Below are 72,089 nucleotides of genomic sequence, written 5' to 3'. Positions count from 1 at the left end.
GACCATTCGAAACCGTCTCCATGAAGCTGGGCTACGGCCCCGCACACCGTTAGGCCGTCTTCCGCTCACGCCCCAACATCGTGCAGCCCACCTCCAGTGGTGTCGCGACAGGCGTGAATGGAGGGACGAATGGAGACGTGTCGTCTTGAGCGATGAGAGTTGCTTCTGCCTTGGTGCCAATGATGGTCGTATGCGTGTTTGGCGCCGTGCAGGTGAGCGCCACAATCAGGACTGCATACGACCGAGGCACACAGGGCCAACAAGCGGCATCATGGTGTGGGGAGCGATCTCCTACACTGTCCGTACACCTCTGGTGATCGTCGAGGGGACACTGAATAGTGCACGGTACATCCAAACCGTCATCGAACCCATCGTCTACCATTCCTAGAACGGCTAGGGAACTTGCTGTTCCAACAGGACAGTGCACGTCCGCATGTATCCCGTGCCACCCAACGTGCTCTAGAAGGTGTAAGTCAACTACCCTGGCCAGCAAGATCTCCGGATCTGTCCCCCATTGAGCATGTTTGGGACTGGATGAAGCGTCGTCTCACGCGGTCTGCACGTCCAGCACGAACGCTTGTCCAACTGAGGCGCCAGGTGGAAATGGCATGGCAAGCCGTTCCACAGGACTACATCCAGCATCTCTACGATCGTCTCCATGGGAGAATATCAGCCTGCATTGCTGCGAAAGGTGGATATACACTGTACTAGTGCCGACATTGTGCATGCTCTGTTGCCTGTGTCTATGTGCCTGTGGTTCTGTCAGTGTGATCATGTGATGTATCTGACCCCAGGAATGTGTCAATAAAGTTTCCCCTTCCTGGGACAATGAATTCACGGTGTTCTTATTTCAATTTCCAGGAGTGTAGAACGTATTTTAGAAAAATTAATTACTCCATAATCTTAAGAATGGGAGTGTCACGGTTAGGCCTAATATTAATTATTCTATGTGACAGAATGAATGTTCGTATATATATATATATATATATATATATATATATATATATATATATATATATATATATGCATGCGTGCGTGGGTGTATGTAATATGTCTCACTTTTTCTGGTCCCCATCACCTTCACTGTGAAACGCCACTATTAAACCTTCACTGTCACTGTATGCAAATTACGAATAAAAGATGGCCGACACTCTTGGAGAGAATTCTGAATCTTTGAGAGGTGTGTTCCCATTGTGTGCGTGTGTGTGTGTGTGTGTGTGTGTGTGTGTGTGTGTGTGCATGCGTGCGTGTGTGTATGTAATATGTCTCACTTTTTCTGGTCCCCATCACCTTCACTGTGAAACTCCACTATTAAACCTTCACTGTCACTGTATGCAAATTACGAAAAAAAGATGGCCGACACTCTTGGAGAGAATTCTGAATCTTTGTGAGGTGTGTTCCCATTGTGTGCGTGTGTGTGTGTGTATGTGTGTGTGTGTGTGTGTGTGTGTGTGTGTGTGTGTGTGTGTGTGTGTGTGTGTGTGTGTGTGTGTTTGTATGGGTTGGTGTTGTCTGATTGTTCTTTGTAGGCAGTGAACAGAGTTTCATTCCTGAGAGTTGCTTATTCCTTTATTATTTCTCTTTCTTAAACTATGATTTTCTGCACTATACAGTTATTGCTTTTGTGGTGACTTACTGCATTTAAGAAGAAATCGAAAGCGCCAGAAATATTTAACATCACCGCTAGAGCATACATACAATGTATGTCGATCGATAGTGATATCACCTAATTTATTACTTGCCTTCTTGACCTGCCTCTGCTAAATCCGCCCTGCTGACGGCTTGATTGATGCAGAGTACAAAATGTGGACTTAGGAGAAACGATTGTAAGAACAAAGCAATGAAAGAAAAATAGTGATTATTAAAAATAAAATCTGTAGAAGACGTAATAATTGGAAGAAGAAGAAGAATTTTCCTCTCTAGAAAAGAATGTTATACCATTAACTGGATTCCACATCGGTACTTGATAGAAAGCGATAATAATTTTAAAGAAAACCGTAAATGTTATAGAGGCAGACCAAGAAAACTTACTTCAAAAAGAGACCTTTTTGGGGGATAGTTAGCCCTTCGTACAGAAGAGGAAGCTCATAGAGACATGCAAAAAATATGCTGATGAAAAAAAGGCGCAACACCAAGGACGATTAGTGCGAGATAAACGAAAATTGGTAGGTGTGTTTCTACATATGAAACATGACGATTAGTTAAATTTCGCTCCAGTCGTATTAGAATGGCGCTAGTAGCACCACTATGAGGATGCAAATCAGTGACACGACGAACTGTTACAAATCGGCTACTTCAAGGACAGATCTGAGACAGACGCCCTGTAGCGTGCATTGCACGCCATTAGCAATTTCAGTGGTGCCTAGTGAGAGCTCATTGAAGGACCTTGATGAAAGCTGGTTCTGCGGCGATGCCATTGATGGTCGTGTACTGATTACACGAAAAATGGTTCAAATGGCTCTGAGCACTATGGGACTCAACTGCTGTGGTCATCAGTCCCTTAGAACTTAGAACTACTTAAACCTAACTAACCTAAGGACATCACACACATCCATGCCCCAGGCAGGATTCGAACCTGCGACCGTAGCAGTCGCACGGTTCCGGACAGAGCGCCTAGAACCGCGAGACCACCGCGGCCGGCACTGATTAGACGGAAACCAGTTGAGGTCCTGCAACCAACCTGTCTGAGTGCGAGACACACTGGACCAACACCTAAAATTATGACCTTTGGTTCGATTTCGTATGACAGCAGGAGCACTCTCGCTGTTATCCCACGCACCCTGACTGCAAATCTGTACGTGAGTCTGGTGATTCGATCGGTTGTGCTGCCATTCATGAACAGCACCCCAGGAGGCGTTTTCCAACAGGGTAACACTTGCCGACATATCGCTATTGTAACGAGAAACAAAGCCCATGCCCACTACAGTAGTACAAGTTTATATGCCAACTAGCTCTGCAGATGATGAAGAAATTGATGAAATGTATGATGAGATAAAAGAAATTATTCAGGTAGTGAAGGAAGACGAAAATTTAATAGTCATGGGTCAGTAGGAAAAGGGAGAGAAGGAAACATAGTAGGTGGATATGGATTGGGGCTAAGAAATGAAAGAGGAAGCCGTCTGGTAGAATTTTGCACAGAGCATAACTTAATCATAGCTAACACTTGGTTCAAGAATCATGAAAGAAGGCTGTATACATGGATGAATCCTGGAGATACTAAAAGGTATCAGATATATCATATAATGGTAAGACATAGATTTAGGAACCAGGTTTTAAATTGTAGGACTTTTCCAGGGACAGATGTGGACTCCGACCACAATCTATTGGTTATGACCTGTAGATTAAAACTGATGAAACTGCCAAAAAGTGGGAATTTAAGGACATGGGATCTGGATACGCTGAAAGAACCAGAGGTTGTACAGAGTTTCAAGAAGAGCATAAGGGAACAATTGACAAGAATGGGGGAAAGAAACACAGTAGAAGAAGACTGGGTAGCTCTGAGGGATGAAGTAGTGAAGGCAGCAGAGGATAAAGTAGGTAAAAAGACGAAAGCTGCTAGAAATCCTTGGGTAACAGAAGAAATATTGAATTTAATTGATGGAGGGAGAAAATATAAAAATGCAGTAAATGAAGCTGGCAAAAAGGAATACTGACGTCTCAAAAATGAGATCGACAGGAAGTGCAAAATGGCTAAGCAGGGATGGCTAGAGGACAAATGTAAGGATGTAGAAGCTTATCACACTAGGGGTAAGATAGATACTGACTACAGGAAAATTAAAGAGACCTTTGGAGAGAAGAGAACCACGTGTATGAATATCAAGAGCTCAGATGGCAACCCAGTTGTAAGCAAAGAAGGGAAGGCAGACAAGTGGAAGGAGTGTATAGAAGGTTTATACAAGGGCGATGTACTTGAGGACAATATTATGGAAATGGAAGAGGATGTAGATGAAGATGAAATGGGAGATACGATACTGCGTGAAGAGTTTGACAGAACACTGAAAGACCTGAGTCGAAACAAGGCCCCCGGAGTAGACAACATTCCATTGGAACTACTGACGGCCTTAGGAGAGCCAGTCCTGACAAAACTCTACCATCTGGCGAGCAAGATGTATCAGACAGGCGAAATACCCTCAGACTTCAAGAAGAATATAATAATTCCAATTCCAAAGAAAGCAGGTAATGACAGATGTGAAAATTACCGAACTATCAGTTTAATAAACCACGGCTGCAAAATACTAACGCGATTTCTTTAGAGACGAATGGAAAAACTGGTAGATGCGGACCTCGGGGAGGATCAGTTTGGATTCCGTAGAAATGTTAGAACACGTGAGGCAATACTGACCTTACGACTTATCTTATAAGAAAGATTAAGAAAAGGCGAACCTACGTTTCTAGCATTTGTAGACTTAGAGAAAGCTTTTGACAATGTTGACTGCAATACACTCTTTCAAATTCTGAAGTTGGCAGGGGTAAAATACAGGGAGCGAAATGCTATTTACAATTTGTACAGAAACCAGATGGCAGTCATAAGAGTTGAGGGGCATGAAAGGGAAGCAGTGGTTGGGAAAGGAGTGAGACAGGGTTGTAGCTTCTCCCCGATGTTATTCAATCTGTATATTGAGCAAGCAGTAAAGGAAACAAAAGAAAAATTCGGAGTAGGTACTAAAATTCATGGAGAAGAAATAAAAACTTTGAGGTTCGGCGATGACATTGTAATTCTGTCAGAGACGGCAAAGGACTTGGAAGAGCAGTTGAACGGAATGGATAGTGTCTTGAAAGGAGGATATAAGGTGAACATCAACAAAAGCAAAACGAGGATAATGGAATGTAGTCAAATTAAGTCGGGTGATGCTGAGGGAATTAGATTAGGAAATGAGACACTTAAAGAAGTAAAGGAGTTTTGCTATTTAGGAAGTAAAATAACTGATGATGGTCGAAGTAGAGAGGATATAAAATGTAGACTGGCAATGGCAAGGAAAGCGTTCCTGAAGAAGAGAAATTTGTTAACATTGAATATAGATTTATGTATCAGGAAGTCGTTTATGAAAGTATTTGTTTGGAGTGTAGCCATGTATGGAAGTGAAACATAGACGATAACTAGTTTGGACAAGAAGGGAATAGAAGCTTTCGAAATGTGGTGCTACAGAAGAATCCTGAAGATAAGGTGAATAGATCACGTTAACTAATGAGGAGGTATTAAATAGGATTGGGGAGAAGAGACTTTGTGGCACAACTTGACTAGAAGAAGGGATCGGTTGGTAGGTCATGTTTTGGAGGGCATTGGAGGGCAGCGTGGAGGGTAAAAATCGTAAAGGGAGACCAAGAGATGAATACACTAAGCAGATTCAGAAGGATGTAGGTTGCAGTAGGTATTGGGAGATGAAGAAGCTTGCACAGGGTAGAGTAGCATGGAGAGCTGCATCAAAGCAGTCTCAGGACTGAAGACAACAACAACGACAACATAACTTGCTCTACACAGCGTCGACATATTGTCTTGGCCTGTTCAGTCAGCACATTTACCTCTAATCGCACAAATATGGGACATCATATGACGACGACTCCAGCGTCATCCAAACCCAGAGGTAACCGTCCGTATATTGACCGACAAAGTGCAACAGGCAAGGAACTCCATCTCACATACTGACATCTGGCACCGGTACAATACAATGTATGCTTGTATTCAACATTCTGGTGGTTACATAGATTATTAATGTACCAACATTTCACATCTTCAATGACTTATTTTGCGCTTGCATTAATCCTGTGATCTTGCAATGTTAATCACTTGAATATGTTACCTAGACAAATGTACTCACGTTATTTCATTACTCTACATTAGTTATTTTTTGGTGCAGCGGTGTTTTCTCCATCAGTGTAGAAATATATTAAAATAAGTGGTTTGGCAGTGCTAAATACGTTATAGCTGGACAGTTTTGGAAATACAGGTTAAAACTCATTTACGTGTAATAACACAAGCTAAGTGGCACCAATTATAACAAGGTCCTTTCTGCTGGAGTATAACATATCATCAGGAAAAGACCACATTACTCATTATTGAAGCCCTTGATAAAAGCGCACATGCCTATAAAGAAACTGTTATTACAGAACTACTCAAACGTTCAGCACGAAGTGGATTTCTTTCCGTGTAAGCCATCAATGTAGGACGAAGTTTGTAATTCTCGTCCCAGGCTAGTGTGGTTGCCCGTGAGCACATTTGCAAGGATGACAGCGCACTGGTGCACAGCCCATTGGTCAGTGGGTGCCGGCGGATAAACAGACCGGCCGCTGGCAGGTGGAGGCCGTCGCGAGGGTCGGCGGGCGTGGCGCGTGAGCCGCTGGCAGGTATATAAACCCGGGACAGCGAACTCAGCGCCAGTCTGCACCGCCGGCACAACACACCTCCAACATGTACAAGCTGGTGAGCTGGATTAAAATTATCCTCCTCTTTCTAGAGTACTCCTCACTTTTCTGACGGGTCTCTCTTAGACGCTTACTTCTGTCATTCGACATAAGTTAAAATTTTCGGGACATTGTTACTGGAGAAACAGCGACCTTTGTAATATTATAACTTATTCCAATAAAAAAAGTCGTTATCGCTTTTAAATTGATTGTTTTTATTTTTAGGCTACCGGTATCAATCTTCTAAGAGACCATTTTCAGATCTTACATTACGTGATGACCATAGGAGCTACTGACGTGGAGCAGGTCCATATGTGCAGGCGTGGAAAACACGCTAGCACAGGTGGGCCTGTTCTATGCCAATGGTTCCTACGGTTATAAAGGAATGTAAGATCTGAAGATTACGGTTAAGTAGATCGAAACCGGTGGTATAAAAATAAATATAAACAATTTAAACGTATCATGTCTGTGGCTATTGTAATAAGTAAAGATAGACATTAACCGCTTCAAATCATTATGATTTAAAATCCTTTCATCGGTCTTAAGGTGAGAGGTGCCAAGAGCTGTCGGTCTTAAGTTTCTGCATAGCGAACACTGCGTTACAATCCCATATTAAATTACAGCCGGTTTAGAAGAGCGTTATGGAGTGGTAACGTGATTGATGTTATGGGCTCCAGTGGCTCATGTCTAAAGAAGCAGACTTTAAATGACCTTAGGGATTATTGGTTCCAACAGAAGTTGGATCAAATAATACGTTTTTTTGCGCTTTCTGATTGTACAAAAAAAGAGCATTTGGATGCTTTTAGCCGCCAATACGTCGTAATATGTATGATTGCGCTTTTTGCTGATCCGCAGTAAAGTCCGGCATTAGGGTAGTGCTTCTCTGAGAACAGTTCCATGTCTTTTTACGGCTAATCTACCTCGTGTCCTAACGAAATATACGAAGAACGAGAAGACATCTTTCACTGAACATGAAACAAAAGAAAAACAGATGTTAGTAAGGAAAGAGCAGAAAATTAAAAAGAATTGTTAGCTCCAAGTATCGTTTATGATTGAGATTTTGTGCAGTATTAGATGAAATACGGTTATTTCCAGTGACAGATACCATCTCACGGAATCGGATAGCTGCTGATGGAACCGTTCTAGCTAACAACGATCAATCAGTGGTGCAGCTAGTGGCCCCAATAGTGGTTTCAGTCAGCCGAGGAGCAAATTCTCCACTCACATGGCTGGAAATGTAGAAGAATAGCTAAATGAGTGCAAGAACCTAACACATCGGCTTCAGAATTTTGTTTTGCTAATGTCATCAGTATTGGAAAGGGCCATCTCCAGCACCACTCAAGGGACTGAAAAAGTTCTCTTTTGATTAAAGATGTAAAATCCAACTCACCAACATTCGAAACTTAAAATGGGTCGAACACTCGGAAACGTCGGATGGTTTAGGATGTTTGAGGTGACCCACTACTGTGTTATGTGTATTTTCATTATACATTTTACAAGCTTGTTGATGATAATGAGTTTTAACTACACGTGAACATTCGATGAAAGTATTGGTGTAGACATAAAATCGTTTTCTTACAGGTGATCCTACCCCTGCTGTTCGCCGCCGTGTCGGCCGGCTACCTGGGAGGAGTGGCCGTGGCGCCAGCGGCCGTCGCTGCCCCCGCCATCGCCGCCCCCGTCGCCTACGCCGCCCCCGCCATCGCCGCCGCCCCCGCCTTGGCTGTGGCTCCCGCTCTGCGCGCCGCCCCTCTGGCTCTCGCCGCCCCCGCCATCGCCGCTCCTCTGCCCTACGCAGCTGCGGCACCGATCCTTAAAATTCACTAAGGAAATGATTACTGTAAGCATAGTGCCATCTGTACATAAATAAAGGTCGATATGTAAAACAGATAAAAATTATTGTTTTCGATCTGTACATACCCATCTTTCGTCTTCTTTTCCACTGTTACACACTTACATGTATTACTTGACATGGTACCACAATACCGACTATTAACGAAGGTACAAGCAGACGGATTATATTCTCAGGTGTGTGAGTGGCTGGAAGACTTCCTAGATAACAGAACCCAGTACGTTGTCCTCGACGGCGGGTGTTCATCAGAGACAGGGGTACCGTAAAGCTGCCCAGGAAAGCGTGATAGAATCGCTGTTATTTTCCAAATACATAAATGATCTGGCGGAGAGGTTAAGCAGCAGTATGCGGCTGTTTGCTGATGATGCTGCGATATATAGGAAAGTGTGCAGGAACAGCATAACGCTTTTCAGTAGGGTGACTGGAAAGAATGATCTGCTAGCACATGGAGACATTTAAAAAACAGTAATGTTCCTTCAATACCAATACTTATTAACATCACAAGAAAGTGTAAAATAAATCTTAAAATGCTACCATTCGTTTGAAGCTGCGGGGATGAATAAAAGAAATCTGAAAGAAATGCCCCCGATGTCCGTCTGGAGTGTGTAGCGTTGGACATTTACACAAGGAACCACACAAAATTCAGCTACTGTAAGCTATTCGTGAAAGTGACAAGCCGAGCGGGATTAGCCTAGCGGTCTAGGGCGCTGCAGTCATGGACTGTGAGGCTGGTCCCGGTGGATGTTAGAGTCCTCCCTTGGGCATGGGTGTGTGTGTTTGTCTTTAGGGTAATTTAGGTTAAGTAGTTTGTAAGCTTAGGGACTGATGACCTTTGCAGGTAAGCCCCATAAGATTACACACACATTTTTTGAAAGTGACAAACCGCAACAACGTGTAGAATTCTGTAATTTCGTTCTTGCAAGACGGAAGATGACAGTTATCTTACATGTTTAGAGTTTAGTGATGAGGCGACATTCCATTTAAATGAAAATGTGAACCGTCATTATGTGAGTATATGGGGTACGGAACAACCACACGGAGTTGTACAACATGAGAGGGAATCTCCAACATGTAATGTGTTTTGTGCAGTTTCATGGGAAAGGTGTGTGGTCCATTTCTCTTTGCCGAGAACACTGTTACAGAAAGCACATATCTCGATATACTTGAGAACTTTTCTCACAGTTGGACACTGACTCGAACGACATCATTTACCAAAAGGATGGGGCACCGCCACACTGGTGGCGTCTAGATGTTTGGGAATTTTTAAATCAAAGGATTACTTACCGACGGATCGGTCGCACTAGACAAAATGATTCAGCCTTATTTTATCGGCCTCCAAGGCCGCAGCACTTGACTGTACGCGATTATTTCTTGAGGGGGTTTATAAAAGTCTCTGTATATGTGCCTCCGTTACCAGCAACAATGAATGAACTGAGACATCGCCTAACAGCAACTGTGGAAGCTGTAACTCAAGACATGCTCGGTGGAGCGGGGGAACAATTTGAATATCGCACTAACATATGCCGTGCATCTTAAGAGCGGCGTATTGAACACCTATGAGCACGTACAAACAAACAAAAATAGTTTCTCGTTCATAAAAAAATTCGTTGTATACATTTATTAATTCCAGAAATATAGACGTGCCAAATAAGATTAATCTTTTTGATATCCTTGTATTACAAAGAGCAGTTGAAAATTAAACTGTGATTGCTGAGAGAATAGAGTAAGCAAAGAACGTTCGCGGGCGTGCCGTAAAGTAATGCATCCGAATTTTTTATATCAAAACTCTTAAATCTTTTTTAAATAAAAAGAAGCGTTGTTAACATTCTACATCTTTGTGCCGGATGTTTATCGTTCTGAAGGTCTGAATTTGAGCGCCCTTCCACCCGACGGCGAACTCGGGTGGCGCTATCCTGGAACTCGCCTCTACGTTGTCGGCGGAGCCCACTCTATGAGAAGTTGGCAGTTGGCTCTGGGAATTGCTTATCGTATTATCTGTTTTTCAGCCGCCGATGTAGTGTATGGTAGTCCGGCGTCGGAGAAGAGAATGTTAAATGTTTTTGTTCTGGGAACACAGCATTAGCCTGCCGTAATGAAGTGCGGATTCCACTTAGTTTGTTTTTTTTTACCTATCCGTCAAAAGGAATTGTTTTATTATGCTTATGGTACTGATAATGCAAAAGCGCACATTGCGCATTGAAAGGAGCTTTTGCATGTTCTAGATGTGTAGTGATTTATACGGTCGCAGGTTCGAATCCTGCCTCGGGCATGGATCTGTGTGATGTCCTTAGGTTAGTTAGGTTTAAGTAATTCTAAGTTCTAGGGGACTGATGACCTCAGATGTTAAGTCCCACAGTGCTTAGAGCCATTTGAACCATTTTGTAGCAGTCGGGCAGTCGCTCGGACTTGTCGAGGCACTCCTTCTGAGGTGGCATTCGGTGACGCATACAGATTCATTTACTACAGTGTGAGCCATTGATGATGCCTTTAGTTTTACTGTGTGTCCGAGTGTTCACTTTTGATGCAGGAGTGCAAGGTAGTCTGATTGTATTACCGACAGCCAACGTTGAGAATTGGGTAAACTGTTGGACAGTCGGCACTACAGAACAAATACTACTAGGCGATAGGGGTTTTGTGCAGCACCGATAGTCGCGGAACAGGGTTAGTGTGTTGGAGTCTAATGCGAAGTGATATCATGCAATGTGGCTCTTTGTGCTATTCCGTCGTCTTCGTATCGCTTGCTGCTACTAGTCTGGTTTCCCGAAGTTACGCAAAGTCTTGGTTTTTTCATTTCTTTCTTCCATTCTGTTCACTGCGGTAAACGTTGGCAGTATTGCTGTGGTCCCTTAGCTGGGAATGTGGTTACATACACCTTCACAATGTGTGTTATCTGTGCTAAAGGCTATTCAATTTTGCTAAAATATTGAATCGTCTGCGTCTGGCCCCAGGTGAGCGAAGCAGTGGAAGTCTTCCCTGTAATCATAATACTGGTTAAGGTATTATATGCCCTAAGTGTTAGAGGGATTAAATATTAGCGATGCAATAGTGGTGTCTCGCATCATTCTAAGTAAAACCGGTACGCCAGCGTGATGTTCCACAACTGGTCAGTGTGTGTTCAAATTCTAAAAAAGAAAAGATTTAGAATCGCTGGTGCCTCACAAGACCACCTCTTTAATCTGAGAAGTGGTGCACAATGGTAATTCATTGTTTACTTTTAGATTTAAGATAATTTGAATCAGGAGTGTGGCTGTTAAGGAAGACTTCTTTATCATAATTTTATCTTAAGCTGCTCTCAGTCATCAATTACCGCTACGCGATTTGTTTGGATTGTGGTGGTTGGACAGTAACGAGTTAAACCGCAATGCTGCAAGATAAGCTGGTGCAGAGGCCATTAGTAATTGTGTTGTACGTATGTGGTTAAAAGTGGCTGATTTCCAAGGTGTGTGTGTGTGTGTGTGTGTGTGTGTGTGTGTGTGTGTGTGTGTGTGTGTGTGTGTGTCCATCGTACTGGGTTTACATGCATTGTTGTTCTTGTCCACAGGGCTAAAGTAATTAAACTCAGATTTTATTTCCGATCAGTTTTATTAAATAATGTGTTATTGAGTATCACTTTTATTAATGAATGGATATACATTAAAGTAGTAATGTCAGTCTGTCAGGATAGATGCTTTAAAAATGTTTATTCAAGTTATTGAGAACGTAAGGTAAATGAAATTCCTTTGGTCATTTGCATTTAATTTTAACTATCCGCATTACTTTCAAAGTCTGCCTACATCACTGTTGGATTAACTTCTTCCATTATGGTTAAAGACTCTGGGAGCATTGTAAGTGGACCGTTGCCTTTTACCTGTCTTAGATGTAGGCTGAGGTTGGTGCTTATGACTGGAGAAACGGTAGCGCCCAACGTCTCCCCCTGAGCTGATCGTCCTGCAAACGCGAGACCAGCCAAGAGTACCAGCTTCTTTAAAGGGATTTTTTGTTAATAAATGCCGTTCATCTCATCCTCGTTGGTTGATTACCCAACCCTCCACTCCTAACCACAAAAAGGCTGCACGTATTCATTCTTCATGTCTACATGTTTGCAGAGCTCTGGCGTTGGATGGCTTCTAATTGCAGCGTGTAACGTAGAGATGTCGGTGCGTGAGAAACAGCGTGCTGTATTCGAGTTTCTAATCCTAAACGTTCGTCCACACACGGAGCACCCTCCCCTTCACAATGACAATGCCTGACCACACACGAGCGGTGCGGCATCTGCAATAATCCGACGCCTCGGGTACATTATCAGCGGCCATCCTCCGACTTGGCCCCATCCGACTGTCAACTCTCTCCGTAACTTACAGTACACCTTCGAGAACTTCTTTTCGGTACTGATGAAGCGGTGCAAGCAGAGACGTGGTTGTGGTTCCGTCAGTGTACATTCTACAGTGACGGTATCAACAAACTGAACTTTCGTTGGCAGAAATGTTGAGAAATAAATATGTAGACATGAAGAATAAAGAATTAGAATGTTAATAACTTTCGTTTTAACTACAAACATTTAAGATTACCTGCATAAGAAACTTGGAGCAATTACTTTTCAGCACGCTCTCGTAATTCCCCTGTCAGCCTATATTATATTAAATATAGGGGATGTGGCACCCAAATGATTATTCAGGTTTGTTTGTAGTATCTATGAGATTACGTAAATGCAATCGGAATTTTGGAAGAACATTATTCACAAAATCTAGAAAACAGCAAAGGCAGATAAGTGTGACACCTACCGGAGATAAACACGACAAGTACCATGTAATCAGCTTGACAGCTCAAGCACACAAGCTATCCACTTCTAAAAAAACAGAGAAGAATGGCGAATAAAAGTGAGGATCTGTACAAGCTGCCGACTAATATAATATAGAGAAGAATGGAGAGTTAAACTGAGGTTCTATCAGATAACGATCACTTTGGGTTTAGAAATGAGAGTCAACAAGAAACATTCGTGACGCTACGATTAGTGAAGCAAGCGAGACAAGGAAAATACAGCAACTTCTGTAGGTTTTGTCAATCCACAAAAGTGAGAAAATGTTTGAAATTCTCAGGAAAATGTATACATGCTATAATCAGATTTGTGCAATACGTACAAGAACCAAAGGGTAGAATAAGGAAGGGAGACCAACTGGTAAACGCATAAATTAAAAATGGCGTAACCAAAGGGAAGAATATCGATCTGTGTATCGGAGAAACAATGAACGAAATAAAAGAATGGTTCGCAAGTGGGATTTTAAAATTCAGTATGAAACGAAACAATTTATTAGTACAAAGCAGGTTCTCATGGACAGTATTTGTATGTTCGGCGGTTATTATCCTTTGGGCACTAGGCTGTGGTCTAGCGCTTTTTGTGTTCGGCAGTATTCACGCTGCCACAAGTACAAGGATCATTCATCTGCCTTTGAAACTTGCACTTGCCTGCAAAAGGCAATGCTTCCGAATTTGAGTCTTGGTGCGGCATACAGGACACACAGTTTTAATGTCATGAAGTTCCATATCAGCGTCAGCTCTGCTACAGAGTATAAAATTCGTTCCCTGGTTGTCGCTAAGCCATGTCTCCGTAGTATTGTTTCTTCGAGGAGTGCTTGTCTTGCTAGTTTCGCAGGAGAACTTTTGTGAAGTTTGGAAGGTGCGTGGTGAGGTACTGGTGGAAGTAAAGCTGAGTTGTGCGTGCGTAGCTCAGTCAATAGAGCACTTGCCCACGAGAAGGAAACGTCCAGACAGTTCTGATCTGCCACGAAGTTTCATATCAGCATGCACTCCGTCGCAGAGTGAAAAATTCATTCTCGGAACATCTGTCTTTTGACTTTTTGTAGACAGCTAGCATACGGGTCATGACCGATCAGATCATGCGTCAGTTCGCCCGACGAAGTAACTAATCACCCTTATAAATTTCCGCCATATCTCACAACGCTCTGGTATCAGTCGGTACTATGCAGTAATTGCTGCGAAGGAAAGTTGAAAGGGTCTGTTTGCTGTTTTTATAATTTTGTATTTCGTGTCTTCCAGAATATAAGGATTACATCCCATATAGAAGAGTGCCTAGTTGGCCACGAGTCGGGCGCAAATTATGTAAGGTTAGGCTCCGAGAGGGACGCATCCGCCTGACGACACACAATTGTTTCCCAAATAGAAATCCATTCGTCAAACGCGAACATAAGCAAACACACGGCTCCACCCAGCAGTTGGTTAGTTCGGCAATATCTCTAGGCAGTGTCAGGGTCTCGGCAGGTGTCAGGACGTATCCTTTGTCAGTGCTAAGAGGAGCTCAACAAGATGTTACACAAGTGATGCTAGTAATTATTCACTGGAGCTAGGATTACACCAGTTTTTGAAGACATATCAGTGCAAGCGAATGTTGATCCACTCTGATCAGCCAGTACATTTTGACCACAGACGCACTACCGATATAAACCGATCCAGGCGATAGCAGCTTCACCTGCCAGGGAATGACTGCCAGTCTGAAACAGGCACGGTGTTTGTAGTTTCAGTCAGCGTATTGTCAGTATGTAGAATGAGGAAGGCGAACAGACTATCTGAATTTGACCAGGGCAAATTATGATGTCCCAGAGGCTCGGTACGAGTATTTCGGAAACTGCATGATTTGGTCGGTGTTCGAAGAACATTGCGCTGAGTATCTTTAGTAATTGAAGAAACCAAGGTGAGACCAAGCCAAGTCATGGGATTGGGCGGCCACCCCTCATAGAGATGTTGGACGTCGCACGCTGGCCAGGCTGCTAAAACTGTACATGTCGCAAACTGTGGCGGAACTAACACCAGATTTTAATTCTCGGCAGAGTACAAATGTGTCTGAACACGCAGTTCACCGAACACGTCTAACGATGGGGTTCCGCAACCAACGACCCACGTGTATGCTCCTGTTATCACCACGACATCGGCAGCTACGACTGAAATGGGCGTGTTATGGCAGTGGAGAATGTTGCATTGCCTCCTGCATCCCGGTACCTTCTTTTTCGTGCCGTCGTCTTCCAGGGAAGCAGCTCCTTGAGACAAGTATTGCGAGACGGAGCTGGCGGCGACTCCGTTGTGATCTGGGGAATATTCATGTGGGCATCCATCGGTCCTGTGGAGCTCGTGCAGGGAACCATCACGGCCAAGGAGTATCGTGGACTGCAGACCAGGTATACCCCTTCATGTGGTCATACTTCCTCACGGCAGTGACATTTTTCAGCAAGATAATGCGCTATGTCACAAGACCAGGAGAGTGGTGGGTTGGTTCGAGGGACGCAGTGGCGAGTTCCAATTGATGTGCTGGCCTCCCAACTCGCCAGATCTGAGCCTGGTCGAGAACATCTGGGACGTGACTGAACGTGGCGTCAGAGCTCATCTGTCCCCTCTCCGGAGTTTACTGAAAGTAGGTGACTTGCGTGTGCTTCCGTGCCACGAAGTGTCGCCACTGTTATACGTTCCAAAGGTGGTATGCCGTGCCGGCTGGTCAGTGTGTATTGCCATACTAAGTATTGCGAAACTTCTTTCAAAAAATCTTTGTCAGTTGTTATTAATTTGCATTACCAACTGTTTTTGCCATAGTTGCTTCATAGTCCTATTTCGAGCTCCGACATAGCTGTGTAGTTGCTGCGTGCAAACATAGTCATCTCATTCGGTGTTGAGGGTTCTTTTCTCGATATATTTATGTGTTTGACGCCAATTGCATTTCATCAACAAAACGTCATGCACTTTTATATCTTTCCTGTCCAAGTCCTCTGTTTGATTTATGAAGTTACAGCATTCATACGAGATTACATCTTGGTATGTCGTTACTACACTACTATTTTAACACGTCGTGACAGGTTCCGTTGTAGATACAAATAAGTAAGATTCTGAGATAGTAATGACAATTTCACACTTAGATACTATTCTTCAAGTTCGTAGATTGAAGCATTTCACCTATCTTCAACACTCTTCCCATAAAAGGAATCCCTTGATGGCGAGGTCGCAGAAGGCCAATAATTGTACGGCATTCGACGCCACACATATTCACATCTTGTCTACCGTGCAACCACACTATTGCCTGCTAGTAGCAACAGGGGACAGTCCTTGAGATAATCAGTGATGAACACAGACTGAGACTCCGGAGCGAAGCTGAACTGATTAGTCGATGAGTAACTCACATCAGTGCTGCAGTGCTAATGGTGCTGATGCAAAGCAGAGCAATGGCAACAATAAGCAAGGTAAAGATTGCATTGCACCTCTAACTACAACAACATTTGCCGAAGTTGACATTTCGTCAGAAAGCAACCCAAGGAATTCCACAGAGTGAGAAAGAAGTGGCAGATGAAATATTAGCACTCAGTGGAAAGTGTGGCGTCGAATGCGCTCGACTGTGCTGACAATGTAAATGAGGAGTACAATGGTGACGATGTGTGCTTAACAAGTGAAAGCTACACTGAAACCGGTGTCGAGTCATGTACTGCAGAGCCACAAATCCCGTCGCCAGTGAAACATAGTAAAGGACAGTTGTTTCCAAGGAGCTGGTATTAATATAATTACATTCAAGGAAAATCATCCGCAGTATAGAAAAAACGCAATCTGAACAGATTTAGAGGTCTTCAGCAATATGACCTTACAGTGCATAAGAAAAACTACGGGTATTCAAGGGAGGACAAGGCGCACTTGTTACGAAAACCGGCGGCTACGCGTTTCAAGGATGCTTGATACCATTTACAGGATGTACATGTTACTGAGCTACTACGTTAAGCAAATCAAATGGCGCACGACATAGATTACAATGATTTAAAGAAGCAGTGGATGGTTGCTTAACTTCAAACAGCGTTTCATAATTCAAAGACGTAAGATAACGAAATTTAAAACAAAACGTCAAGTTTACGACGCACAGAAAACTTCGGATTCGGCCCGAAAATTTGTTGAGGCGATAAACAAACATCCCATCGTTCAGTGTGCACTTGTTTTCAAATGCATCCAATCGGTATTAGTAGAGGAAATGCATATGGAAGGAACCCTGTAAATTAAAGATAGCAAGAGATTGGTCTCAAGATAAGCTAACATCAATACCTTAAATCATTCGTTAATGTGGATGGTAAATTGGCTGGAAAAATATTTATTGACCTGTGAGCAATTGGATGTGCTCTACCCCACACGATTCTTTCTGTTGTGCATAATCTTGCAAGGGCAGAAGGGAATATTTGCATTACTGGAAACAAGAATGGGAAAATGGGCGTTAAGATTACTACAACTGTGGTACGAGCACTGATTTAGCCAGTAGCTGGTCAACATAACTTGCCTTTGCTTGATTCCTTGACTGCGTACCAAAATCATACTCTTTTAGGGCACACTATCCCTCTTGAAAAGTGTGTGACATTGCAATTCATACCACTTGACCGGTCGCGGTGGTATAGCGGTTCTAGGCGCTCAGTCCGGAACCGCGTGACTGCTACGGTCGCAGGTTCGAATCCAGCCTCGGGCATGGATGTGTGTGATGTCCTTAGGTTAGTTAGGTTTAATTAGTTCTAAGTTCTAGGGAACTACAGATGTTAAGTCCCATAGTGCTCAGAGCCATCTGAACCATACCACTTGGAAATTGGAAATCTGTGGTAAGGTAGTATGGGACCAAACTGCTGAGGTCATCGGTCCCTAATCTTACGCACTACTTAAACTAACTACGCTACGGACGACACACACACCCATGCCCGAGGGAGGACTCGAACCACCGACTGGGGGAGCCGCTCGGACCGTGATAAGGCGCCTTGGACCGTGCGGCATACCACCTGAAACCACTGGGCAAATTCAGCCTTTGGATGTCCGGTTTTCCCATGGCTATGGAACACATTATCGCCCTATCTGCATTTACGACTTAAAGGATACCAAGTTTCACAATGAGCTCCGTGGCAGACTGCTTTGCATTTGGTTGCACGCCATCACATTCCACCAGTTCCCATAACCCCGTCATACTACATGCATTCATTAAGAGTGGATACACAGCTGAAATTCCTGCACGATTTGTAGCTCCCAAAGTGTCCGCCTAAGATCTTGATGGTGCGTCGCGCCATTTTTCATTCGGTGTTCACGGTGTAAATTAATCGTTTGTCTTGAACATTTCTTGAATGTTGACGATGTCTATTTAGTGAAGTGTAATGCACATATCCCATAGATGGTTGATCTCTGCACATCCCGGACACTCATTTTCTCTCTCCTAACTGATGCACATAGTGAGTCGTTAGTATCTAATATTTCTATTATCATAACTGTTAGCACAACACTTTCAAATGAGCCTTACTATAGATCCAACATGCGACCTCGCACTCAAGGGGTTTCTTGTTAGTCACCATTTATAACAAAAAATACATCTGCAAGTGGGAGTAGTCTACTTACGTTACTGCTGACAGTACAGTCAAAGCTTGATATATCGACGATATGACCCCATCGAACTTTTTCTTCATTCTCGTCCCCTGGAAGCCCAAAACCTTGATACTTCGAAAAAAGCAAGCCATTATACTGAAGATTCAGGAAGGCTCGAGAAGGACAAGTATATCGATGTTCAGTAAACAAATACTCTTTATATTGAAGTTACCTCTTCCATACGGTATCTCATTATATCGATGTGCACCCACATAGGGGAATCTCAGTTCCTCCCCTCCCTGCGTCAACGCGCCAATGCGATTTGCGTCACTTTGTAGTTCCCACGCCCTCCCTGCAGGTGTGATTTGAGGCAGCCTTTGTTTTCATTGAGTGAGAGCTCTTAGTGTCAGCCGTCGCCTCTAAGCTGTAATGTCTGAAAATCGCTGAAAACCAAACGTTAATTGACAAAGTGAAGCAAGCGTGAAGAAAAAGAAAGACATGGCTGTAGACTTGGTGATACCAGCAAGCACGCTGTTGACAATAATCATGAATCAAGATCACGTGATTACCACATATGATGGGACAGATCGGAAACGACAACGAAAGACTGAGTTCCAGACTTAGTGTTCAGTGCAGTCATTCAGATAACATAGGAACAATAATGTGAACATTGGTGGTGAATTTTTGATAGAAAAGGCGAATTATTTTGCAACAAAGTTGGGGTACGATATGTTTCGTGCGACTAACGGGTGTTTAGAAAATGTCACGAAAAGCCACGGTACTGTTTTCTGAGAAGTCAGTGGGGAAATTGCTGGTGTAAATAACAAAATCAGTGATGAGTGGAAGTTAGAATTGCAGAGGGTCCTGTAAGATTACAAACCATATGGTGTTTTTAATACAGAGGAACTTGGACTTTTTTGCAAATATATTCTAGAAACAACATTGACTTTCTGAGGAGAAAAATGTCACGGGGTCAAGCTAAACAATGGTCATGTTCACGTTCTGTTAGCAGAAAATAAAGGCAAAAAAATAACAGTACAGTAATATAAAATCGAAAGTTGTAAACTTCTTTTCAGATCATATTGAACCCACGATATATCGAATGAATTTTGTCTTCCCTAGAGAGTCGATATATAGAGGTTTGACTGTATGAGCCCAGTGCAATAAAGCAACAAAATATGAGAAGGTGTCTTTAAGTTCTAATAAAGAATATCGAATTTTTCCGATGGATAGGGGTAATGATACAGTTGTAATGAAGAAAGAAGACTACCGCAGTAAAATCGTGGGTATGTTAGAATTAGGAAGATAAAGGGAGGTTAAGGGAGGGTTATAAATTCTTTTCTTAGTGTAACGGACACGGTAATAAAAGCCACTTCTATTTACTCCAATGACACGAAGTGTATCGTCAAATCAGAAACGTTGACACCAAGACCGTATGGTTTATTAAAAATTCATATACCTGGTATTCCATTAAGGTCTATTGGTCAAAATGTTCAAATGTGTGTGAAATCTTATGGGACTTAACTGCTAAGGTCATCATTCCCTAAGCTTACACACTACTTAACCTGAATTATCCTAAGGACAAACACACACACCCACGCTCGAGGGAGGACTCGAACCTCCGCACAGTCTATGACTGCAGCGCCCCGACCGCTCGGTTAATACCGCGCGGCAAGGTCTATTGTTAGTGCTATTGTTGTGCTGCCTGTGGGATTATCAAGCACTTAGCACAGTGCTACAACTGTTGTAGGAAAAACTGGCACTTACATTAAAGAATCTGATCACTTAATCAAAAAATTAAAATAATTCAGGTTACGTCCAAGAGGTATTATGATGAGTTGTGATTAGTTTGGATTAGATTAATACTTGTTCCATAGATCATGAACACGACACTTCACAATGGTGTGGAACATGTCAGGTTAATAAAAGATGTCTGTACAAGATATTACATTAGACAAAATATTGCATGACACTAATGTTTAAGTTGTTGTTGTTGTTGTTGTTTTTTCCTTAATTTATATCTAAAAATTCTGACAATGAGTAGAGGGAGTTTTCATCTAGAAATTCTTTTAATTTATTTTTAAATGTTAGTTGGCTATCTGTCAGGCTTTTGATACTGTTTGGTAGGTGATCAAAGACTTTTGTGGCAGCATAAATTATCCCTTTCTGTGCCAAAGTCAGATTTAACCCTACATAGTGAAGATCATCCTTTCTCCTGGTGTTATAGCTGTGCACACTGCTATTACTTTTGAACTGGGTTGGATTATTAACAACAAATTTCGTAAGTGAATATATATACTGTGAGGATCCTTAAATAGATGTCTGCAGGATGACTGTGGGTGGGCTCCAGCAATCATTCTGATTACACGTTTTTGAATAATGAATACTTTTCTACTCAACGATGAATTACCCGAGAATATGATGCCATACGAAAGCAGTGAATGAAAGTAGGCATAGTAAGCTAATTTACTGAGATTCTTATCATCAAAATTTGCAATAACCCTAATAGCATATGTAGCTGAACTCAGACGTTTCAGCAGACCATCAATGTGTTACTTCCAGTTTAACCTCTCATCAATAGACACACCTAAAAGTTTTGAAAATTTTACCTTAGCTACAGACTTCTGTTCAAAGTCTATATTTATTACTAAAGTTGTGCCATTTACTGTACGGAACTGTATATACTGTGTTTTATCAAAATTTAAAGAGAGTCTGTTTGCTGAGAACCACTTTATAATTTTGTGAAAAACATCATTCACAATTACATCACTTAGTTCTTGGTTTTTGGATGCTATTACTATACTGGTATCATCAGCAAAAAGAACTAACTTTGCATCTTCATCATTGTGGAATGGTAAGTCATTAATGTATATCAAGAACAGTAAAGGACCTAAGACCGAACCCTGTGGGACCCTGTACTTGATAGCCCCCCAGTTTGAGGAATCAGCTGTTGTTGTAACATTACATGAACCACTTATTTCAACTTTCTGCATTCTTCCAGTTAAGTATGAATTAAACCATTTGTGCACTGCCCCACTCAAACCATAATGATTTAGCTTATCTAAAAGAATTCCATGATTTACACAAAAAATTGTTCAAATGGCTCTGTGCACTATGGGACTTAACATCTATGGTCATCAGTCCGCTATAACTTACAACTACTTAAACCTAAGTAACCTAAGGACATCACACAACACCCAGTCATCACGAGGCAGAGAAAATCCCTGACCCCACTGGGAATCGAACCTGGGAACCCGGTCGTGGGTAGTGAGAACGCTACCGCACGACCACAAGCGATTTACACAAATAAAGGCCTTTGAGATATCACAAGAAATACCAATAGGCGATGTCCAGTTATTCAGAGCATTTAATATTTGATCAGTGAAAGCGTATATAGCATTTTCTGTTGCAAAGCCTTTCTGAAAACCAAACTGTCATTTTGTTAGTACTTTATTTTTACAAATATGGGAGGCTACTCTTGAATACATTACTTTCTCAAAAATGTTTGATAGAGCTGTCAGAAGAGAGATTGGCCAGTAGTTGTTGACATCCAACGTATCCCTCTTTTTATGCAATGGTTTTACAATGGCATATTTCAGTCTATCGGAGAAAACACCCTGCTCCAAAGAGATATTACATACGTGGCTGAGAATCCTACTTATCTGTGGGGAACAAGCTTTAAGTACCTTGCTGGAAATGCCATCTATTCCGTAAAAGCTTTTACTTTTCAGCGAGTTTATTATTTTACTGATATGATGATGTCATATAACTTTTTACTATGATTTCGCTTAATTAGATGATGTCGCAGTTGGAATGCAGTTTCTCATATATTACGGCAGATATCTTTAAGCATTGTATCACATCAAGTTACATTCAATGTGACGATAAAGTCTATGAACAAACTAACGCTGTGGTTATGGGCAACTCATTGATGGTAGTAGTAGCGAATTATGCAGGAGAATTTTGAAGAAATAGCTCTCCAGACGGCCAAGAAGAAACCCACTTGTTGGTTTTTGGTACGTTGATGACACTTTCGTTATAAGGCCGCAAGGAGAAAACGTACTCTTAGAGTTTCTAAATTTTTCGTACGGTGATAAATGCTGAAAGCGTTAATAAGCTGTTAATTATGTTTAAGCGAAGCTATAATATTCAGTTACGAAAACTGCAGGTACCAAAATACATCTGCGAATATCTTCTAGGGGGGGAGGGGCAGATGCCCACCCAGCCCCCCCCCCCCTCCCCCTGCCCCTCGCTGGGTACGCCCATGCCCATAGCACAACAAACCAGTTCTGCGTATTTCGGGAGCACTATCGTCTTGTAAGATAAATGTTTCCTCTGGGTGCAGTGTCTGCAATACTAACTAATTATGGTGACCTGAACTGATTTAACAGAACTGGTCAGTTGCTTTTCTGGGATCCCATCTGGTCTCCTGATTCCGAAGTCGTAGCAGAACGGACCGATACACTGTCCACTCTGATGTTGTTTACAGTGTAGTGGTAGCGCTGCAGCCACCTGCTGTGGAAGAGCCCGATGGCCCTGTATACAGATACAGACCTGGCTTGGCCACTTCCATGTTGACTTCTGAACTGCTTCCATCCCCTCTGAGTCAAATGATCCGTACTTCAGAACGAAAGCTGTTTCGATTGATATATATACAGATGGTGACTACAATAGGTTTTTTATGGATTTTCATTGTGATATCTTTAAGAATGACGCTGGTGCTGCTTGTGAAGGAGAGTCATATAGTTTGGTAGTGCCCTTTGTGTTTTAGAAATTCTTAATACTTGTGACAATGACCACAAAAACTGCTTTGATTAAAATGCCCTCTTGTAAACTAAAAACCGGAAAGGAGCGTATTATAATACTTGAGAGTTGTAGCATCGCGTTTTTAGTACCTGAATAGTGTAAAATCGCGTAGTCTCCTTCCGCCGGCAAGCAGTGTGTCAGCAGTGCGCAAGTAGAAGCATTATTGCATTTACTAGCCACTCTTGTATTTTAATAACCGTTTAAATTTTGTGTCGAATTGTTTGTGCTCTCTGTAGATTAATTCAGACGTTCTTTGCACAACAGTTTTTAGCATGGATAGGGACTGCAACTGCTGTGTTCGGATGCAGGCTGAGTTGGCATCCCTTCGTTCCCAGCTTCAGGCAGTGTTGGCTTCGGTCACACAGCTTGGGCTGTTGCCAATGGGCATCACTGTGGGGGTCCGGATGGGGGTTTGTCGGGGACGGCCAGCTCGTCCCACGCATCCCCCGATCGAACTACGACTGTAGCTGCCCGGGATACTGCCCACATTGAGGCTGATCCCTCACCTGTGGTTGAGTGGGAGGTCGTCTCGAGGTGTGGCAGGGGGCGAAGGACATTCCGGTGGGCTGAACGGAAGGCCTCTGCAGTTTGTCTGACGAACCGGTTTCAGGCTCTGTCTCAGGCTGATACTGATGTTCGGCCGCAGATGTCTGCTTGTCCTGTTCCAGAGGTTGCCCCTCAGTCTGCAAGATCCGGGCAGTCGCAGAGGGTGGGCTTACTGGTAGTTGGGAGCTACAATGTCAGGCGCGTAATGGGGCCCCTTAGGGATATGGCAGCAAGAGAGGGGAAGAAAACCAATGTGCACTCCGTGTGCATACTGGGGGGAGTCATTCCAGATGTGGAAAGGGTCCTTCCGGTTTACCATGAAGGGTACAGGGTGCACCCATCTGCAGGTGGTCGCTCATGTCGGCACCAATGATGTGTGTCGCTATGGATCGGAGGAAATCCTCTCTGGCTTCCGGCGGCTATCTGATTTGGTGGTCTGTCAGTCTCGCTAGCGGGATGAAAACAGAGCTCACCATCTGCAGCATCGTCGACAGGACTGACTGCGGGCCTTTGGTACAGAGCCGAGTGGAGGGTCTGAATCAGAGGCTGAGACGGTTCTGCGACCTTGTGGGCTGCAGATTCCTCGACTTGCGCCATAGGGTGGTGGGGTTTCGGGTTCCGCTAGATAGGTCAGGAATCCACTACACGCAGCAAGCGGCTACACGGGTAGCAGGGGCTGTGTGGCGTGGACTGGGCGGTTTTTTAGGTTAGAGGGCCTCGGGCAAGTACAGAAAGGGCAACAGCCTCAAAGGATGCGGGGCAAACTCAGGACATGCGGGGACCAAGCAGCAATCGGTATTGTAATTGTAAACTGTCGAAGCTACATTGGTAAAGTACCGGAACTTCAAGCGCTGATAGAAAGCACCGAAGCTGAAATCGTTATAGATACAGAAAGCTAGCTGAAGGCAGAGATAAATTCAGCCGAAATTTTTACAAAGGTACAGACGGCGTTTAGAAAGGATAGATTGCATGCAACCCGTGGTGGCGTGTTTGTCGCTGTTAGTAGTAGATTATCCTGTAGTGAAGTAGAAGTGGATAGTTCCTGTGAAATATTATGGGTGGAGGTTACACTCAACAACCGACCTAGGTTAATAATTGGCTCCTTTTACCGACCTCCCGACTCAGCAGCATTAGTGGCAGAACAGCTGCGAGAAAATTTGGAATACATTTCACATAGTTTTTCTCAGCATATTATAGTCTTAGGTGGAGATTTCAATTTACCAGATATAGACTGGGATACTCAGATGTTTAGGACGGGTGGTAGGGACAGAGCATCGAGTGGCATTATACTGAGTGTACTATCCGAAAATTACCTCGAGCAATTAAACAGAGAACCGACTCGTGGAGATAACATCTTGGACCTACTGATAACAAACAGACCCGAACTTTTCGACTCTGTAGTTGCAGAACAGGGAATCAGTGATCATAAGGCCGTTGCAGCATCCCTGAATATGGAAGTTAATAGGAATATAAAAAAAAGGAAGGAAGGTTTATCTGTTTAGCAAGGGTAATAGAAGGCAGATTTCAGACTACCTAACAGATCAAAACGAAAATTTCTGTTCCGACACTGACAATGTTGAGTGTTTATGGAAAAAGTTTAAGGCAATTGTAAAATGCGTTTTAGACAGGTACGTGCCGAGTAAAACTGTGAGGGACGGGAAAAACCCGCCGTGGTTCAGCAACAAAGTTAAGAAACTATTGCGGAAGCAAAGAGAGCTTCACTCCAAGTTTAAACGCAGCCAAAACCTCTCAGACAAACAGAACCTAAACGATGTCAAAGTTAGCGTAAGGAGGGCTATGCGTGAAGCGTTCAGTGAATTCGAAAATAAAATTCTATGTACCGACTTGACAGAAAATCCTAGGAGGTTCTGGTCTTACGTTAAATAAGTAAGTGGCTCGAAACAGCATATCCAGACACTCCGGGATGATGATGGCTTTGAAACAGAGGATGACACGCGTAAAGCTGAAATACTAAACACCTTTTTCTTAAGCTGCTTCACAGAGGAAGACCGCACTGCAGTTCCTTCTCTAAATCCTCGCACAAACGAAAAAATGGCTGACATCGAAATAAGTGTCCAAGGAATAGAAAAGCAACTGAAATCACTCAACAGAGGAAAGTCCACTGGACCTGACGGAATACCAATTCGATTCTTCACAGAGTACGCGAAAGAACTTGCCCCCTTCTAACAGCCGTGTACCGCAAATCTATAGAGGAACGGAAGGTTCAAAATGATTGGAAAAGAGCACACGTAGTCCCAGTCTTCAAAAAGGGTCGTCGAACAGATGCGCAAAACTATAGACCTATATCTCTGACGTCGATCTGTTGTAGAATTTTAGAACATGTTTTTTGCTCGAGTATCATGTCGTTTTTGGGAACCCAGAATCTACTCTGTAGGAATCAACATGGATTCCGGAAACAGCGATCGTGTGAGACCCAACTCGCTTTATTTGTTCGTGAGACACAGAAATTAGTAGATACAGGCTCCCAGGTAGATGCTATTTTCCTAGACTTCCGGAAGGCGTTCGATACAGTTCCGCACTGTCGCCTGATAAACAAAGTAAGAGCCTACGGAATATCAGACCAGCTGTGTGGCTGGATTGAAGAGTTTTTAGCAAACAGAACACAGCATGTTGTTACCAATGGAGAGACGTCTACAGACGTTAAAGTAACCTCTGGCGTGCCACAGGGGAGTGTTATGGGACCATTGCTTTTCACCATATATTAAATGACCTAGTAGATAGTGTCGGAAGTTCCATGCGGCTTTTCGCGGATGATGCTGTAGTATACAGAGAAGTTGCAGCATTAGAAAATTGTAGCGAAATGCAGGAAGATCTGCAGCGGATAGGCACTTGGTGTAGGGAGTGGAAACTGACCCTTAAGATAGACAAATGTCATGTATTGCGAATACATAGAAAGAAGGATCCTTTATTGTATGATTATATGATAGCGGAACAAACACTGGTAGCAGTTACTTCTGTTAAATATCTGGGAGTATGCGTGCGGAACGATTTGAAATGGAATGATCATATAAAATTAATTGTTGGTAAGGCGGGTACCAGGTTGAGATTCATTGGGAGAGTCCTTAGAAAATGTAGTCCATCAACAAAGGAGGTGGCTTACAAAACACTCGTTCGACCTATACTTGAGTATTGCTCATCAGTGTGGGATCCGTACCAGATCGGGTTGACGGATTAGATAGAGAAGATCCAAATAAGAGCGGCGCGTTTCGTCACAGGGTTATTTGGTAACCGTGATAGCGTTACGGAGATGTTTAGCAAACTCAAGTGGCAGACACTGCAAGAGAGGCGCTCTGCATCGCGCTGTAGCTTGCTCGCCAGGTTTCGAGAGGATGCGTTTCTGGATGAGGTATCGAATATACTGCTTCCCCCTACTTATACCTCCTGTGGAGATCACGAATGTAATGTAGGAGACAGGGAGATGAGAGGGGGAGAAGATGGAGGTAAAAAGGGGGAAGAAATATTGGACAGAGAACGGAGGAGAGGGGCAGGAGGGGATGGAGACAGAGAAGGTAGGAGAAGATAGACAGAGAAATGGGATAGGAGATGATGGTCGGAGAGAGGGATAAGGAGTCGGAGATCGACGAGGAGAAGGGTAGGAGGGGATGGTCAGAGAAGATGCGAAGAAGGAGATTAGGAGATAAATGCAATTCCCATACATGTAAGAACCTTGTACTTTCTATTTCTTTTCTTTACCATGTAACCAGACTGAGCCACAGGAATGTGTGGCTGGGAACAGTTAATGAAAAGAGAAGTGTGTCTGCAGCAGACAGATGGCAGATAGTGGGAGATAGCCCTTGGACACGATCGCCCAGGCACAGATCCGCCAATGCAGGCGTTCCTCATGAACAGCAGGGTACAGGGTTGCTACCTCTCCAGAGTAGCTGCAGCTAGGTCAAGAGTGTGAGGCAGCGGCTCATTGACAGGTACGCAGAGACAGGCAGGCTCATTCGACAGGACTGTCCAAGGAGATGAAAACGGAACCAAAGGCTAGAGATCAGAGACAGACGGCATGGTACCTCCACAGTTTGAAGCTGGCTGGATCTCAGTATATGTCTCAGACCATGACGCAGCCACTGCGTGTGTGTTGTCAGGGTATGGGCAGTGAGGCAACGGTGGACACTTTACTGCCTGGTGACAGCTGTGACGGGTGCAGCATAAGAACGGCGTCAACTATAAGAGGCTGAGCGTCATAACAGTGACCAGTATATCGATGGCTAAAGGTGGTGCTGTCTGTTAAGAGACAACTGTCTGGCACTGACCACGTGGAAGCCAACGCGTTTCTATGTCGCATGGAAGCATCTCGAATGGGAGTCAGTGGCTGAAGTCTGTCAGCTGCTACACGGTATTGGGTCAAACTGCAGAAGCTCCTTGAAAGTTGGTCAGTGATATAGACCGGCTGTTGACTCACTGAAGTTTGTTGTAGGAACTTCTCGTTTTTGCTTAGTTTTATATGCTGGCACAACGTCGACCATGAATTTTGGCAGTGGCTGCTCTCTGGTTGCGACTCTGGACTGTGGCTGTGGTCTCCGCCTTTTCAGTTTTTCCTTCCTTAGACAAATCCAGCCCACTGGATTGCAACAGATACGTAATATAAGTGGCATTGGTTTTTCATTTTGCATTCTCCTGGATGGACTCAGAGTAGACACTTCTTGCATAGCTTCTCAGCGCCGTGTGTCCTTCTTTCCTTGTTTGTATTACACTACACGCACTACCTGACTCTTATGATGCTCGAACGTCCTCCTTTTACACTACTTTGCTTCTCTCATTGAGGCTTAGTTACCTCTAAATAGTGTCTACACAACTAGTATGGACTCACAGGTTAAATGAAGGTAAGGATGGGGTTGGGGCATCTCTTTCACTGGAATGGCAGTTGTGATGCTAGTGCTCTGTTTCACTCAATTAGTCCTTTCCTAGTTAGGAATGACATTCATTTAACCATGAGACGTTGAACTGAAACGGTAACTATCGCGTGTAGTAGCTACTCGATAATGTGTTGCACTATACTCCAAACGACAGGCTGGTGTGCGTCAGATAATACACTTAAAATAGTGTACTGCAATTACAATGCGATGAGGGGGAGGGTTGCTAACTGTACTGACAATTTTATTCTAACTTCTGGAAGGCTGAGAACATGAACAAACACTGCAGATGGGGTACATTAACTGGAATATCTCAGACTATCAGCGTATACACTCAAACACGACGTTAACATGTAACACACACAATAACAAAGAACGTAGGGGAAAAATTACACACAATACAAGTAACCTGCATTGCACAGAAGGTACAACGTGCACTGTGGTGGCTGATCATCCGAGTGTCTGGATGGACAATACTTTAATTTACAAATTGCGATTTCAATTCGGTCCACAATTCAGACGAAAAGAGAGAATTAACTGAATAAGTCACTGAAACGTAAACTTTGTGTAATTAATATATTAACTTTGTCACAACTACTGAAAAGAACTGTTTTCATTAAAATTAGTTCACCACAGTACATCTGCTGAATAATGATGAAATCGATTTGTTACACTTTTGAAGTAAGCTTTATCGAATTTTTCGCAGCACATCGTACTGGTTTATTATTGACATACATTCACTGCAGTTGTCGAATGTTTAATAAATTAATTTATCTGGTACAGCTTCTACTTTAATTACTGTGTAATGTGAACTGACTTTAGTACACGTGACACACGATCGGCTACACGCATTAAACAGTGAATAAAACACGTGAAACCAAGTGCATTAACTTACCCAACAATAATTCAAATAAAACCACACAGACTAACTTCGGATGGTGGTGTCCTGTGAACCCATTCACTGTTTGTACAACACTTGTAATAAAAATACTTAATGCCTGCAGTCATGACTGTGATGTTTTCTGCCTCTATTGTAAATGCTATGTCGTTTCGACAGTTCGTATTCCATTTAGTCTGCTGCTTCTTTCTCTATCGGTACTTCCTCTAACTGACGTACGTTGCTATTTTCCCCACAGCCTTCACTCTCTCTCGTTATTTACATTTATATTTCGACAGTGTTATTTACTTATTTCTTTTATACACAATATTACTTAAATATCAAACATCTTTGTACGAATAAATGCTATTTGAAACTTAATAGTCTACTACCTAGTTATTTACAATGTTAATCACTAGGTCGTAGAACTTTAGAGAAACATACAGTTCGACCTGTAATTTCCTGTTAATTCCTTCTGCTAATCCTAGATGGTGTAAACGAATAGCCACTTTATGTCTATGCTGAGACAGATGTTCTCGCTACTAAGAAAAGTAGTGAACGCAGAGAAATAAAAACTGATTTTTGGAGTTTTTATGGAGGTGGTGATTACATATATCGCTACTTACTATCTTCAGAATTGGTCAGGCAGCTGATGTGTTAGGTTCTATGGTGATAAAAAAAAATGGTTCAAATGGCTTTGAGCACTATGGGACTTAACATCTGTGGTCATCAGTCCCCTAGATCTTAGAACTACTTAAACCTAACTAATCTAAGGACATCACACACATCCATCCTATGGTGATAAGCTGAGGACGATGTTCAGGCCAGTATTTGCGTTTTGCGGGGCTGATGGTGATTTGCCAGTTCTATGCTGTAGTAATTTCGTAGTGGAGAGTAGTACATGAGACTTCCTTGAATCCACTATCATCTTGAATGACTGAATTGTAACAATTCCATGCATATTATAAAAACTTGCAGTCTGGAAATCAGCGCTGTGGGGGTAGCTGTTACGTACCTACCAAAAGGTTGGGTAGGGTACTGAAAAATATGTGTAGGCTAAGACGCGCAAATATTTAGACGTTAATCACGCAGTATTTGAGAATGAGGACATTTATCCGTTGGCAACAAACTTTACACATAATTTCAAATCTCTGCAAAACTTATTCTGTCTGATATTCCCTCCCCCCGCCCCAAACACACACAAACCGACGAAGTAGAAAAAGTTTATTGTTTACTACATTTTCGCTGCTCACGCAGTAAAACTGCCACATCAGGCAAGACTTTTTAATTTACTACTTCTTTAGTCTAACTCTATTTTTACTTTGTCTTCCACTCCCGTTGTTCTCGCTTGGTATCGGTCCATACTATATATTACTCGTGTTTCTCTGTAACGATTCCCTATTTTTTCCAGGATTTCGAACATGTTGCACCATTTTACATTGATCGGTGTTTTTTCAGGTCGACAAATCCTATGAACGTGTCTTGGTTTTTCTTCAGTCTTGCTTCCATTATCTACCGCATCGTCAGAACTGCCTAGCTAATGCCTTTGCCTTTCCTGAAGCCAAACTGTTCGTCATCTAGCAGATCCCCAATGTTCTTTTCGATACTTTTGTATATTATTATTCTCAGCAATGAGTTGTTAAGCTTATTGTGAGATAGTTCTCACACGCCTTGGCTCTCACAATCTTGGGAATTGTGTGGATAACGTTCTTCCGAAAATCTGATGGTATACCGCGAGTCTCATACGCTTCATATACCAACCTGAATAACCGTTTTACTGCCATATCCCCACATTTCCGATGGCTCTGTCCCTTCTACCTTACTTTCAGTCTTCCAAAGCTCTACTTAATTGTGATTCTAATACTGGATTCCCTGTCTCTTCCACGTCGATTTCTGTTTCTTCTGTCACGTAATCAAATATGTCGTCCCCACCATAGAGTTGTTCAATGTACTCTTTCCACCTATCCGCTCTCTCCTCTGCGTTTAACAGGGCAATTCCGATTATTGCTCTTAATGTTACCGCTCTTGCTTTTAATTTCACCGAAAGCTGTTTGGACTTTTCTACATGATGAATCAATCTTCCCAACGATCATTTACTTCTCGGTTTCTTCACATCTTTCCCACAGCCACTTCGCCTTGGCTGTCCTACAATTGCTATTTATTTCATTCCTAAGAAACTTGTCTTTCTGTATTCCTGAATTTTTACTTCCTTCATTCTTTGATCAACTGAAATATTTCTTCTGTTGGTTGGTTGGGGAAGTGGACCAAACTGCGAGGTCATCGGGATCGTCGGATGAAGGATGGATGTGGAAGGAGGCCGGCCGTGCCCTTTCGAAGGAACCGTCCCAGCGATTGCCTGAAGCGATTTTGGGAAATCACGGAAAACCTAAATTAGAATGACCGGACGCAGGTTTGAACCGTCGTCTTCCCGTATGGAAGTCGACTGTGCTAATCACTGCGCCATCTCGCTCGGTTTTCTTCTGTTACCCATGGTTACTTAGCAGTTACCTTACTTGTACCAACGTTTTTCATTCCACCTTCTGTGATTGCCCTTTCTAGAGATTTTCAGTCCTCTTCAACTGAAATGCTTTCTGAGCTATTCGTTATTGCAGTATCTATAGCGTCAGATAAGTTCCAGCGTATCTCTTCGTTCCTTAATACTTCTGTACCCACCTTCTTGCACATTGTTTCGTCCTGACTAGTTTCTTAAACTTCAGCGCACTTTTCATCATTACCAAGTAGTGAGTCTATACCTGCATCTGAGTACGCCTGAAAATCAAGCGACTAGTTGGATATTTTAGTCCCGAAAACCTTTTCAGTGCTGCACAATCCATTATGACTTTAAAACGCCGCTCTTACGGATAACAACAAAACAGGTGAGACCAAAAATTAGCACGAATATTTCCTCTTCTGTCGATGAATAACTCTTGTTCACTTTATTGAGCTGTCTCGAGGAATGGACTATTCTGTCCCCTTTTCCTCTTACCTTTTGCTTCAAAACGCATCCTATAACATGGTTGCTTGAATAATATGATAACAGAATCCTGTAAATCCGTATAGGACTGAGCATACTGTAATGTGTTACTGCACATTACATATCCTAGCAGCCCCTACTAATTTGCATTGTGCTACACCTTGCGGCTGCTCCCAATTACAGTTTCCTAACTTGGCCGCCATTTAGAAACTATCAAAGAAAGAAACACAAATTCCCCAGATTTAACAGAAACTCGCTACGAGTGAGACAGTACTAGGATCAAGGATGGGTAGAGACACATTATGAGTTGATTGCTCTCTTTTTTCAGTCTTTAAATGATCTATTTCGCAATGCAAAGCTTCATTATAAGCTTAACCCTAGCTATCTGATCCAAATAAAGCTGAACCATCGCTTGCTCTGTCGCTTTTTCACCGACAGACATATTGCTTAGTACCATCACAACAACCGTACAACATACCCGTATAGCAAGAAAAGGAAGGAGAAATTACAACCGCACAGGCCAAAAACCTTAAAGTCGTCATTTAATTTCATACTTCCAATGACTGCCACTGCATCAACCCAATTTTTGCCCATCACTGATCGAGTATTTTAACCTCCAACACTTTTTTCTGATAGGTATTGGTATGAAGGTGTGGGCGAGCTGCTCTCTGCTGGAGGTGGGTGGAGGTGGAGGCGATGAAGACAGCCAGTTTGTTGCTAAAATTCTTTACAGAGAAGTGTGCCTGCAGCAGACAACTGATAGGCAGCAGCAGGTGAGAGCGTGCATCGTGCAGGCGTAGAGGCGCCATCGCAAGCTTTCCTCATCAACTGTAGACTAGTTTACAGGTTTCGTACCTCTGCATAGCAGTTGTTGCTAGGATGGTGGGGCAGTGGCACGTTGACCGTTACCCGGATCTAGGCAGGGTCGCCCTGGAGGGCTGCCCAGGATGATGAACATGGAACTGCAGGATGGCGAGTGGCTCAGGTGACGTTGGACGCCCACGATACGACCAAAGTTCATAGTCACGGATACTAACCAGGGTCAGTAGCATGGTTTCGTATAATAGATACTAGGCAACCTGCGGTGACGGACTCACCGACTTTGACATGACTGGTATCGCAGCAGTTTGCTCTAGCGGTACAGTGCCTCAGTGATGTACGTGACGGTCTGGCAACGAGACAGGAATCACTACATTAGCAGCACGTGCAGATATTTACGCGAAGCCCTCGCACGGAGTCGACCAGCGGCCTCCGACGGCCGCTCACTGCGCCCATCACCTGGCTCCCAAGGTGAAAGTAGACTGGCTCAACTATCTGCGTTATTGGTCTTCCACTGTGCTTCATCGAGTGGATCAGGGAATGACGAAATCTCAATTACGTTCCTGGCCACTTTCCATTATTAGGTGTGATGAAACTGATACAGGTAGTAGTTAAAAGAGACGCCCTTCTATTCATCCACTGGTCTCTTATGCAAGACTGACGAAAGAAAGAAATGATTTTCCCCAGGAAATAGTCTTACCTTCACGCCACACACAGTGTAGTAAAGCTGTAGTGTGGATGACACATTCGACAACAGAGTTATATGGCCCACAGACCAAATAAATCAGATATTTCTCTCGTTTTGCTTTGAGAATACGTATTTAAACGGAGGATTGCCTTTCTCGGAGCACAGGCAACTGGAATGAGTACATTGAGCAAAAAATAAATAATAAAACCTGCTGTGTTAGATACATACTACAAAACTTTAAGACTGTCTGACTTTACAACTGTTTGTCTTGATGACTGCTTTTGTATGTTAGTGTTATGTCGGTGATACTGACGGAGAAAAATCCCAAACCTAGAATGAGTTGTGGGATGTAAAAGGAACTAGACAAGCGCGTTTCTATATCTGAAAGATAATGTCTAGTTAAATTTCGGCCAGCGCATGTGGCGCTAGTTGCGCCACAATGATGCTAACAATCAGGTTTCCTTTAAATAAACGCTGTAACGGTCTTGAGCATTGGAGATTGGACGTGGTGAGTTTATGTAGGTCAAGACTGCCTTTGAGGTGACAAAGACGCCATTATCAACAAATCACTGAGTTGGAACGAGGTAGTGTAATAGGGCTGCGAGAAGCTGGATGTTCCTTCTATGATATTACAGAAAGATCTGGCTGGAATGCTGTCACTGTACATGATTGCTAGAAGCGGTAGTCATGAGAATGTACGGCCGCGTGAAGAGTGGCTCCGGACGACAACATGGCACTAACGAGATGGAAGACTGTGGTGTTTGGCATATGGCTCTGGCGCGTCGTACTGCGACTGCAGCAGCAAAATGAGCAGCAGTTGGCTCCACAGGTTTGCAAATCGGTTATTTCAAGGACAGCTCCGAGACAGACGCCCTGTACCGTATAGTCCTCTGACTCCAAATCACAGCCATTTTCGACATCAGATATGTCAAGTGAGAGCTCAGTGGAGGGCAGGGTAGAGGTATGTCGCATTTTCTGATGAAAGCTGATTCTGCCTCGGTGCCAGTGATGTCAGTGTGTTAGAAGGAGGCCAGTGAGGGCCTGCAACCAACCTGTCTGCGTGCTAGACACACTTGTCACACACCTGAAGTTGTGGACTGGGGTGCGATTTCATATGACAGCAGGAGCAATCTCGCGGTTATTCCACGTGCCCTGACCGCCAATTTGTACGTCAGTCTGGTGATTCGACCTGTTACTCTGCCATTCATGAACAACATTCCAAGCCGGCCGCTGTGGCCGAGCGGTTCTAGGCGCTTCAGTCCGGAACCGCGCGAACGCTGCGCTCGCAAGTTCGAATCCTGCCTCGGCTACGGTTGTGTGTGATGTCCTTAGGTTAGTTAGGTTTAAGTAGTTCCAAGTTCTAGGGTACTGATGACCACAGATGTAAAGTCCCATAGTGCTCAGAGCCATTTGAACAACTTCCAGCTGTGTTTTCCAACAGTATATTGCTCGCCCACATACCGTTGCTGTAACCAGACATTCTCTACAAATGTCGACATGTTGCCTTGGTCTGCTCGATCACCAAATATTTCCATTCGATAATCTATGGGACATCACTGGACAACATCTGTGGTGTTATCCACAAACAGGATTAACCGTCCCTGTATTGAGCGCCCAAGTGTAGTACGCATGGAAATCAATCCCACAAACTGACATCTGGCACCTTACGCAGAATGTATGCACTTTTGCATTCTTTATTCAATATGCTGGCGTTACACCGGTTATTAATGTACCAACACTTCACATATGCAATTGCTTATCTCACATTTACATTAATCTGTGATCTTGCTATGATAATCACTTAAATATATTACATAGACAAATGTATTCCAAATATTTAATTACCCTACATTAATAAATTTTTGGTATCGCTATTTTTTCCCTCAGTATATTATGGATAAGTAAGGAATGAGAGTAAAGTCCAGTATCAACCAAGGGTCAACAGAAGATGATTCGAAAATCATAGCACATGCAGATGATGTGATGATCTAGGAAGAAAATGAGCAGACATTGGAAGAACACTCAGATACTTGGCAGAGAGTAATGAAAGAAACTGGCATGTAAATAAGATTAAAAAAAAGTTAATTGGTGAAAATTAGGAAAAAGGAAACCAAAGAAGGATGTAAGTTGTAATAGAAAAAGAACCCAGCAAGTTAATTAACCAAGAACAGAAACATCAAGAATGAAATTTCGGAGAGATCAGAATATTTTTCGAAACTTTTATTATTGTTTGTTGGACATAGTTAGCAACTGGATAATGCCTGCCAAATAAAAGATAGTGATATGCAAGTTATATTATCTGCCAATTTTGACATATGGAGCAGAATGCTGGACTGGGGCCGAGAAAGATCTGAGAAGAATACAAACAGCACAAACTGGCTTTCTGTGAGTGGTCCTGGGTAAGACGAGAAGGGACAGGATAAGGGGTGGAACAATACGAAACTCCTGCATATCAAGTGCCTAAAGATACTATAATGCGTAATGTGCTTATATGGTTGGCCACAGCAAGAGAGTGGGGCCGAAAGATTTTTAAGAAGAGCCCTATGATAGTCAGAATCTGGACGAAGACCAGTTGGAAGCCCACGCGCAAGGTGGAGAGACCACGTGTAGGATGATGGGAACGGAAGAGGTCTGCTGTAGTATATCGAGAGGTTGTAACAATGGAAAATTGTACCGAAATGCAGGAGGATCTGCAGCGAATTGACGCATGGTGCAGGGAATGGCAATTGAATCTCAATGTAGACAAGTGTAATGTGCTGCGAATACATAGAAATAAAGATCCCTTATCATTTAGCTACAATATAGCAGGTCAGCAACTGGAAGTAGTTAATTCCATAAATTATCTGGGAGTACACATTAGGAGTGATTTAAAATGGAATGATAACATAAAGTGTATCGTCAGTAAAACAGATGCCAGACTGAGATTCATTGGAAGAATCCTAAGGAAATGCAATCCGAAAACAATGGAAGAAGGTTACAGTACGCTTGTTCGCCCACTGCTTGAATACTGCTCAACAGTGTGGGATCCGTACCAGATAGGGTTGATAGAAGAGATAGAGAAGATCCAACGGAGAGCAGCGCGCTTCGTTAAAGGATCATTTAGTAATTGCGAAAGCGTTACGGAGATGATAGATAAAATCCAGTGGAAGACTCTGCAGGAGAGACGCTCAGTAGCTCGGTACGGGCTTTTGTTAAAGTTTCGAGAACATACCTTCACCAAAGAGTCAAGCAGTATATTGCTCCCTCCTACGTATATCTCGCGAAGAGACCATGAGGGTAAAATCAGAGAGATTAGAGCCCACACAGAGGCATACCGACAATCCTTTCCACGAACAATACGAGACTGGAATAGAAGGGAGAACCGATAGAGGTACCTAAGGTACCCTCCGCCACACACCGTCAGGTGGCTTGCGGAGTAAGGATGTAGATGTAGATGTAGAAGAGATGTTAAACAGCAAACAGTGGGAAAAAAGAGAAGCTTGGAAGAGGCTTTGTGGGCGACCTGCATCAGCAGAAACGGTTCAGGAAGAAGACACGGAACGATCACTCATCTCGATATACATGCCACGTTCTATTCAATAAGTTGATCGCTGTTAACAGTGTCCTTTACCAATATTTCACAAAACGCTGTTTCACTTTTGGACTTAAGCTTAGCGTGTGCGTGCTTAGTCAGGTAGTCGTGAACCGTAAGCTCGTTTTCCTTGCCGGAAGTTTCTGGATATAAAAACTGCAGGGACATCAACAGAAGGCCCTGCTATCTACCTGATAATGATATCTACCACAAACGTAGACCGTTGAAAGTCTATCAGAGCTCTCAGAGCGTTAATCAAAATAATTAAGGGTTTAATAGTAGTTCCAAAAATTTTCTATTTCAATTTGATATTATGCGTCCGCTGTTTGTGGTCTCGCGGTAGCGTTCTCGCTTTCCGAGCACGTGGTCCCGGGGTCGATTCCCACGGGTTCAGGGATTTTCACCTGTCTCCTCATCATCACCCATCCCCATTACGGTTGGAGGAAGGCAATGGCAAACCACCTCCACTAGACCTTGCCTAGTACGGCGGTGCGGAACCCCCACATCGTACCCCTAAGCCTTGTCAAGAGGTATGGGACTTCATCATCGTCTCACGTACGGCGTTTATTTCTATTCATCATATGTTTCATTTCAAAAGTGAAATATATTGTTGATGATAAAACCACCTCCTCATTGTCACGATGTGTTACTGTGGCAAGCTGAGCAGTGAAGTACCAGATGAAGCAGACTGCGTAGTTGGAGAAAACGGTTTCCGAATGTGCTGTCCCGGTACGTGTGCGTAGTTACGTTGCTGCCGATGCGCATGAGCACGTATGTGTAGGTTCAGGAACAAGCTCGGTCGGTGAAACAAAAAACATGGCATGGTGTTCCTCCTTCCGGCCATTGAGGTGGGGACAAGTACTTTTAACACGTCACTGTATGGGGCACTGTCCCCTAATACATGGATTCCTGCTCCGGCAGGACGATCCACCAATATGCCGTTCATTCGATTCATCGTTTCCTAAAATATAGTGGGGGGTCAGCTGGTAAGCCTGTTGTAGGTCTCAAATTTTGGTGTGATGTGAGTGCTCGAAGTCGGGTACGCGGCTTTCGCTTTCAGCGTACTGTCTGCTAAAAGCAGGTGTCCAGTTTTGTGTCACGATACATCGTACATTTTCATGTTGAGTCACACACTCATTATTGCTGAGTGAAACGATAGAAATTCATGTCAGTTACAGCCCCATCCGCTATTAACACAGCGTGAGAGAGTATCTGTAGAATTTGGTAGGAATTTTGTTGCTTTTTGTGGATTTGTACGGTAACTGATACCACTGAATGCGAAAGGCATCCGGATTTTGTCTCTTCCCAGCTTGCAGTTCTGCCTTGTCACATACAGTGAGGAACCAAAACATTGTGGATACTGCTCACAGCACACAAAATTGAATGCCACTTGGTAGGCGTTGCGGGTATGTACCGCAGAAAGGAAAATATGCAGACTAAGCAGAGACGAATTAGGAATCATTCTAGTGACTATACGGCCCACAAACCAACTGACAAGATCAATTTTGACAAAGAGAAGATTGTTATGGCCTGTGAACGAGCATTTCATAAACGGTTTTAATGATGCTGTCATGATCGTCTATGGAAAGTGGATGAGTAGGCGACAGTGTTGGATGTCCACGTCCCATCACAGAAAGTGTAGGTTGGACGGAAGCCCTTTTTGGGAAACACGGAAGGGGTGCATCTGTGGTAGATCGGATGACAGGGTACAATGTTGGTCCAATTTTGGTCCATTCAGTTACGACTGAAGTGACACTGGATCATCGAGATATCACCTTGGATCAGTGGTAATGTATCATCTAGTGCGATGAATCACATTCCTTATTACATCAGTTACATGTGTCTGGATATGTCGTCATCCACACCATGGATGCAGACCAGTGTGGACAATATTATTCTATGGGTGGCATTCAACTGGGCTTACACTGGACACGAAGCTGCAATCTAATGCACCAGGACAGCTGTGGACCAAGTGAACATTACTGCGGACAACCTGCACCCCTTCGTGCTTGATGTCTTCACCAGTGATGCTGGCATCTTCCAGCAGGATAGTAGTAGGTGTCACAAGGCCAGAATCGTGCTACGTTGGTTTGCGAAACATGATAGTGAGCTCACATTGATGTCTTGGCCACCCAAACGTCGCGTTCTGAAACCCATGAAACGCATTCGGACAATATCGGGGGCCACCTTTGGTCCCACAAATTTCTGGCGCGTACTTGAGAGTCCTGTGCACAGACAGCTGATGTCGCATATATTTTGAAACCTATCAAACACTTGTCGAATGCAAGCTAAGTAGAACAACTGCTGCACTGCGTTTCAAAGGCGAACCAACCCCGTTTTGGCAGGTGATCATAATGGTTCTGCTCATCAGTGTAACATCACAATGCTCACCTTATTTACGAGTCGAAGAACTCCATTGTAATATGTACAGAGTTCTGTATTTGAATGCTATGACATTGTCCAGCGGTTTTTGGATCACAATTCGAATATTTTCCACAACGTCCTTGATGCAGCCACTCGATAATCTTCAGACGAGCTAGGAAATGAAGTGTGTAGTGCTGCAGTCAGAAGAAAAAAGTTCAAAATTATCGGCCGGTAGAAGAGAACTTAGCACCTGTCTAATCGCTAAGTCCATAGAAATATAAACCAAAGGGAATAGAAGTGATTGTGGCAAATGTTATGGGGTGAATCAACACAAAATTGCAAGTTAAATGGTTAATCACAAGTTTATTTGAAATTATGAACAAGCATTGTAGTACACATATTCCCAATAGGTACAATATTCATTTATTTATCACGTTTAGTTCTTAGGATACTGGGAGAACTAAAATGTAGAGATTTCCTTATGCGATATCGATTTTCTTGTCTGTTTTTTGTTTTTTCCATCGACCATTCAGTCATTAATAGCATAAATTATTGAAGAGAATATTTGTAAGTCACACATAAATAACAGAGCCATAGTTTAACAGTTAAAAATTTGTGTACCATGTAGCAAATGCGATTTCAGTCAAATTCCTATACTGAAGTCAATGCTTTCTTTAGAAATGTCTCCAAAAGTCTTCGTTTCAAACAAGTCGGTATGTAATGTTTTACATGCTGCACATACATTTAATTCAGAAGCTGATATTTCAAACGCCTGCACTGTCTGTTTAGTTGTGTATACGCGTAAGAGGTCTACTCTGGAGGATTTAGTGGAATGATGATGGAAGGCTAGCATCAGCAAACAATGTTATCGGCAAATGCTGCACCTCTGTACAGAGGTGGAAATATTGCGTCAGCCAGTGGTGCTCTGTGATATGGTAGATCTGTCGAATTCTGGAGAGGTAACAAACTTACATGGTGAAGTTTCAGCTCTGAAAAAGGCGATAGGTGGCGGTCTATCTGACTGAGTGACGACGTCCCGAGCTAAACCTGTCCTCTCATATGAAAGTGTACTGTAGTATTTGTACATCAGAGGTGGGCATTGACTGTGGAGGCCTCCTTGATGCTATTCTATGCTTCATTGTCGTAATTAGCTACAATGAAATAACTTTTCACAGCATATGACCACGTGTGTTGCGCTGTACAGACATATCATGGGCAAATGCAAAATTTTCTTAACGTTTTCTCCGGCCAGCGGTAAGCTAAATCAAACTAGGCCAGCGTGTCGTGCAGCAGCCAGAATAACAAGTAGGCATAGAGTGGATACTGCAAATAATATGGAACACACCGGAATCTATCGTTTCATCTCGTTCGAGGGAAGAATTTGAATCGTTGATTCAGCACCGTGACTTGACTGAGGAGGTATCATAACGTCAGTCTGACAGCACAGCATAGTATTCCAAGAACAATCAAATGTTCCACAAGAACACCAGTCAGCCCACTGACATGGCAGAAAAGCACCAAAATGAAGGATTGAAAGCTACCGTTGTGAAACCAAGGTGGCAAAGAATATTGATGATCACGGAAAACGAAGACACATTTGTCACCCTCGGCTAGACACAACGTCACTGCCTCAGACGGACAGCAGTATTTAGGCTTTCAAACTCGTACACTATTCATTTACAGTCATCCAGCTGCGAGGCACACCCTGTAATGTGCTGCCTACTATTCACCAGATGACTTCTAACTTCAAGATTGCTACCTGCCTGACCTGTTGAACCTGGCCACTATGAGCTCCTAACATATCATCTGTTAATGTGAAGTCTTGAGAACTTCTACCTCCGGCCTGCTGAAAGCAGAACTGACGACGTTCGTCTATCTGTCAACCTGTTGCTGTGTCTGAGAGATGTACTAAAGGCTGCTGACCCCAATGTACACGCATGAGCAGACACCAACGGTCACGGGCTACCTCTGATGGAGAGACCAAGCCATAACTTTGCAATTGCATCTACATCCTGTGCAGATCTGCTGGAGTTTACTCCGCCACACCTCTTCAAGATCCATGAGAATGCTCTACTAAAAAGGAGTCGATGATCTGGTGGTTGACACCAATATAAGAGCTACACTGACGAAAAAAACGCAGGCACAAAAAATAATCAATGTGGAATAATAAAATTTTGGAAATAGATTTTTCTAGGTAGCATATTTAAGTGATTAAGACTGCAAAATCACAGGTTAACGTAAGTATGAGGTACGCAAATGTGAAGCGCTGGTACATTAATAACCGCGAAAACCGTCAGAATGTTAAACGCAAGGCTGAAAACGTGCTTGCATTGCGTTGTACAGGTGCCATATGTCAGTTTGTGAGCTGGAGTTCTATGCCTCTTTCACTTGGCTGTTTCTGGATGATGCTGGAGTTGACGTCTGATGATGTGCAATATGCACTTGACTGGAGACAGGCCAAGGCAACATGACGGCAATCTGTAGGGAATTTTAGGCTACAACAGCAGTATATGGGTGGGCATTATCCTGTTGGAAAGCCCGCTGAAATGGTGTTCATGAATTGAAGCATAGCAGGTCTAATCACCAGACTGACGTACAAATTGGCAGTCAGGACGGGTGGGATAACCGCGAGAGTGCTCCTACTGTCGTGTAAAATCTCACCCCGCACCGTAACTCCAGGTGTAGGACAAGTGTGTCTAGCACCCAGATTCTCACTAACACGTGGCCAACACTGGCAGTGATGCAGAACTAGCTTTCATCAAAAAACGCAACAGGCTTCCACCTGCCCTCCAGTGAGCTCTTGCTTGACATCACTGAAGCCGCAAATTGTAATGGTTTGGAATCAGTGGAATGCATACTACGGGACGTCTGTCTCAGAGCTGTCCTCGAAGCAACCGATTTGTAACAGTTCGTTGTATCACTATGGTGCCAGCTGCTGCTCAAATTGCTGCCGTACGTGCAGTACGATGCGCCGGAGCCATACTCCGAACTCGACGGTCTTGCTTCTCGGTAGCGCCACGTGGACTCCCGGAGTCCAGCCTTATGAGACAGTACATTCTCGTGACCACCGCTTCTAGCAATCATGTACAGTGACAAGATTCCTGCCAAAACTTTCTGTGATATCGTAGGAGGAACATCCATCTTCTCTTAGCCCTGACCTCGTTCTAACTCAGTGATTTCCTGATAATGGCGACTTTGTCGCCTTAAAGGCATTCTTGACTAATATGAACTCATCACGTTAAATCTCAGTGGTACCTAACCCTCACGACCATTACAGTGTTATTTAAAGCAAACGTGATTTGCAACCTCATAGTGTTGCTACTCTATATAAACGATTTTGGAGACAATCTGAGCAGCCGTCTTCGGTTGTTTGCAGATGACGCTATCGTTTATCGACTAATAAAGTCATCAGAAGATTAAAACAAACTGCAAAACGATTTAGAAATGATATCTGAATGGTGCGAAAAGTGGCAGTTGACCCTAAATAACGAAAAGTGTGAGGTCATCCACATGAATGCTAAAAGGAACTCCTTAATTTCGGTTACACGATAAATCGATGTAATCTAAAAGCCGTAAATTCAAGTAAATACGTAGGTATTACAATTACGAACAACAAACTGGCAGGAACACATAGAAAATGTTGTGGGGAAGGCTAACCAAAGACTGAGTTTTATTGCCAGGACACTTAGAAAATGTAACAGACATAGTAAGGTGACGGCGTACACTACACTTGTCCGTCCTCTTTTAGAATACTGCTTCGCGGTGTGGGATCCTTACCAGATAGGACTGACAGAGTACATCGAAAAATTTCAAAGAAACGAAGCACGTTTTGTGTTATCGCGAAATATGGAAGAGAGTATCACAGAAATGGTACAGGATTTGGGCTGTACATCATTAAAAGAAAGGCGTTTTTCGTTGCGACAGAATCTTCTCACGAAATTCCAATCACCGACTTTCTGAGCCGGCCGTTTTGGCCGAGCGGTGTAGGCGCTTCAGTCTGGAACCGCGCGACCGCTATGGTCGCAGTTTCGAATCCTGCCTCGGGCATGGATGTGTGTGATGTCCTTAGGTTAGTTAGGTTTGAGTAGTTCTAAGTTCTAGGGGACTGATGACCTCAGATGTTAAATCCCATAGCACTCAGAGCCATTTGAACCATTTCGAACCAACTTTCTCCTCCGGAGGCGAAAATATTTTGTTGACAGCGACCTACATAGTGAGGAACTGTCGCCATGATAAAATAAGGGAAATCAGAGCTCGTACGGAAAGATATAGGTGTTCATTCTTTCCCCGCGCTATACGTGATTGGAATAATAGAGACCTGTGAAGGTGTTTGGATAAACCCTCTGCCAGGCACTTGAAAGTGATTTGCCGAGTATCCATGTAGATGTATATGGAGAGCAACTCTTGTGTGACTGGCGCGGAGTCTGAGTCTACATCATCTTCCATATGTAGAAGCACACCTTCCAAATTTCGTTTACGTTGCTCATTTCCTTTTTGGTGCTGTGATTTTTGTTTTTTCTGTCAGTATATGCTGCCTGCTGCACTATATCATAGCATGTGTTACGTAATCAGTCGTGACAGAGATGGTGGCCTCGAAAATCTGATGACGTGGACGAGTAAACGGATTGAAATGTGTGTTCTGCTGATGTTATTTCATTAGTGCATAGAGCGCCAACTGTGCTTCACTACCATACTGCACGCCCCACCATGCTTCAATCCTAAGGGCTTCAGCCCCCGCCTTACAGTTCCATCACATACACAGAGTATAAATCAGAGTTCTCCGACGATATTCTGTGTGTAACTGAAGGTTAGTCTCGAGAACTGCCATATAGATTTTAATGCAGGTTCCACCAATAGACATATTCAATGTATGTTATGTATGTATTTTATTATCACTAGAGAATACAAGTCGACCGGCTAGCGATGCTTAGTGCTATCCTTGCGAAGCACTGACGAATTGTTTGTTAAGAATGAAAGAGACGCACCTGATACAATGTTTACGTTTCAGATGGTATCATAATGGTAAAACTTTAGAAGCTGATACTACTTCTCATAACTAACAATGTAATAATCTGGTGATCTGTTCCTGTAGGATAATTTGTAGGGCTCTAGTTTTCACGACACGGAGGCGAGTGCCAAGAAAATACAGTACACAAACAATCAAAATAGAATAATGCACAGATGAAACACTACACTACTCAATGACAGACAGTGCACCCTTCTTCCCTCCCTTCCGTTAACTGACGACTGTGATAAAAGGAACATGATGACAAAGTTAAAATTGGAAAAATAATATGCCAGACTAACAAGACAGCAAACCCCACATGGCAGGAAAGACGCTAGGAAAGAGAATAATTCATCAGTCAATAACGAAACATCGCAACGAATAGTATTGGCAACACATATGCAAGTGCAAATTCTGCAAGCTTCAGATTTTGTTTCCTATGTAATGAACGCGACGGTGCCTATAGTTGAAGCACCATATTCTGGGCACTGACCACCGCAGTGAGCTACCCATGTGGGCACAGCTCCCGCTGCCGTGAGTCCCTTCCGTGTTCTGACCTATTTCTGCGAGGTAATGACCTAGGCCTGACGTTTGTCACCCTTCGAGAAGCATTCACGTGTCGGAAAAATGTTGCAGATCTACTTCTTCTGCGTAATAAACCTCCAGCAGTACTTACACTTCCTGGCACCAACCAGTCATTGACAGCTGGGCTATGTTATGATGCCTTAATTGTCTTGGACGCTAATGACTACGACGAACCTATGAAGCAACTACCCCCACCATGAGTTGGCCTCTAACCCCCGACTGCTGTCTGGCTGCGCAGGCTCTCGGTAGCCCTGCGCTCTGCCATCACCAAAGGTCTACTCGCCTGGACTGAAGATCAGCCTTGCAGTGCTGGAATCTGGTCACCCGATGCAGCGTGTCGAATCTGTCTCTTGGAGCAGATTTTGGGGCACTGGGTCGCCCTACCGTCACTTTCCCATCTTCACTGGGGTAACAGCAGACGTCGCTGCTGGGCCTCCGCAACACCGACTCAAAGGAAGGCCTCGGCGCTTGTTCGTGACGTCGCGTCAGCTAGGCACGGCGAACGACAGGTCTGTTGCAGGTATACTCATAATGGTGGTGTCTAACACAGGAAAATGTGAAACTATTGGCGGTAGTTGACCAACACACATTGTTATGAGAGATTTCTGCAATCAATTAATTGTGCAATTCATTACACTTCTTAACAAATAGTGTACTCCAGAATTTAAATTTCCACCTGTTTTAAGGATTGACATACAAAAACAACTTCATGGTCCAGCAGCAACAGAATTCGCACTTCTTTACCTTGTTTGTTGATCAGAGGAAGTTACATTTGTATTGGGTTGCTTTTACAAGAAACTGTGAACTTATTGGTGCTCTTCTTTAGGTATCTTGGTTGACTGTGGGGTGAGGAGCACTGAATGTCAATGGAATATCTTGCGGTTGTACACTTTGGGGGAGGGGGTGAGAGACAGAAGAAAAGGCTAAAGAGAGATACTTGTTTTATCAAAAAAAAAAAAATTATAATGTTTCTCCTTTCAGTTGCAAGAGGGGAATATTTATCTTTTCTAATGTGCATGTTTAAAAAAGTTTAAGTTCAGCAGTATTTTCGATGTATGAAGCTATCTTGTTTCCTGTTTTGAATTCCTTTCGTTGAAAACGACTGTAATCTCATGACTGGCAACAATTGGACATTTACACTTGTAAATTAGTTCACATTTCCAGTGACGATGTCAAACGAAAATAAATAAATAAATAAATAAATAAAAGAAACGAGTTCATTGCAATGGGGTTGGGGTAAGTTTCGATAACAAAATGGCTCAAGTAAATATGGTAACTTGAATGTAAAATTTCCGAAGCTTGCAATGGGGCAAAGCATCTTCTCGTATTTTTCTACGTTTGTTCCGCAGGATTCAGTAATACAGAACTATGATCTTCATTTTTAGCTTTCGATAGTAAGAAAATCTTTCATCTAAATAAAACTGCAGAATCCAAAACAATACCAAACGTTTTGTCCAAAAATAAGAGATTTATAGTGATAAGCACGCCCAGGTGTTTCTGCCTGCAACAGACCTGGCGTTCGCCGTGCCTAGCTGACGTGACGTCACCAACAAGCGCAGAGGCCTTCCTTTGAGTCGGTGTTGGCCTCCGTCGCAAGAGACGTCAACGAGGGTCCGACGCATCGCCAGAGGGCCCTTGGTAAGCGCTGGCCCTGACAAGTCGGCGCTGGGAGTCACTCCAGTGCTATTTACTGCATTCACAGAGGTCTCTGAGGTCAACAGCCGTTACCAAAAGGACTGAGTGATTGTTTTTATTGCATGTTGCTGCGCACACTTCAAAACTATTAAAAACTGCCAAATTTTTGCACGATTGTGAAATTTTTACAAGTTGTGTTTGTCTTGGTACGGATTATTGCGTCAGTCACGAGTTGGTCGAAAGCGTGACTATTCTGTAAGCTATTACATATGTACAGAACGACGTTATACCGGGTGATCAAAAAGTCAGTAAAAATTTGAAAACTGAATAAATCACGGAATAATGTAGATAGAGAGGTACAAATTGATACACATGCATCGAATGACATTGGGTTTTATTAGAACCAAAAAAATACAAAAGTTCACAAAATGTCCGACAGATGGCGCTTCACCTGATCAGAATATCAGTAATTAGCACAACAAAGTAAGACAAAGCAAAGGTGATGTTCTTTACAGGAAATTCTCAAGATTTCCACAATCATTCCTCAACAATAGCTGTAGTCGAGGAATAATGTTGTGAACACCACTCTAAAGCATGTCCGGAGTTATGGTGAGGCATTGGCGTCGGTTGTTGTCTTTCAGCATCCCTAGAGATGTCGGTCGATCGCGATACACTTGCGACTTCAAGTAAACCCAAAGCCAATAATAATCACACGGACTGAGGTCTGGGGACCTGGGAAGCCAAGCATGACGAAAGTGGCGGCTGAGCACACGATCATCACCAAACGACGCCCGCAAGAGATCTTTCACGCGCCTAGCTGTATGGGGTGCAGCGCCATCCTTCATAAACATCGTACGTTCCAGCAGGTGTTTATCAGCCAGGCTGGGGATGATGCGATTCTGTAACATATCGGCGTACCTCTCACCCGTCACGGTAGCAGTTACAAAACCAGAATCACAGATTTCCTCGAAGAAAAAAGGCCCGATAATGGTAGATGTGATAAATCCAACCCACACCGTGACTATCGCGTCGTGCAGTAGAGTTTCCACGACAGTTCTAGGATTTTCAGTAGCCCAAATTCTGCAGTTGTGGGCGTTGATAGACCCTCGGAGCGTGAAATCAGCTTCGTCGGTCCACAACACGTTACTCAACCAATCGTCATCTTCCGCTATCTTTTGAAAAGCCCACAACGCAAATACCCTCCGCTTCACTAAATCGCCAGGTAACAGTTCATGATGCCGATGGATTTTGTACGGATAGCATCGGAGGGTACGCCGCAGTGCCAACCAAACAGTAGTGTATGGAATGCCGGTGCGACATGCGACTGCACGAGCGCTGACTTCCCAGTGCATAGACGAACCCACTACAGTCTCCATTTGTTCCTGAACTGTCTCAGCAGCATTACGCCTTGTGATCGGTCGGCCACTACGAGGTCTATCGTCTAAACAACCCGTGGCTTCGAACTTCGAAATCATTCTCGTCACAGCTGCATTTGTCAACGGACCTTTACCCGTTCTAATCCCCTTCCTATGGCGATAGGATCGTAACGCTGAACTAGCACTTTCCCCATTCTGGTAATACAGCTTCACTAAAAGCGCCTTTTCAGGTAACGTCAACATGCTGCAACTGCTGGCGCATCTGACTCTCTCACTACAGCTCCTTTTATACACGATTGTCATACGTAGTCACTGATGTTTTGCTGTCCAGCGCCATCTGTCGGACATTTTGTGAACTTTTTTTTATTATTCTAATAAAACCCCATGTCATTCCAAGCATTTGTGTCAATTTTTACCTCTCTATCTACATTATTCCGTGGTTTATTAAGTTTTCAAATTTATACTGACTTTTTGATCACTTGGTACTTGTCGGTACTCGCATTGTGTCGTTTTTTAAATATTTTTTTTTCAGTCAAGCAAGTGCTACTTCTATTCATTATCTATTCAGCAAAGCTTCAACAATTGAAACTAGAATTATATATTATGTTGCGAATTGTGTTGTAACATATTTAGAGGCCGCAGACAATAACGGAACATTTAAATCTCATGATCCTGACAGGAGAGCAAACCGCGATGTAATTTACGGAGCAGTGTAGCCACTCCCACTCTCTGCACTGGACAGCAGGAGGCAGCCTCTTATCTGTGTGTTTACTTTATTACAGCCGTATTAATCATCAATTCATTTCCTTCGAGTCATTGGGCACTCGTATTTTTCCTAGCGCGTTTCTCTAAGGAGCAGTTCATACAGAAATGGGGTGACACGGACGGCAGGTGTAGGCGAGTCATAGACATGGCGCAGACGGGACGTTAGTACACTCCTGGAAATGGAAAAAAGAACACATTGACACCGGTGTGTTAGACCCACCATACATGCTCCGGACACTGCGAGAGGGCTGTACAAGCAATGATCACACGCACGGCACAGCGGACACACCAGGAACCGCGGTGTTGGCCGTCGAATGGCGCTAGCTGCGCAGCATTTGTGCACCGCCGCCGTCAGTGTCAGCCAGTTTGCCGTGGCATACGGAGCTCCATCGCAGTCTTTAACACTGGTAGCATGCCGCGACAGCGTGGACGTGAACCGTATGTGCAGTTGACGGACTTTGAGCGAGGGCGTATAGTAGGCATGCGGGAGGCCGGGTGGACGTACCGCCGAATTGTTCAACACGTGGGGCGTGAGGTCTCCACAGTACATCGATGTTGTCGCCAGTGGTCGGCGGAAGATGCACGTGCCCGTCGACCTGGGACCGGACCGCAGCGACGCACGGATGCACGCCAAGACCGTAGGATCCTACGCAGTGCCGTAGGGGACCGCACCGCCATTTCCCAGCAAATTAGGGACACTGTTGCTCCTGGGGTATCGGCGAGGACCATTCGCAACCGTCTCCATGAAGCTGGGCTACGGTCCCGCACACCGTTACGCCGTCTTCCGCTCACGCCCCAACATCGTGCAGCCCGCCTCCAGTGGTGTCGCGACAGGCGTGAATGGAGGGACGAATGGAGACGTGTCGTCTTCAGCGATGAGAGTCGCTTCTGCCTCGGTGCCAATGACAGTCGTATGCGTGTTTGGCGCCGTGCAGGTGAGCGCCACAATCAGGACTGCATACGACCGAGGCACACAGGGCCAACACCCGGCATCATGGTGTGGGGAGCGATCTCCTACACTGGCCGTACACCTCTGGTGATCGTCGAGGGGACACTGAATAGTGCACGGTACATCCAAACCGTCATCGAACCCATCGTTCTACCATTCCTAGACCGGCAAGGGAACTTGCTGTTCCAACAGGACAATGCACGTCCGCATGTATCCCGTGCCACCCAACGTGCTCTAGAAGGTGAAAGTCAACTACCCTGTCCAGCAAGATCTCCGGATCTGTCCCCCATTGAGCATGTTTGGGACTGGATGAAGCGTCGTCTCACGCGGTCTGCACGTCCAGCACGAACGCTGGTCCAACTGAGGCGCCAGGTGGAAATGGCATGGCAAGCCGTTCCACAGGGCTACATCTAGCACCTCTACGATCGTCTCCATGGGAGAATAGCAGCCTGCATTGCTGCGAAAGGTGGATATACACTGTACTAGTGCCGACATTGTGCATGCTCTGTTGCCTGTGTCTATGTGCCTGTGGTTCTGTCAGTGTGATCATGTGATGTATCTGACCCCAGGAATGTGTCAATAAAGTTTCCCCTTCCTGGGACAATGAATTCAAGGTGTTCTTATTTCAATTTCCAGGAGTGTATTTCACACTGAACTGGCGCTGTCAGACAGACGCGGAACGGTCGCGCTACAAATGGATCAGAGTAGGTCATCTTCGTCAGAGAATGATACTGATGCATAGGTCCGTTCTGTAACTTGTATATGCTGCGCTGCGAAGAAGACATTGGGTACATGTATTATGGTTGAAAAAAGGGAAGGAATATGATACATTCGACGTAACTAAAAAGCTATACATGTATCCCGAACGTTTCCAGCACTCCTACAGACTGCCTCAAAAGTGTCCCTATATTCCATTAGACAAAATGAAGGAGAGTGTTCAGAGATAAACGAGAAACTGAAATGCTTTTATCACAATTCCTATTTTTCACACGATTTTCCAATAGAAATCTAAATATTGCAGATTTCGTGAGATGTTCAAAACATCCTAAATATGATCATCTTTAAATATTTCACTGCTGCAGATCAAAAGTTTCTTGTTACATTGAACAGTTTTGTACCACGTGGTAGACATATTGCCTCTATAGAGAGGAGCAAAATATCCTTTCACCCAGAAAACTGGATTCCAGCCATTGCCAGCGCCAAGGACAAGGGATTCCTTTAGTGCACTATCACACTTGAGGAATTTAGGGATCTTAGCGCACTAGACCACGGGCTCCACAGAAGCACATCCAAAATAACAGAGTATGTCTGGTTACACAATTCATATTGTCCTAAAGTCAAAGAAAAGTCGTAACATCTAACAACTGTGGATTCGTCAAAGCACAGCAAAAAAGCCGAGATCTGCTGGAAAAAGGAATCTGCCGCTATATACCATTAGAGTTTTCCCTGTCCTGTGTGACAAAATTCTGGCAGATAGAACTGCCAAGAAGATAAAACGGAATCCTTATCAGAAAGTACCAAATGAATAGCAGATTTCACGTCTGCTTAATAAAACTCATTGACTTAGGACAGAAAATGTAATGCTGACTACACGTTTAGTGTAACCGCAACAGAAATACTGCTAAATTTTCGTGCATTGTCTATTACTGCTTGTGCAGATTTGTGTTGCAGTAAACATGACGTATTTTGACCTGTGTTCTTGTGTTTTCTGAAAACGAGGTTTCTGTTTCAGCAGTAAGTAACAGAGAAAAACTAATGTTTCAGCAGAACAACGTTGTAACTGTACAGATCCAACGTTGTTCGTCGAGGAAAATAAAAAGGCAGTGCTATTTTTCCAAAGATAACATACGGAATTGTGTAATAATGGGTAACAAAAATATGCAAAATGGCGTTTTATCTCGTATACACTGCATGCATCAAGAAAGCCTAAATATGTAGACATAAAATAGGTAAGAAATAGCTGAGCATAACACATCCATAACACAGAATACTTTAGGTATATCAACAACAGAATGCCATTTCTCATTCATTACTCGCTGGAACACTAGTCGTTTGTTCTATAGCATTTGAACGGAAACAGTTATTCGATGTTTTGTGACTGAAACTGTTAGTGTAGACAGGAAAAATTTACATGTATAATATAGAGCTAACTCTGCTGTTAAATCTGCGATTGTCTATCTTTAGCTTTAAAATGAAAACAACTCTTAATGTGTATCACCTTAAAATGCGGTTCTGACCTCATAAACCACATACGAAAGAGAAACGTAAGCCAAAATCCACATACCGTGAGGCGATAACATCGAGTGTCGTGCGTCGTAGCTCGTCGCGGCCAAACGTCAAAATATTTCACTTATTCTATCGGACTGCAAAGAGGTATCGCTCTCCTTATACCATTGAAATAATTTCGATACGGTAGCTATATTTCTTGCACAGCAACCTATGTCCTGAATCTCACCAAACATAAACTGGCCAGAGACTACATTCTTCACTGCAAACTTTTAAAAATATGCCCGATGGTTTACTTATTTGGGAAGTATCACAATAGCTATTGTTAGTAAAGAAAATAAAAACACTTCACTATCAGGCTGAAATCTCACACTACTAGATGCTTTAAAGTCAGTTTTTTTTTACGGAATAGGTTTCTCAAAATCGAATGAAAATGACTGAATGGCGGAGACCTCACAAACCCCAAACAGTGTGTTTTAATTTCTTTTTACACGAAAAATAAAAGTTTTACTGAGAAGCTAACTACAGAGATTGAGTAGCTTTGCTTCATTTACATAAAACTCTTTTTTTTTTTTCGAGGCACATAGGATTACTTCTTGATCTGTATGTTGAGCAAGCGGTAAAGGAAGCAAAAGAAAAACTAAAGCCAAGGGAGAAGAGGTAAAACTTTGAGGTTACCAGTGACATAGTAATTTTGTTAAGGGACTTGGAAAAGAAGTTGAACGGAATGAACTGCGCCTTGAAAAGAGGATATAAGATTAACATCAACAAAAGTAAAACGAGGAGAATGGAATGTAGTCGTCTTAAGTCAGATGATGCTGAGGGAATTAGACTGGGAAATGAAACGAAGTACTATTGAGTTTTGCTATTTGGGAAGCAAAGTAACAGATGATGGTCGAAGAGAGGATATAAAATGTAAACTGGCAATGGGAAGAAAAGCGCTTCTGAAGAAGAGAAATATGTTAACATTGAGTATAGATTTAAGTGTCAGGAAGCCCTTTCTGAAAGTATTTGTATGGAGTGTAGCCATGAGTGGAAGTGAAACAAGGGCGATAAACAGTTTAGACAAGAAGAAAACAGATGTTTTTGAACTGTGGTGCTACAGAAGAATGCTAAAGATTAGATGAGTGAAGAACAGTACGTAACTAATGAAGAGCTACTGAAAAGAAATGCGGAGAAGAGAAATATGTGGTACAACCTGACTAGAAGAAGGGATTAGCTGGTAGGACACTCTGAGCCATCGAGGGATAACAGATTTAGTACTGGAGGGAAGCACGGGAATAAAAATCGTAGAGAGAGACTGTAAGGGGTCAACCGCCCTTACGTTCAAATGGTTCAAATGGCTCTGAGCACTATGGGACTTAACAGCTGACGTCATCAGTCCCCTAGAACTTAGAACTACTTAAACCTAACTGACCTAAGGACGTCACACACATCCATGCCCGAGGCAGGATTCGAACCTGCGACCGTAGCGGTTGCGCGGTTCCAGACTGAAGTGTCTAGAACCTCTAGGCCACTCCGGCCGGCGCTCCTTACGTATTGAGGACAATATAACTTTGCCTCGCTCAGGTGGCAGTAGGTACTATCGATAATAGAGTGGAAAGTGCGCTGTAGGTAGTCAGTGTTGAGACTCCGGGAAAGTAATCTGTTGGCTGCTAAGCGAGCATGGCGGATTTTGGCAGAACGGCCGACCGCGTTTAAAATTGTTTAACGGCTGTGTGGGTCACCCAAAAACGTGGACCAGAACTCCAGCAAATACGCAAAAGGCGTTACTTGAGTGATTTTTTGGTGTGTTTAAGTGCTCATTTGTGCACCGTCATTACGCGACAACCGCGCCGGACACCCACGATTTGGATTGCAGTGACGATTGTGTATTCAGTGCCACATGAAGAACACTGGCGTGTGACCGACATTAATAGGTGACCTGTGATGAGTTAACCGTTATTACTTTGTCAGACGAAGGGAGTAACTGCCTTATTCGTGCTGTTTAGACAAAAGATATAGAACATTAATAACAAAGTATACACTGATTATTGCTACCTGACATCCCAATTAGCTTTATTGGATTTGGTACGAAACAACTCCCGTGCAAATATTGACCGATCAGCCTTTATCAGTTGCACACGGACAAACTATTTTAAGCTTTTAGGCTATAATCCATTAGTCAGTAACGATGGGTTTAATAGAGAGTGTTTCAAGACCACGAGATGAATGCAGTTAAGCAGATTTAGAATGATGTAGTTTGCAGTAGTTACTCGTAGATGAAGAGGCTTGAACAGGACAGAGTAGCATGGAGAACTGGACTGTCCTTGGACTGTCTTTGGACTGAAGACCACAACAACAACAACAACAACAGGATGGATTCAGATTAATAAAAACAGCAGCGCGCCACTTGAAATCTCCGCCACGCGTCGCTTTTGTGCTCCATTCGAACGTGGTGTGTACCAATGAGCGGTGCGTTTCCGCCACGTCACCTCTGTGTGCTGTGCTTCATCTGTTAACAGGGAGGTGAAGTAAAACAGTGCCACGTTCCTGGCGTTCGCACCACACCATTTCTGTGTGAATTGGGGCCTAAGGTGTCTCAGGTCCTCTGTAAAGTGGGAACGATAGTGAAAAATTGTGAATGTCGAAAGTACGTTGTTGGCTCTGAGCACTATGGGACTCAACTGCTGTGGTTATCAGTCCCCTAGAACTTAGAACTACTTAAACCTAACTAACCTAAGGACATCACACACATCCATGCCCGAGGCAGGATTCGAACCTGCGACCGTAGCAGTCGCACGGTTCCAGACTGCCGGCCTAGAACCGCGAGACCACCGCGGCCGGCAGTACGTTGTTGTAAGCACGTCTAGCTAGAGGAACCTACTATTACAACACGATGATTCGGTTTTAAAACTCATAACTGTAGAAGGAGATGCGCAAGGCGTAACGAAAATGCTACAACAAGAACGCTACGTGAAATGACGTCCACTAGGTTACAACAAGCAGCTGATTTTGAAGTACCCAACATTTTCAGTATATTCAGTCACTGAGTCTGCGGATTCATTACACCAGGTGTTACATTTACAAATAGGACCGACAAATTAACTATTAAAATCTGAATAGTATACATTCAATATTGTTGCTACTCATACTTATTACAAAATACTTGTTACTGGTTAGCTACTTTCGTTTCTAAACGTCATTATATATCAATGTTCTTTTTTCTTCGTTTTTTTTTTTTTTAAATTTTTACTATCATCACAAATCACACTTTGATATATTTTTGTTGGTTCTTGTCTGAAAAGGTGCTACGGTGTACGTCTTTTCCACTACACAATCAGAAAATTAGAAAATACATTACATTATCGGTAATGTGAACTCATATGAATAGCATAACGAGTGGCTATGGAAAAGAACATATCTATCCATTCGACTTCGATAAAAGTTTAATCTTGCTGTCGAACTGAAGACTCTGTAAGAAACGTAGGTAGCTCGAACTAAGTACTTGAAATTGGAGACGCACACCTCACGCCCGAGTCCCTCACACCATTAATTGCTCGGCAACGGCATCTAAATTCACACAGGACACAGCAGAGTGTGAAACGTATCTGGGAGTGACGGGTTGGGAGGCCTACGAATACTGCTGGTTGACTCAATCCGAAACGTGAAGATGCTCCTTGCGGGGAGGTAAACGTGGCGAGTGACGATATATACTCGCTACTCCATGCCAGTACCGCCATGCTCCGCTGAGAGTAAGTAACTGGAGGAATACGAGAACTACCAAGTTGGTACAAACATGCGGGAAAAAAGAAAGTGAATAAATGTTCCTGTTACCCCGTATCAGCCTAGGGTAATGAATTAAACAATGCGACTTGGCCCAAGATGGGCACGAACTACGAGTAGCGAGGGAAACATGAGAGTAACAAAACGTTTCAGACAGTAATGATTCAAATGGTTAAATAGCTCTAAGCACATGGCACTTAACATCTGAGGTCATCAGTCCCCTAGACTTCTAACTACTTCAACCTAACTAACCTAAAGACATTACACACACCCATGCCCGAGGCAGGATTCGAACCTGCGACCACAGCAGCCACGTGCTTCCGGACTGAAGCGCCTAGAGCCGCTCGACCACCGCGGCCGGCCCAGACAGTAATGAAATTGTACTTCGAACCTCAGAGCACATTAGTTACTTTGTAACGAATGCATACTGTTTTCCTCACTTATTTGTTCCAAGAGCAGAGATGTCTGTTAGAGGTCCGGGTCATTAAACATTGGTGATCCTTATCAGCCAAATATCGCAGCAGGCACGAAATGGAGCAGAAGGGATCACAATATGGAATATTTGGAAGGAGATTAACAGTTCTGGCATTCGCCTGATAACAAAGGAAACGTCCTGAAATCCTTGACTTCAACTGGGGCATTTATTTGAGGGACAAAGTTATCAGTCAGTAAACGCCTGCCCTCAACTCCTGACTCATTAAAGAATCGAACTCCTATGTATGAAAGAGCTTCAGACGTCTGACTACTTCACAAATGATTTAATGTCTTAAATATGTAATGTTAAGCATGGAAGTGAGAAAAACTTAGAAAATGTTTGAAATTACGATAGAAGTTTACTGGTAGTTGCTAAGTGTTATCATTATCAAACATTGGATGAATATAGTCTCGGAAATTTGATCGTTGTTTTACCCAAAATATAGTTTTGCACGCATCTCCTGAACTATGTGACGCAGAATTATAATTTTGCAGGTACATTCATAGGTATTCGTGGATACTGTCTGAAAAATGTGTTGCGAGGTGACTTAGTAGTAAATAAGTAATACACTAAAATTTTGTGCCTAATGTTGAAGTTTTACTGCATGAACAGCGAAAATGTAGTTAACGACAAACTTTTTTCTTTTTATTATTTTGAAGGGGCTGTCAGCGACAGCAAGTTTCATAAAGGTTTGAAATTATCCCCGGAGTTTGTTGGGAGTCGCCAAGCGTTCTCTTTCTCAAATAGTGTATGAATAATAGTGTGATTAATTTGAATGTCATAAGTTGCACTGCCTCAAGACAGTTGCTGAATTACATTTGACTTGTTTTCAACCTTCAACGTAAAATTATAACTCTTAATAAGTACATCGTGATAGGATATCAAATTTTTAAATTCCAGTACTAATCACGCGAAATATTGAAAGACAAATTTTTGTTGCCCCTGACGCCGTTAGACAGGCGGTCTGCAACTGGTATCCTGCGCCATGAACAGGGTTAACCGTTCAGTAAGATACAGGCCGGCGCAGATAAAAGTAGCCCGTGTAAGTATAAAGGAAATCGAGCGAAATTACAGAAACGAAGAACTGAAATTGTCTTACTGTCTATTCACAATGAAAAATAAAGTGAAAAGTACATTTATAAAAGATGTTGAAAGTCATCCCTGCAACATTAATACACAGCTGCGCACGTCTAAACGTATTCAGATGGACCACACATAAAGTTCAGATGTCGGTGGCGCCAACTTCGCGTCTCATACTGTCTTTCAGTTCCTGTACCGTGTATGGATTTGTTTCATAGACATTGTCCTTCAAGTGTTCGCACAGGAAAAAATCACAAATTGTTAGATCCGGCGAACTTGGTGCTCATAAATGTTTCTGACAGTTCGTTCGTAAGAGAAGACAGCGTGGACTCGTTCCAGGGATATCTTGATGTATGGCATGTTGCCCCATCTCGCTGGAATAAGCAGTATTGTCTTTCACATTCAGTGAGTTGAGGACAAAGTGAATCAAAAATTTCCATTTGAGGGTAGTGTCAAACAATATCGGTCCAATGATGCGCGTTCCTGTTACGGCGCACCAAACGCCGATTTTTTCATCATGGGGTGGTTGCTGACACACAATGTTAGGATTCTCAGTTGCCCGGTACCTCGTGTTCTGTAAACTGACATGACGGGCAAGATGAAACCATACTTCATCACTCATGATGTAATGGAAAGGGTCTAAGAAACCACTATTGATGTTATTTAAAAGACACATGCAGTAATTTGCACGTTCCCGGCTGTTATCCTCCAATAACTGTTGCACAACCGTCACCCGTGTAGGCCTCAAATTAAGACTTTTCAATATCTACAGGAAACTCCTTCTTACCTGCGCCTGTTGAATCAGTTAACGAGTAGACTTGTTTGGGCTCTGAATAATTCTTCGGCGAATGTCTGCAATAACTTCTGGTGTATGACCTGAAGGAATTCTTTGTCGTTGTGCATTTTGCACAGATCTGTAGATGCACCAATTTTTATACGGATTCTGTATTGCTCTCTTTGCCGGAACTCCTCTATCCAGATACTTGACCCGGGAAACTTCGTGAGTTTCCTTAGTCGAACGTGTTTGTCACATATGATTCCACGACTTGAATTCCTCCTTCTATCAAGAAAGTCATTTTACAGACCACAAAGAGAAACCTCTAACTTCACTGATGAAACAAACTGACACAACTTTGAAATATAGAAAGATCTTGATCGCACAGTTCTTTATGAAGCGTTACGCATTTCAAAATTTCATCGTCAGACATGTCTTCGTGCATCTACATTAAGAGAGTTGTTGTATACTTCTTATATTATATCTTTACATTTTCAGTATAAAGTAAAGAAAAATTGAAATATTGTTGACTGTCATCTAGGCTTACCTAAACAGTTATATTGTATGTCAACCATTGTTCGTTCGACTAGTGTAACGATTACAGTTGGTCATACTCACGTAACATTTCTTTTTGTGATGATTTCAAACTGATAACAGCTGGACAGTTACACGATCTAACATTAAGTTAGAGTATATAAAAAAAGGGAAAAAGGTGCCCCCTTTTATCGTATAATAGTTCTTTCATTTGAAGTTATTGCCACTGATCTGTACTCAACTAAATGATTTATTATGTCATTTATTACATGTTGGTCTTTTGTAATTTGACTACTTTTGTGATCCTTATATATATTTTATTTTGAAATGGTTGTGAATTTATTCCTGCATACCTATATTTTACTTAGACTCATATCTTTTTTACGTTTTTATTCTACCATACCATGTATTGGTTGCAACTGTCTTCTGTTTTGACTATTGACTGAAGACTATCACTGTAATGCTTTTTACCATGTTACCAAATGACGCACTTTTCATGCTGTTAGTATAAGTTTCTCTTCCATAAAAGTGGCATAAATGTTTTTTGTCAAATTTTTTAACGAGGTGCTGACATGTACTTAATTGCAGTGTACAGAAGTTTGTAAAGTTACTCTATGACTTACTTTCTATGGTCAATGCTGGGGCCACCTACTGGCCTTCGTTTATCTTTTTGACAGTTCAGTTGCCACACTCAGTTTCACACTGGTTCATTTGTAATACACGGCAATGTTTTTGGATATTTGTGGTATGTTCCTATGGGACCTAACTGCTGAAGTCATCGGTTCCCAGGCTTACACACTACTTAAACTAACTTACGCTAAGGATAAAACACACAAACCCCTGCCGGGGGGAGGACTCGACCGTTCGACAGGGGGAACCGCAGGAACCGTGGCAAAGCGCACCAGACCGCGCGGCACACGGCACTGTCAAATATGCCTACAGGAAATGAGATTTGTATTGTATTCAGTCTATATGCCCACTTCCGTGAGCTTTGTACTTAAGTTTGATTTTTTAATGTACGATACTATTTGAAATTACTGTATATTACAATACTTAGATGCACACTTGCGTATACTTTTTGTCACTAATTTCTTGTACACTTCATTCCACAGCTTCAGCTTGGCGATGATATTTTGAATCGCGTAACACTTAGTAAAGAACTGTGCGATCAAGACCTTCCTATACTTCAAAGTTGTGCCAAATCTGAACGGTCGCCTGTCTCTACTATGGAGGTATTTCTACATCAAGTAATGGAAAAAAATGGCACTGAGCACTATAGGACTCAACATCTGAGGTCATCAGTCCCCTAGAACTTAGAACTACTTAAACCTAACTAACCTAAGGACATCACACACATCCATGTCCGAGGCAGCATTCGAACCTGCGACCGTAGCAGTCACGCAGTTCCGGACTGAAGTGCCTAGAACCGCACGACCATCGCGGCCGGCGATATGATGTAAATAAACTGAAATGCTGAGAAAATAATGCTAACAATCAATTATTACTTAAAACTGTCCATTGTTGTAGTTGTTTATTCTACTTGAAGAGTCGACATATTGCATTTGCATTCAAATGGGAGGAGGGCTGCTTTTAACTGTTCCATCCAGTAGTTTGTCACAGACAAAAGTTTTAATTTAGTATGTGCATTTGTTGTGCGTGTGTTGTGTGTGCGAGTTGTGAATGTATACCACAGTACTATTTACAAAGTAAAATACCTTGTGAGAGGTCTTACAAGAAGGTTTTCACAGAGGATACAGTTAAATGACACTATGAGAAATTAGTTGATTAGTACAAAAATGAAAAATGCAACTGATTTATGAAAGTCGTGTCATTTATTTGTGTACAAGATGCAACCTGTCTTCAGCAAGGTTTTACTAATGTATCTTGAGGATAGGCGCTGCGGCGGCATAGGACACCGGAGCAGCGATGGCAGGGGCAGCAACAGCCAGCGGGGCGGCAGGCAGAGCGGGAGCCACAGCCACAGCGGGGGCGGCAGCGATGGCGGGGGCGGCCAAGGCCACGGGGGCGGCGATGGCGGGGGCGGCGATGGCAGCAGGCGCGATTGCAGGGGCGGCGATGGCAGCCGGCGCGATGGCTGCGCCTCGCAGGAAGCCGGCAGACGCCGCGGCGAACAGCAGTGGCAGGATCACCTGCGAGCAAACGACATACGTCGGCGTAATGTCGACTGAAGCAAAGCTGCGTGTTCCTTACAGCTGATAGCGTTTCATGACATTTCTACAGGTAGCGTAGTAAGTTGGTGCATTACGTTCATAGAGGTTTTGTATTGCAGTTTGGTATTTCAGTTGCTATGGATTTATTTATCGATTATCAGTTTTTATTTGTAGTTCAGTGTTACTGTGTTTTTGGCATTTTTTCATCTAGAAATAGTGGGTGGAGGTGTAGACACCAGAAAATAGAGTGACACGTGGAGGAATTGGAACATTTCCGCATATCCTTCTGTTTGAGTTAAGTAGAGGGATGACAGGAGCGAAGGCAGCTAGAAACATTTGCGCCGTGTATGAGGATAATGTCACTGGACACAGCACGGCAAGAAAATGCTTTTTTTCGTTTTAGGCTCAAAATGCTTCAAATGGCTCTGAGCACTATGGGACTTAACATCTGTGGTCATCAGTCCCCTAGAACTTAGAACTACTTAAACTTAACTAACCTAAGGACATCACACACATCCATGCCCGAGGCAGGATTCGAACCTGCGACCGCAGCGGTCACGCGGTTCCAGACTGAAGTGCCTAGAACCGCACGGTCACACCGGCCGGCTTTTCGTTTTAGGGAGGATAGTTTTAACATTAGTGACTCTCCATATACCGGAAGACTTATAGGGTTTTGCTGAGGATCGTTTAACCGCATTAATCCACAATGGTCTACTGGCAGATGTAATGAACTCTGATCAGTGCACCACTGTGACACATTTACATGCAGTGGGGAAGATTCAAAAATAGGCTGTATGGGTTCTGCATGTTCTACGCTAAAATCACAAAAATCAGGGGTTGGCCATGTGTGCATTCTGTTTGCTCGTCATGAATTGACTCGTGAACAGTGCTGACCATTCCTATCCTGTATCGCTTCTGGTAACGGGAAATGATGTCTTCATGCCAACATACGGTAAAGAAAGGAATGGTTGAGCCCAAACAAAGCATCAACTACCCGTACAAAGTCATTCGCCCATTTACAAAAGATAATGTTATGCATCTGGTGGAACAGCGACGGTGTGGAGTACTACGAAATGATTCCTCCAGCTGAAACCATCACTGCTGACACTTATTGTTCGCAAGTGAGACGTCTTGCAGACGCAATCCCAGGACGACGACCAAGAAGACAGCGTGGAGAGATGCTAATCCACGATAACGCCAGCCTCCATTCTGCTAGTCTGACAAAAAACACTATTCATAAGTTGGTTTGGTAACTCATTCCGCACCCACCTTACTCTCCTGATCTTTCGCCTTCAGTTTATCACCTTTCCCCCTCCCTATCAAACAACCTTCAAGAAACTTCCTTTCCGCATGAAAATGCGCTACGAACTTGGTTCGACGAGTTTTTCGCCTCAAAATCATGTGATTTCTACAACTGCGAAATCGAAAACTTTCCTCATTTTTGGCAGACTTTTGTAAATAGTGAAGGAGAATATATTGTTGATGACTAAAGTCTCTGTTATCCGCATATTGTGGAAAAACGCTACGAACTTCTGAATCAACCCAATATGATTGCCTTTGGCAGACTCGATACGTAATGAAGATATTACTTCAGCAGCAAACAACGTTTATTTCAGGCGATTGATACATTCTGGTCAAGAACGATATTGGGAAATATCTTTACTTTTTCCATGTTGGAATGACTCTATGAGTTCTACATATGCATCTGTACTGCATAAGGTGCCTTTCGGTATGTGATGTGGCGGCGGGTATCTCTGACACCTTATCTTCTCCCCCCCCCCCCCCCCACTCCTTTCACTTACAAATGGCGCATGGAAAGAATTACATTCTGTACAGCTCCATGTGAGCTCCAATTTTCTATTTTTACCGTAATGATCCCTTCGCAACGCATATGTGAGGGGAAGTTACATGTTTACATGTTGTCCGACGTTTCCCGGAAGTACGCTCTCGGAATTTCAATAGTAAGCTTCAAATGGGTCTGAGCACTGTGCGACTTAACATCTGAGTCCCCTAGAACTTAGAACTACTTAAACCTAACTAACCTAAGGACATCACACACATCCATACCCGAGGAGTATTAGAACTGCGACCGTAGCAGTCGCACGGTTCCGGACTGAAGCGCCTACAACCGCTCGGTCACCGCGGCTGGCTCAACAGTTAGCCTCTCCGTGTCGCACAAACGTTCTCCTGCAGCATCTACCACTGGAGGTTATTGATCATCTTCGTAACGCTCTTGCGCTGATTAAACTATCCTGTGACGATATTTGCCACACCTCTTTGGATCTCATCTGTTAATCCTACTTGGTAGTGGTCCGATATTGATGAACAAAACTCAAGAATCTACAGAAGACGTATTTTGTAAGCTACTTGTTACACTAACGAATTACATTTTCTTAAGATTCTCCCAGCAAATCTCAGATTGGCGTCTGCTTTTCCTACTATATGTTTTATATGCCTGTTTCGCCGTAGGCTCCTTCAAGTGCTGGAGCCTTGGTATTATACCGTAGTTATTGTTTCCAGTGATATTTTACCTACAGTGTAATCGAACAATTGTGGATCTCTTCGCCTCTTTATGTGGAATACGTTACATTTACAAAAATTCTTGTGAATAGTAGTGGTCAGCGAATTATCGCTGAGCAATTATTTACTGGCGCTGTTTATTCAGAAACCACTCTTCGTTTCATCACAAGATAGCAAGTTATTCATTTGTTTTCCATTAGTGTTTACTGACGTTCTTCACGAGTTACGTCACATATAACACTAATGTTGGGAAGTTGTTTGGAGACGTTAGTTGTCTCCAGCCTGCATTGTGTTTTGTCGTACTACAGCATGTCTGATAAGGATAGCGACTGAAGTTACTGTAACAAATTTGTTGAAGATTATGTACAGTGGGTTAATATTCAATTCCTGGAATATGTGCTAGCAGGGCTTAATGGAGGAAGATTATAATGAAGCCAGGGGAAGCCAAATTTTGTTTAGCAGCTGCCCGTTCACATTTAGGAAAGCGAGATTGGACACATGGTGATGTAACGATGATCTTTGTTTGGACCCAGTAGACATGAAGCCTCAAATGTTCAAATAATTCGGCATAAATTTGACCGTTTTTTTTTTAGTTAGCAGTTACATATTATTTGTTGACAGCACCTTTTAGGTTAAAGTAAACCATGAGCAACAGATCAGTTCATGATTTGATCATGCAGTCTGTTTTCGGTCGAGAAGTAGCGCTTCGGCCGGCCGGAGTGGCCGTGCGGTTCTGGGCGCTACAGTCTGGAACCGAGCGACCGCTACGGTCGCAGCTTCGAATCCTGCCTCGGGCATGGATGTGTGTGATGTCCTTAGGTTAGTTAGGTTTAATTAGTTCTAAGTTCTAGGCGACTGATGACCTCAGAAGTTAACTCGCATAGTGCTCAGAGCCATTTGAAGCCAAGTAGCGCTTAGGTGTCAGCGTAGTACCTTTTGATTTCTGATTTTTTATTCTAAAATCTAAGTTTCGTCGGTGGTTACCAGTCTGTATAAAAAGAAATCCAATAATTTTTGGCAAATCGTAACATGGTGTTGCTTCTGCTCGCTAGACAAAATCTTACCTTCTTCCCTCTCATCAACGGCGTTTACAAATCATTTTACATATTTGTTTTCACTAGAAGTTCTGTCTTGTGCTATCAAATGTACGCCTATCAAGCGATCACAGTACATAAGTTTTCACAATTTTTCCCCAGGGATGGATTGTTGTTCGACGTACATTATTCAGCTTCCACGTTCCCCTGGTCATCTTTGAATTTTTTTATGCTAACGCCTCGTCGCTGTATGACTCACAAATCCTGTCAAAAGTCCACGTAACGGATTGGTTCATTTTGAAACAAATTTTACGGCACAATGTTGATCAATAGTTACCCGCCAGGTTAGCCGAGGGTGCTAATGCGCTGTTTGCTGGACTCGGGTGGACGGGCCAGCCCCGGATCGAATCCAGACTGGATGTGGTTTTTAGGTGATTTTCCACATCCCACTAGGTGAATACCGGGCTGGTCCCCATGTCCCGCATCAGTAACACGACTCGCAGACACTTGAAAACGTTCGCACTGTTTCGTGGTTTACACTAGATGCAGACAGCTGGGCTACACTAATTACATCGCGGAGGATGCGGGGTGGTGACAGGAATTGGCATCCGGCCACACTCCGATAGTAACATCGCCAAATCCATCGTAACACGGACGACCCCGCGGTGTAGTGGGACAAAGGCCCAGGGAAATGATGAATGTTAGTCAATAGATCGCAGTACCTCGATTCTGGACGATAGCAGTAGACGCACTTTTACTTCAGACTTGACCTCCAGGAATTTGGAGGCAATTGAACACTCTCTTCTACAATCTGTACAGCGAGCCAAGAGCCCCGACAGCTGCCAGCGATTTCATCAGCTTCCAACCGCGAAAGGCAAAAGGGGCTGGCATTACCAAAGCCACATTATCGAAAACAATACCACTTATTAGCTGTGACAGCAATGAGGCGTTACTACACGCAGGTATACAAAATCGCCTTAGATGAGTGGTTGCAGTGATATGCGAAGCAAGTAGGCTAATCCCATAGCAACTGTCGGGACTCTTCTATCTCCATATGTCCTATAAATTATGTGACATTCATTACCATTGTTCCCATGTTCAGGGACCGTCCTTCGTACGTACCATTGCCCTGGACATATCCTGTACACTAGGCAAAGAAAAGCCCTCCTTCCTCGCTACAGCACAAGCCACCTGGTGTTTGCACGTTTGCGGGGTTATTAGATACTAGCTGACAAACCCCGCATTGCCCGGGTATTCATTTCGCCAGTTTTCTCTTGGAAAAGGAAAACAAAAAATAAACCGTGCTTCTAGTGTAGTATCGAAAACATTACATTTCCATGTACTTGCGACAACACCTCCGAAATTGTGAAACATCGTACAAACAATATGTATACTGTACAAATGAATACAGGCAGCCCGTATGGCAAGGCTTCTTCAAAGCTCTATAGAAGACTGTAGTTTCCGCTTGCGCTTCGCGGCTGAAATATGTAGAAAGCACTGACAAGTGCCAGAGATCTCCTTTAGTTGGCTTAACTGCACTGGTATCTTATTAGCAAGCGGCAGTTTTTCACGCATCTCGTTGTTGATGACGTATCTCCTCGACTACGATGGCAGATGGTTCGTATCTCCGCAGTAATTGTTTCCAGACAGTAACGGGTATTCGTACTAAGTTTTGTTGGAATCGGTCCAGTGGTATAAGGGGAGATGTGGAACACACATGCCTACATACAGACATACATACATCCATATGTATGGATTTATGTATAAATGGCTGCCCACATTAGCATTTTTTGGTTGTAATACATGGTAGGTATTCCTCACATCTGCAGAGAAACCTAATGTTTCACCTAATTTTGCTGTGAAAAAATTTATAACTCACGTTTTTCCTCTTCACACTTTCATGTTCACAAGAAGTAAAGCCAAACCTCTATCAATCCGCTTGCTGGTGCATATGCTGGTTTCAAATAACCACATGACGAGAAGAATCGAATGATTCTGGTGATAAATCGCAGATATTTTTCTTGAAATAACCAGTCTCGGTTAATACCTGTCGAGGTACCAGCGCGGTGTCGTTCTAACCACGTATGGAACAATTTTTACTTTCAGGAATGGCGACGCCCGCTACTAAAATTTGTGGCGACGATTCCTGTGTTTTAACTCTCTGCTCTCACAACACTCTTCATAGCGGTTCTATTATCACCACTGCACGCGCTACACTGCCTTCTTGATCAGAAGCAGAGTCAGTGGCTATAGATTTTTGCAGTAACAAACAATCGATGGCATATTGATCTACATCGTTTGGTAAGAAATCGTAAGAACTTATAAACAGTCTTTAACGAAAGTGATCGAGAAGTATGATAGAAACTGTCGTTAAACTTGGTTGTGAAGCTTTCGTTCAAATAAAAATATAATTCCGTAGCTGAAAGACAATAAAGAAGTATGAATTAGTGTTGTTATATTTAGATTTTTCGGCTTTTTGCTTAGCAAGATGTGAATATGTATGAAAATGGAATTGATATATACGATTAATATCTCTCTCTGTCTCTCTCTTTACGTTAGTGGCTTTTGTTTGTTTTCATTTGGTTAACTACTAATTGTGAGTTCGTTTTGATTATAAATGTGGCAATACTGAAACAATAATAATGAATTCATTTGGACCCAGGCAATAATGTCGTAGTGATATACGAATCTTAAACACCATTATATTTGTTATGAACTGATAATTAATTGGGAAAGTAGTTCGTCGGTGTGGTCAAGTGCTGTGGTAAAGCACTGCTCTTCGGTGTAACATAGCAAATGTTTTTGTGATTTATCGTTAAAGAAAGTACCTTCATCTTAATGCGTACGAAGTCTGATATCTGAGAAGTGAAACCGATTTTTCATTTGCGGAATCCCATAAGTTTAAGATCGTTATCATTGTGCTACTTAACCCGCTAAACGGGTAACAACCATTTACTGGCGTGCTCTGTTGTACTATATTGCCGCTGCTCGCCTGTATGATCCGCCTCTGCCTGAGCTGCAATTAGAGCAGATGTATATTTCAAACCAAATTTACAAAGATATTTTAATAGGCGAGATTGCAAACTCCAAAGGGGATTCAAATGTGTAACGAATTCCGTTAAAAACTATAATTATTTATTTTAATGATTCAGCGATTGTCTATTTGCCACTGTTTTCTCTTGCGCTATTTTCTTCTTTTGCGGTATTAGAACAAATTGCTCACCAAATATACAGGATGAGTTTGTTATACGAGGACAACCTACGGGAACTGGTCCCTGAGAGAATGAGAAGCAAAGGGCATGTGGACATACGACTGTAAATGCCTTCCAAGGGAGGTGAACCCACTTGAAGATAGAGATAAAAGATCTCAGTATCAGCGCCAGACAGGTAGTTCATGAGAATGAGGTAACCCAGACGATCTTGTGAAATATTTTCCACGGTTCGTCGCATAGGCCAAGGTGATGAGATTGGTGTCATTCATCCTATTCACAGATGATTGGTTTTGGTTTTGTTTTGCTTTAGGGCGCAAAAAGCAACTGGTGTCGAACGCTCCCAAGTCAAAACTAAAGGACACGAAGACAGAGAGTTAAAAAATGGCTACACGTCAATCCCAATTGACATAATAGAAAACAGCTAAAAACAGCCACGTGGAAAAAGGGCTAAAAAAAGATACCATACAGAAACTGAGGTCCAAAACTAAAAATTAAATGGCCTTCGCCATATTACTTTGTCGGATAAAAAGTAGAACGCAGTCGACAGCCCGCGCGTCATCTGCTGAAACGGCCGATAACTCAGATAGCAAACCCAAGCGCGAACGTAAACGGTTAAAAATGGTCAGTCCGTCAGGAAGTGGCGAACAGTTAAAACGTGGGCGCAATGTGTACAAAGTGGTGGGGTAGCGCCACTTATCAAATGACGATAGCTTAAAAGGCAGTGCCCAATACGCAGCCTAGTTAAAGTGACCTCCTCCCGGAGGGAGGGCCGAGAGGAGGCCGTCCAAGCCACTGGGAGACGCTTAATAAGCCGGAGTTTATTCCCGTGAAGCGAGAACCATTGGCGATGCCAAAGGGACATTACCTCCCGACAGAGGGCAACACAAGGATCATCCGATATGGGAATATAGGAACTCTCGTGCTGTGATACGAGGACTGCAGCCTTGACAGCAGCGTCAGCAGCCTTAGCCTTATTTCCTGGCAGACCGACATGACCAGCAAGCCACAGAAACATCACCCTGGCTCCACCAAGAGTGAGTAAGTGGCAGATTTCCTGGACCCGCTGCACTAAGGGATGGGCGGGGTACAGCGCATATAGATTTTTAAGGGCGCTGAGCGAGTCTGAGCAGACGGCACAATTGAAAAGGCTGTGTCGCCGTGTGTACTCCGTGGCCTGATACAGGGCGAAGTGCTCGGCTGTATATACTGAGCAGAGTGCCGGTAGCAGATATCGAAAGACACGGGTGCCAATGACGAAGACGCACCTGACCCCACGGTCAGTCCGAGAGCCATCAGTGTATACAGAGGTAACCTTCACGGGGGACGGTATCGTCAAACTTAACATCACACGCATGTGGACTGAAGAGAATCCTCATGATACGGAGACAGCAAATTGACAGTACTGGTTCGGCCACAGTGTGTGGCCTGGTATTATTGGCGACCTCCTCTTGGGACCGGTCATCCTTCCACAGCGTTTCACAGTCGAGGCAAATCTGCACTTCCTGCGGTTGACCCTGCCTCCCCTACTGGAAGACCCGTGATTGGTGGTACGAAGAGCGTCGTAATGTGTCACTACACGACAGCACTCCAATTATCTGCCTTCTTGGTGCTGAAGCCAAAACACTATTACAGAGAGGACTTCCCCACTTCCCTGGTGTGTTCTCACGTGTGATGTCAATCACTGAACCTACACTGTCAAAGATCCTTTATCTCCACGTTCAAGTGGATGTAGGTCCATCGGAAGGCGTTTCCAACCATATGTCCATATGACCTTTATTGCTATTTATCGTCTCAGGGATCGTTTCCAGCAGTTTATCCCCATTTAGCAAAATCTTTCTGTATAATACACTCAAACAAAGGAGAAGCCCCGCTTGTGAAACTTGAAAATTACGTAGCTTCCAACTAAGGGATCTGCTCGGAAAGGAAAATCACGACAGAGTATGTCCACCGTTTTGCAATAGATGGCAGTAGCGGCAAGTGCTGGTACAATTGGTAGATCGTAAGCGTCATACAATAAGCTTAGGCATTTGTAAACATAGCGTCATCAGAATATTAGTCGACTTGTGATTACATTATAAAGTTATTCTAGATTGAATATATCAACTTACGAGCACAATCCTTGTGACTTGCGAGAAGTTTTAAGTTTCTGCTTTCACTTGAAGAGAGATCCAGCTGAGCCTCATAGAATACCTGGTAGGCTTATGATGAGGTACCTATTAGTGAAAGAAAGTGCAGGGAATAGTTTTAACGCTCCATGAACGGTGCCACTGACCTGGGAGACCGGCATGGCAATGGGAGCTAGAAGGTTTTCTAAGCTACTGAAACCGACGGAAACAATCACATGAGATCGTTATCAAAATAAGTTGACGTGCTTGAGCCGAACATTGAAAGACAAAAGGCCACAATAGAGCTATAGATATGAAAAGGTGATTTTGCTGCAGGACAATGCTCAACACCATGTCGCAAAACCTGCCCAAACATACTTAAAAACGTTGAAATGGCAAGTCCTAGCCCACCTGCAGTATTCTCCAAACACGGTTCCCTGGGACTACCACCTTTTTCGAGCATCGGTACACGGCCTGGCTGACCAACACCTACGATCATATGAAGGAGTGTAAAATTGGATCAGTTTATGGATCGCCTCCAAAGACGCGCAGTTCTTCTGTCACGGTTTTTTTTATGCTCCCGGAACGATGGGACAAAATAGTGGCCACCGATGACCAATACTTTAAATCGTAAATTTTTTGTAAGTTTTCAGAACAAAGCCTCGAAGTTCGAGAAAAAGTGACGGAAATGATTTGGACCCAATAGCAGGATTGCATCTTTAGCTTACTGGTCTTTAATTGGCAAAATTAAAGCTACTTACGAGCTTGTACATGGTGAGTGTGTGTTGCGTCGGCGGTGCTGACTGGTACAGAGTCCACGGGTCCAGGGTTTATATACCTTTCGAGCCACACCCAACGTCCCTCACGATGGCCTCGCTCCTCTCGTGGTGTCCTGTGCACAGGTTCTACTAGAAGCTCTACCGCTCCTACGTTGTTAGATAAGAGCCGTCACTGCTGCAGACTACATTAACTTTCATGCTGTATCCGTGCCAACGGATCAGCGATGGCCAATAACTCGTTACGTTCTGATTCGGGCATAATATACGTTAAACGGATCTGTGAGTTATTCATCCACGAAAGATAAAGAATCTTCAAGAAATTTCGTCCTTCATAAATCTTCATAATCCTGTTTAAATCCAGTCTCTAAGAAGGAGCCGTGAAAAACCCTTCGATTTTACGAGATAAATAAACCATTAGAAAACACATACAGAGACGACTTATGGACATCTCAGGTCCTCCAAGTTTATCTGTAAAAAGAAATCCCAGCTGACAGATCGAAGTCTCGATTGCGTTGGCGATAGTACTTCAGTAACTACGCGAGAAAGAAATAGTTGCCACCAAGATAAGCCAAGGTTTTGGACGAAATAACGTGAACACATTTCGTGGTGCCGAAACTTCTTTTCCTATTTGCATGTAACTTTAATTGTTAATAGGGGTGGGGAAAATTAAGTGGTCCCGATAACAGAGTCCCAGGGACAAAGAAACACAGTAATGTAAATACAGTACTAGCCTGACTATAGCAGATGTTGAAAGTGATCACCACACATCTCTCGGCACTTTTGGGCCGTCGTCAGCAAGTTTCTGAAGGCGGATGGAAGTTAGAGTGTTGGAATTTCTGCAGTCTCAACCGAAATGTTCTGCTGCAGTTCTTGAAGACTGTGAGGGTTTTTGCGATACACCTTAGACTCGAGGACACTCATAAATTAGCTAAAGTTCGTCTGTGACATGTACAATACACAGATATGTGAACTGAAAGCAGG

General features: G+C 43.3%; 2 protein-coding genes across 2 annotated transcripts; one reads left to right on the top strand and one right to left on the bottom strand.

Annotated features, from left to right (window-relative positions):
• Nucleotides 1-6,380: 6,380 nt before the first annotated feature.
• On the top strand, nucleotides 6,381-8,293 carry LOC126356345 (cuticle protein 16.5-like). The gene is made up of 2 exons (XM_050007329.1): nucleotides 6,381-6,418; nucleotides 7,981-8,293. The coding sequence occupies exons 1-2, from the start codon at nucleotides 6,407-6,409 to the stop codon at nucleotides 8,224-8,226; spliced, it is 258 nt and encodes an 85-aa protein (XP_049863286.1). The 5' UTR covers nucleotides 6,381-6,406; the 3' UTR covers nucleotides 8,227-8,293.
• A 52,804-nt stretch (nucleotides 8,294-61,097) lies between these two features.
• LOC126356344 (cuticle protein 63-like) lies at nucleotides 61,098-71,123 on the bottom strand. The gene is made up of 2 exons (XM_050007328.1): nucleotides 71,091-71,123; nucleotides 61,098-61,437 (listed from the first exon to the last, which is right to left on the bottom strand). The coding sequence occupies exons 1-2, from the start codon at nucleotides 71,100-71,102 to the stop codon at nucleotides 61,162-61,164; spliced, it is 288 nt and encodes a 95-aa protein (XP_049863285.1). The 5' UTR covers nucleotides 71,103-71,123; the 3' UTR covers nucleotides 61,098-61,161.
• Nucleotides 71,124-72,089: the final 966 nt, after the last annotated feature.

The sequence above is a fragment of the Schistocerca gregaria genome, chromosome 3, assembly GCF_023897955.1.
Source record: "Schistocerca gregaria isolate iqSchGreg1 chromosome 3, iqSchGreg1.2, whole genome shotgun sequence".
NCBI classification, from domain to species: Eukaryota; Metazoa; Arthropoda; class Insecta; order Orthoptera; family Acrididae; genus Schistocerca; species Schistocerca gregaria.
This window is presented reverse-complemented; position numbering and strand designations above follow the sequence as displayed.